Source organism: Nelumbo nucifera, chromosome 2 (assembly GCF_055504915.1).
Source record: "Nelumbo nucifera cultivar China Antique chromosome 2, China Antique-T2T, whole genome shotgun sequence".
NCBI lineage: Eukaryota > Viridiplantae > Streptophyta > Magnoliopsida > Proteales > Nelumbonaceae > Nelumbo > Nelumbo nucifera.
The window spans coordinates 1704596-1776684 of record NC_142650.1 but is presented as its reverse complement, the minus strand read 5'-3'; the positions used below and the strand labels follow the sequence as shown (position 1 = coordinate 1776684).

The window sequence follows — 72089 nt, the reverse complement described above, 5'->3', positions numbered from 1 at the left end:
AAAAATACTTATATTATATATAATATATATTTATTATTAGAAAATACAAATTAGTTTATTAATTTATAAAATTACACTGAAAATAAGACATTTCATGTATAGATCAGACTTCGGGCTTTATATAAGGGCCAGGCTCGGGCTCAAAATCTAAACCTGATAGTCATGTTAGACTCTGAATCTGACCTAAACATTTTTTATTGATAAAGAGGCAAAGCCTAACCTGATCCATAAACAGGTCTACACACAATACACCACAGTTGGGAATATCTCCCCAATGAATGACAAGAGAGAGACAATCTACAACAAAGAAATTTCTCTTCGGTGGTTCAGTTATGTGTAACTGTGGATGGACTTCAACTTATTATTAGGCAATATAAAAAACCTTCTCTTCAACTAATGATTGTTACCAACGCAAGGGGTTGGGTAAACCCCTGTTGTGCAGCCCCATGAGACCACCAGGCTATTAATCAAAAAAGAAAATAAAAACGTTACGTGGGATTTTTTTGGGGGGGAGCAGGGACACGCGGGATCTCCTGCTTACGTTTACTCACAACATACTATCTCCGTAAATTGGGAATATCATAACACAAATGTGGGTAGAATTCTTGTGGACAGGAAATCTGAACTCGAGTGGGTATCGTTACCTCAATGAAGAAGCATGAAAATCGTGTATTTACAATAAATAATAAGAAAAATATCAATAGTAATAAAGAGTCTTACGACACTTTTAATTAGCCCAAGCGGCCCAAGCCAGACTACATTAGCATTTTAAAATAACTAAAAATTAAGAAAGAAAGTTAAAAATGATGTGGGAAAGAGGAGGAGGGAATGCTGACATTGAAAACTGATTTTTTTATATAAAAAAATAAAATTTTAGTAAATTAATTTTATTTAAAAATAAAAACAAATAATTAAGTACAGCCTTTGGCTACTCTTACTGGGGTGCAATTGAAAAGGTCATAAGATTGAAACAGGAAAAAAAAATGAAAAAACTATTGGGCAACTACTTTAATTTCTCTTAGGTTGAATTTGGAAAGACAAATATTTCCAGCGAAAATGCATAAAAATAATATAAAATGTAGGGTTTTCTATTCTACAAATTTGTATTTATAGTCTTTGTAAACTAGGCCTTAACAAAATCTATACATCACACGGGTCCTGATTAATATTAGTATTTATATATAACAAATAAAAAATAAGAAATTTATTAAATTTGAAAATACATCATTTGGGTACAAACAGATTCAACACCGATAAATGAGAAATACATATAAGTTATAATTTAGAAGTAGGAATGCATCCACATAAGTACTGAATATATAAATATAGAAAGAAAATAAAAATGAAGTTCTTCTCTCTATACACACAAGTTGTGATTTCAAAATTTCAATTGAAGTGTATTTTGAACGCATAGTTGCATACTTGCATCCCAACTAGCAAGCAGAAATTTGCTGGCACATTTTCCCAAGCATATGGATTACGTCGATTTCCCCACAACGACACTATCTTCTAAAATGTATATTACCTTATCGATCAGTTTTTCGTCTCCCTTAATAACTAACGTAAAGCTTGTTATTAGTAAGAATGAAAATCAACACTAAAATAAAATCAGTCTGGTTATCTACAGTACGACCTATTAAAATAGTTGGCATCTCATCATATATTTACTGCTTAATATATAAAAAATGATAAAATAAATTTATTTAAGAGACCTTTGTTTTGGACTAGGACTGGTTGAGTGGCCCAGATTATTTGGTGGGTAAGAAACAAATATGAATGGGAGATGTTCTTCATGTGCGATTGAAGAGCTGCGTTGTGGGTGTTTGAGTCCGAATGTCCTATCCATAACAACTCTCTTCATGTCTATCCATATAATACTGTAGCTACATATAAAGAATATTTCATCCTCCTATATAGTATTATGTACGGGGAGATATTTCCAATACATGGAGGTAGTGTTTTCATGGTAGTTGTGGGCAGAAGATCCTGAGCCTTAGGAGGATTCTATGAGCATTAAAGAGGAAATCCTAACTCCTTTATTGTTGTCATATATATGGAAATAGCGGGACCCGTGTAATGCATGGGATTTATCAAGGAAAGTGAAATGAGCAAAACTTATAATTAATTAAGGAAAAAATGTAATGTCATTTAAAATAATTAGATTTTTATTTAATAATTTGTTACAAAAATGTTTTACTAATTTATTAATTTAGTAATTTGGATTATTTATATTAATATTTTTTGACAAAAATAATAAATTATTACTAATTACATAACAAAATAATTATTTTTTTCTTATTATTTCTTACTGTTCTATCTTATTTATTTTAGTTTATTAATGATTAGATGTTTCAATTTTTTTTGTAAATATCACTTAAATATTTAAAATACTTAAAGATCAGTAAATATCACTTAAATATTTTTTTGTAACATTCATTGGACTGAACTAAATCGAGTGTGACCCATGCATGCATTATTGTTGGGGTTTTTTTTTTAAACTATTTTTAGACAATATTGAAGCCAAAGGAGATATGAAGGATGAGCTACCACAACTGTGCAGCCCAATGAAAATTTTGATAGTGTCTTAGCATTTTTTTAAGGTTCTTTGGCCTAGCCTAACCCACACCTTAAGTGTAATAATATTTGTTGAGCCTACAAGCTTGCCCGTTTTGATATAAAATTTGTTATCTATACATTACTAGTAGACTGACCCGTGTGATGCACAGGAATTTGAACCATGGATAGGCTATCATTCAAGGGATCAGAAATCTTTATTGAATTATAACATATAGATCAAATAAAAAACAAACCATAAATCTTTATTGGAAAAACAAATTATAAACATAACAAGGAAGGAAAAGATGAACGAACTGACCCATGCATGTCACAAGAAATTCTAACAAGGTCTCCAGTTTTTCTAGTAATTGCGTGGAGTATCTGGATTTTATGGTCCTCATTACAGACTTCAAGAAGCTCAACAATGTGACAAATGATCTCAATAATTATGTAGAAATCTAGATAGATAAATGGGGATAGGTTATCATTCAAGAGATAAGAAAACTTTATTGAATTATAATATATGGATAAAATAGGTACGAATAAATTGCTTAAGCAGAGAACCAAGGAAACTTGTTCTAGAGTCTTAAGGGTTTTAATCAGTTTCTACACAACCCAAATTTTATTTTTTAGAGAAAACCTCATTGAATGTTAAAAGATATTGAAAAAACAAACCAAAAACATAACAAGGCAACAAAAAGATGAACGGATCCATGCATGTCACAAGAATTTCTAACAATGTCTTTAGTTTTTCTAGTGATTGCATGGAGTATCTGCATTTTCTGGTCCTCATCACAAACTTGAAAAAACTTATGGACAAAGTTATTCCCAAAAGGATTCATCATGAGCTCAACAATGTTAGCAATGATTCCAGGAAGGGGCAACCATGTTGGACGAGATAAATTCTATTAATGACCTCATTTTCAGAATTATATTTTTGATATGTTGATTTTAGACTATTATATCAAAGATTTGCAATGCCAGGGAATGAACCCCAAGAGTTTTGACCATCTAGTTAGAAGGATGTTGCGTTTAGAAATGATGGATGATACTAGTAGTCACCATTCATGAGTTTACCATGGTTTAGTGCTATTGTTCATAAGTTCTATTGGATTATATTTTCTTCTTTTCCAATTCGTAGAATGGTAATATGTTATGAACTTGATCCATAAAAAAATATTCTTATTAGTCAATATATATAAGAAACCAACAAAAAGGTTTTTTTTTATAGCAAACCAAATTCATTTAATTCCTTTGGGCACTGCTCGCCTTCTCATTATCACTGAACCGTAACCAGAGCAACACTTTGCACTTCATCTCTACCAAGTGTCCAAAAAATGCAAAGATTTTTCTAATGGCCCAATTCAGATCTACTATACTCAAATTTTTAGGGAAATAACAGAGGGCAGAGGGGCATGCTCAAAATAAACCACTGCTTGTTTAAAATGAGGGCATGTGAGGGGCGGATTCTAAAAGGGCAACAAAATGTCTTGAAATATAAAATCAAGATGTCTTGACGATTTCAACCATTTTAAGAGGGTAAATCTTGGAAATATGAAATTAGGGTGTGTTGAAGATTCATCCATTTTCAATTTTTATAAATGGGTAAGATATAATAATATTTACAATAAATGCATATAACTTCTAAGTTGAGTTTATTAGGGGTTGTTTAGCTTGGGCCCTCGTTGGACTCCAAAAATTCAATACCCAATTAGACTTCAAATCCAATTATCTCAGATTAAGATGTTAGAACTTGCGTGTTGTTAATAATTCAATTGGATGTGGATTTAACCCCATTCAATTTGATTAAAATCCACGTATAATAAACATTATTATTTTATATATGTAGTATAACTATTGTATACACATAGATATTATGAGTAATTATACTTATATAAATTTATACTTTAAAATTCAAAATCCATCATAATAAAAATAAGATGTGCAGGCAAATTTAGAAATTTCATAATCAGATGTTGATGTGGATGTAGAAAGATTTGATTTGAATTTGATCTATTTGCAGCCCTACTACCCACATTATGTGTGGGCTTGGTGCATGTTTGAGCTAGACCTAACTCAAGAGAAAATAGTTGCTTGAGCATGGAAATTTATAGATCTAATCGGGTTAGCCTAAGTTATAAATGATTTGTTACTTTTTATAATTAATTTTAATTATCTTACCAAAACTATTTTTTATTAATTTCTTAACTTTAATAGTTGCTAGGTAAAAGCTGCTAAAATTTAATATTTTTTATTAACTTTAATAATTTTTTATTAATAAAGTCCTATTGCCCACATTACCTGTGGGCTTGGTGTAGATCTAAGCTATACCTCGCTTAGAAGAAAATATTTGGTTAAGCCCAAGGTTGGGCTAAGTTATAAATGGAAATCCCTAAGTAGGAGTCTTATGACACTATTTTAATTAATTTTTATATGGAATGTAAATGGTTAACTTAATTATCCCATTAACATTGATTATATTTAAATAGAATTAAATTGCATTTTAGTTTTTAAATTTATGAACTACTACTTTTATTAATTTCTTAACTTTTAATAGTTGTTAGATAAAAGCTTGCTAAATTTTAATATTTTTATTAACTTTTGTAATTTTTATTAATTATAGTTGTTTGGTTTCAATTGTATTATTATTATTATCATCATCATTATTATTATTATTATTATTATTATTATTGTATGTTGTGTATCACACGTTACAAGTTTCTAGATGAATCGGAACCATCTTCAAAAATGGGTCAACATAGACCCTTTTAGCTTGTATGTCTTCTTTGTTTGAGTGATAAAACGGGTTCTACATTTTACATTTCTAATAATTTTTATTTTATATAATTTTTAATGGATCCTCTATTTTATATAAGCCATGTGTGGTATGGGCACTATGCACAATAAAGGTCTCAACTCATAAAAATGATTAATTTTAACAATATTATTAATTAATTAAGGGTAAAATACAAAGCCCTCCCTGAAGCTTCTGACAATCATAAAAACCTCCCCTATAGTTTCACTTTGGCAAAAACCTCCCCTCTATTTTTGAAAAATTCAACAAATACCTCCCTTCCGCCAATGGTCAAGATAGAAAACGTTTAAGAGATGACCATTTTTTTTCAAAATACCTATTTTACCCTTTTACAAATTAATGTACATCTATTTTTTTTTTAAAATAGCCTCAAACACTGTTCATCTTCTTCCTCACGTGCGCAGCATCTGAACACTATTCGCTGTCTCACGGGCATTCCTGGTACATGATGCAATCATCCTCCTCACCCTCATCAGCATCTCTTTTGTTCCTATATAGAATAACCCAGATGCTAAAAACCAGGAAAACAAAAAAGAAAGCTCCAAGACTGGATACTAAAATGATTGCTGTCTGGGTTGTTTTCGTTTTGGATGGGGATTTCTGCACCTTAATGAATGCAGATGCACTATAATTACTGATTTTCTTATTGTTGGCCATGAGGGAGAAGACTTGGGCTGGTAAAGAGCAATTCCCCATTGAAGCATTTTCATAATACTGAAAGAAAGCAGCTTTGCAAGGAACAGGACTGTTTGCAACTCTCCATACTTGTATCTGTAATATCTGGATATTAAGCAGCATTAGTGAAGTAAGTAACATCCTTGAGCTCTAGAAAACTGTGAAATTGTGAAGATTGACAAGAAAGAGGAGTAACTTTAGAACACCCCTGATCTGGTTCCCTATCATCTAATGGAATAAAATAGCTTGTTTCTCCATCAATTCCTTGTGGACAAGTACACTGCCCATTTGAGCAAATACTGTAATTCCCACAGATCGTGCAATAACCACACTCGCTTAAATTCATGGTTTCTGTAAGCACATTTTTCACCTCCTGCCACTCGTTCGCCCACTCGTAAGCTTTCAAATAGCCATCTGGATGGAACCACAGGAACGAGTCTGAAGGAGAAGTATCCATTATCATTTCAGTTGTCTTGTTTGAGTACAAAGTAATACCTTCTTTCAAGATCATTACTTAGCTTAGTTTGCCAGCCAGCGAGTATTTGAAATAGACCTGTGGAGGATCCGACTCGATGAAAGCAAACACACCTTCACTAGTAACAGAGAGTGAAAACAAACCTCGACTCCAATCTGTCAATGAGGCCCTTGCCGTGAGTCTCTCTGCCTGACCACCATCTTCTGCCCAGGAACCAAGGTGTATGTTGGGTGATCAAAAGACTGCCAGACGGTTCGGTTGTTTCTGTTGAAGAGCACGAGATTTCCTGTCTCGGTCAAGTTCATGTCGACGACGGACTTCCCAGCTGTGTTGGTTGACCAAACCAAACTACCATCAAAGTCTCGCAAGATCAAATCTCCATCTGCAGTGATGTTCAAAGTTGCATTGGCTCTAATGGGACTGTTGCCGTTAGCAGACCAGATTACTTTAGTGAAGTCTATCCCATCCATGGTAGACACGTTGGTGATCGGGACAGTGAAGACAACGAACAGTTTTCTGCCGCTGTGCATCGTGAGAAAGAAGATGAACAGTGTTCGAGGCTATTTTAGTAAAAATAGATGTACACTAATTCGTAAAAGAGTAAAATGGGTATTTTAAAAAAATGATAATCTTTTTAATTTTTTCCGTCTTGGTTATGGAGGGAAGGGAGGTATTTGTTGAATTTTTCAAAAATAGAAAAGAGGTTTTTGCTAAAATAAAAATATAGGGAAGGTTTTTATAATTGTCAAAAACTTCAGGGGAGGTTTTTGTATTTTACCCATTAATTAAAAATGCATTAATACAAAGCTATCTAATAAAATAGAAAGAATAAACAAAACAATATACAAAATTACAATATAGGTTCTATTTGCAATATATCAAACCCATGTTTAAATCATAATAATTAAAACTATCAATTAATATTTTTTTGTATTTAAATTTTTTATTTTTATTATTGTTTATTAAGTTTGATTTTTAAATGGAACTGAAATGTTTTTGATTTTTACTAAGTTTTATTAGTTTTAAGTGGAAGTTTATGGACTTTAAAATTAAAAATTTTAAAATAATATTTTTATTTCTGTTGTTTTATGTTCTATTTTTAACTTCAACCTATTTATAATAACATGCATTAAAATAAGAGGCATTGGAAAACCCAAAGGTCTCTCTATATAATAATGTATAACTTTATTGTTGATCTAATCAAAATAGACAATGATTACTTTTTTATATTTTTAAAACAAAAAAAAATAGAATAAACGCAAAAAATAGAAAAAATAGATAAATAGCTTCTCTCAAAGGAGAGACATGCTGACATGGACCGTCCTATTTTATTATATATATAGATGGTTTTTGTAGGACACCGGTAATAATGGAAGGCCATTTGTTCATAGAATCAAGAAATGTAGCACATGAATAATCTATTTGAATAGTATAATAATCTAAAGATGGATCAGTTCTCCACCTTTGCTTTGTGTTTGCTTGACAGAAGATGAGAGAGAAATAATCGTTAGATATGAGCACACTAAGGTATTACACTAGTACGGGTGTGGGTGTTTTCAAAAGTAAGTAAAAGCTAAAAATCAAAATTATTTTAATTACTAGAACTAGGGATCTGATCGATTCATTGGATTAGGGGTCTATAATTGGATTGAAAGTGGATGGGATCTAGAATTGCATTTCTTTATTCTGACCCTCTCCCTCCAGTGGGAATGAAAATTCATTCCATATCATCCTAATTCTAATTCCGATTCCTGTCTAGGTAAGGGAAATGGACCATTCTGATTTTGATTTTGATTGATTTTTATTCCAATTCATATTGCAAATCAAACAAAGAGAAGCTTTCTTGTAAGATTATAGGGAAACCCTACCAAGATTTAGGTGGTGTTTGATAAATCTTAAATTTCATATATAAAAAGTTAAAAAAATAATTTTGTCCGAAATTTGAAAAGAGTTATAGGTGCTTTTCTATTATTTAGAGGCTTTACATCCATAAGTTTGTTTGTGTTAAATCAACCCTTAACCTTTTGAAAATTACGGATTATACTATTTTACCCTTAGAACATACTATTTGGAAATGTTGAGTTCAATTTGCATTATCTCATAAAAATAATTTTCAACCTCAAAATAATATTGAAATAATAAATTAATAATTAATAAATAAAATGATCAAAATTAAAAAAATAAGTAATAACTATAAAATATTAAAATAATTAATAATTAACATAAATAAAAATTAAAATAATTTTTAAAAATTAATGAAATAATTAGAAATTACTAGTTAATAAAAATAATTAATAAATAATAAATAACACAAGTAAAATTAATAAAAAAGAATTAATGTTTAATAAAAATATTAAAATAATTAATAATTAATAATTAGTAAAAGTAATTTATAATTTATTATTATTATTATTATTATTATTATTATTATTATTATTATTATTATTATTATTATTATTATTGTTGTTGTTGTTGTTGTTATTATTATTATTATTATTATTATTATTATTATTATTATTATTATTATTATTATTATTATTATTATTATTATTATTATTATTACTACTACTCACTACACCACCGCTACCGCAAGTTGCAGTGGCAGTGGCGGTGGCGGGAAGACAGGGGGAGAGCAGGAAGACAAGGGGGGAGAGAGAGAGAGAACCGCTTCTGCAACTTGCAACGACGGTGGTGGGAAGACAATGGGAGGGAGGAGAGAGAGAGAGAGAGAGAGAGAGAGAGAGAGAGAACCACCGCTGCAAGTTGCAACAGCGATGGTGGGAAAACAGGGGTGAGAGAGCGAGAGAACTTGCGATGGCGATGGCAGGAAGATAGAAGAGAGAGAAATCGAATGGGGAGGGGTATTTTTGACTTTAGACCACGTCTAAAATGTGTTTGAACGCATTAAGTGACAAGCCTAAGTCTTAAAATTCAAAATCTAAAAAAAACTTTTTAGACCGAATTTCAAATGCAACAACAAACAAAGGTGTCATTCCAAAACTGCAATCAAATGCCACCTTATTCAACATCCCTACCTGTTCCATTTTTCTAAACTCGTGTTTTCCTTATAATTAAATTTGGGCTTGGGCACACAAGTTTAGGTCAAGCTCAAATTTTCTAGCTTAAGCTTGTTGTGTATCTAAGAATAGGCTAAGCCCATGTAAACAGGGTATCAAAAGGGTCAATTTTATCTGATTAAATCAAACTGATTATGTTGATTTTGGTTTTGTGAGTTTTTCATCATTGATAATTGGGTTGGTTTTGATTCTTTGTCCAGATTGATTATTTTGTTTATAATATAACATAATTTTAATTTGATAGATAATATATGAGATAATTTTAATTAAAAACACTCAATTAGAGAGAGATGGGGTTTGAACTGTTGCTTCTAACAATGGTGCTTCTGTGCTCTGCAGCTAATTACAGTCCAAGCAAACATCGGCACCGGCAATGTTTTTAAACAACGCAGATCTGCTTCAGCACCGCTTGCGTTGCAAGCCACCAGCGCAGACCTGCTTCAGCGTTGTTTGAAAAGACGGCGACGTCATACCGTCGGAGAGCATCCGTGCACTCAACTTCCCGGGATTCATTAAGGTTGTTTATACAAAGATGGAGGCTCTCAAACAACGCAGATCTGCTTCAGCACCGCCTGCGTTGCAAGCCACCAACGCAGACCTGCTTTAGCGTTGTTCGAAAAGACGACGACGTCGTACCGTCGAGTGGGTGCAGAGAAGGCGGTGGCTGCTCTTTCTCCCCTTCGTCCCCTTCGCCGGTGGCTGCCGTCACCTTATGTGCCTGCAACGAGCCCTTCTGGTGTAGCTTTGGATTCTGAGTTTGTAGCTGCAAACCCAGAATCCAGTCGTCGCAGGTGACGATAGCCACCGGCAAATGGCTTCCTCTCTCTCTTTTTCTCTTCCTCCCCTCTCTCTCTCTCTTTCTCTCCCATTGTAGCTCCTGTTTCATCACCACTGCTACACGTTGCAGCAACGGTGGTGATGAAAGAGGGGCGAGAGAACGAAGGGGACGAAGGGGAGGAAGAGAGAAAGGGAGGGAGGGAGCCCTTCGCCAGTGGCTGCCATCGCATTAGACGGCTTCGCTGAGAGGGAGAGAGAACGAACGGCTGCGGCGGTTTTAAAGAGAACGAGAGGGGTGCCGACCTCCGTAGTTTAAGAGAAAGCTGCTGTTTTGAGTTATCAATCACGTGGTGTCATGGAAATACAAATGGGACCTGATGGTTTTTGTAGGGGAGAATTTGAACAATTGTTAGAAAATTTGAGGAAGTTTTGCAAGATTATCCTCGCATGGAATTAATAAATAAGGAGTTAATTCTTTTCAAAATTTTAAAAGAAAATGAAAGATAAAATGAGTACAAAATATATTTAAATTTATTTTAAAAGCTAGGTACGTTTAAGTTAAATTCCTAATTAGTGCCATAGACTTTGGGTCTACTGTCACTTTGGTCCCCACATTTTAAAGTATGCCAATCTACTTTCAAAACATGCCAATTTACTATAAAACTCTTAACTGTTATTAAGTGACATATGAAAAAATCTAATTTTCTCGCCCTTTTACCTTTCCAAACAGATCAAAAGTCATAATCCATTGTCGAACTCATGTCACTTAAATCAGAAACCCAATCATGGAATAAACAAGGAACTATGGAGACAAATTTAATCCTATTTCAATATGCTAAGAAATGTCCGTCCAAACGCGTTAATTGAACAAGAAGGTATCTAATTAACTTAACTGACATATTACTGTCGGAAATTGCGACAATTAACCAATATAAGATATTGTTCTAAGTTAAGCTTAATACTCAAGGAAAACAGACATACGCTTATGGGTGTAACGGAACAAGAATTCCAAAAAGAATCGGATGGCAATTATTGATGGTTATCGTAAAGAAACCACCACTGGAAAACAAAAATGAAGATTAAATCATGGGTCATTTTAGAAGAAAAGATGACTCAGAAATCAAAGAAAATCTTAAAAGTAATGTGTATTTCTGTTTCTGTAATTGAGGCTCCATTTGGAAGGAATATAAGTGCAAAATATTGTATTTTCTATTATTTTATATCTATTTGTATTTCTACTCTTTTCAAACTGAGCCTAAGATTGTGTTTGTTTAAAGTGTAAATGAGAAATGGGATAAATTTTACACCCCCGATTTGGTTTTGCAGCCATTTGGTAGAGGTGTTAATACACCTTATCAATCGATGTAGAAGTCCATCCTTGTCAATGTATATTCATGGAAAATCAGCGAAAAATTTACATTGATAAAATTGATGTAAATCTACCTTCCTCTATCCAATGGTTACCTCGTGTCTCTTCTGTCCATCACTACATGTCTTCATTCGATCCAAGAAGAGTGAACCAGTGCGATGGCGGCATCTCCCACCAATGTGGCGGCGGCATCCCCGACCGGCGAGTTCCAATTCCAAAGCCCAGCTCCACTAATACTACCAGTCTCCCATCCATCCACACCGGTGCTTGGCACTGCCGATTGGGGATTGACAGAAATGGGTTCCCACCTCTACTAGTTATGCCTTTCTTTACTCGCTTTTCTTTGTCTCGCCCGTCTGGTTCACTCTGGGCTGAATCTCGACCCATCAGATTTCGACGCTCTCTCTCTTGTCCACAAAGACTTGGTTGGTTTCAACGGTCAACGCTACTTACCAGAGAACTTGTGTTATTCGGCCATTGGTATCTTTTGCGAGAGGAGATTCTCCAGTGACTCATTGGTGCTCTGCATCACAAGAATTTGTAGAAATCGACTAATAAATGAACAAATGACTGTGTCGACAAGTGTGGTTTTCCTCAGTTAAATCCCTCCTTGCTTGAGGTTCTCTCAACTCTCTATCTCTGATGGGGAGAAAATAGAGGGCGACTGAAATGATTTAACCTTTTGGGAACCATAACCTAGGAGTCTTTATATTTTGACCTAATAGGATCCCATTAAGCCTATATGGGTCAAATGTGGTATCCACCCATTAAACCCCATACCTACTTATTAAAGTCTATGGGCTTTACATAACTGAATCACTTAATTAATCCCACTTATAAAATAGCCCATCAATGCAATTGTTTCATTGAATATGTAAGCCCACATAATAGAGATTAAAACCCAACAATCTCCCACTTGGGCTACATATGAAATCTGAAACAATTATATTGAACAAATTCCTTATGTGTACACCTTTTATGCTATTTTCTTTAGACTTCTCCTTAGTTTCAATCTGGTCCATTTCCTGTATTAATATGAGATCATGACGGCTTTTGTCACATACAAGCATGACCAAACCTTTCATGCTCACCATATCAACACATTCAACGACATAGATCAAGTATGGATGAGTGGCATGGAAATTACATGCAATGTGATATCAAAACATGCCTATTTCCAACTAGTTCTACTTTATTCTTTAAAGGGATCATTCAAAAAAATCACAAACATATTGAGAGATGTAGATGGTGAAAAGAATCATAAAACTTTATTATGCATAAATGTAGACATGCCTATACCCATACGAGCAGTGTGCTCATGAAAAACCTTAGGTGGCAATCCCTTGGTCAACGGATCCGCTATCATGGAGTTTGTCCCTATATGTTCTATACAAATTTGACCATTCTGAACTCTCTCCTTAACAGATAGAAACTTGATGTCAATATGTTTTGACTTCACAAAACTTCTGTTGTTGTTGGAATACAGAATTACAAATTTATTGTCACATAATAATTTTAATGGCTTTTCAATGCCATTAACTATACGCAGCCCAGTGACAAAGTTACGCAGTCATATCCCATGATTGGATGCCTCAAAACATGTTATGAACTCTGCAGCCATGGTCAAAGAAGCTATGAGCATCAATTTGGCACTTTTCCAAGATATAGCTCCTCCAACTAACATGAAAACATAGCCCGAAATGGATCGTTTGCTGTCTTGGCATCCCGCAAAATTAGAATCAGAATACCCAATGATCTCCAAACTGTCTGATTTCCTATAGATTAACATGAAGTTCTTTGTTCTCTGTAAATACTGCATGACCCGTTTGGCTGCTTTCCAATGATCCAGTCCTGGGTTACTCAAATATCTGTCCAACACTTCCACTATAAATGCTATATTGAGACAAGTACAAACTTGAGCATACATCAGACTTCCTATTGCTGAGGCATAGGGAACCTTTTGCATCTCCTTTATTTCAATGTCTATTTTGGGGCACTGATTGAGGCTGGACTTGTCTCCTTTAGCCATAGGCATATCACCCGACGAACAACTTTTCATGCCGAATCTGCTTAGCACCTTTTCGATATAGCCCTTTTGTGACAATCCAAGAATACCTCGAGAGCGATCTCATAGTATTTGTATGCCCTTTTGTAACAATTCTCCAGTGACTCACCGGTGCTCTGCATCACAAGAATTTGTAGAAATCGACTAATACAATGAACAAACAAAGATCAAGAGACTTTGTTGCACCCAAGATACATCATGCTGTAGTTATCAAGGAAATTCTGATATAAATACCTATATCCATCGCAGCAGTCGAACCTTTGCAGAATAAATGAACAAATGACTGTGTCGACAGGTGTGGTTTTCCTCAGTTAAATCCCTCCTTGCTTGAGGTTCTCTCAACTTTCTATCTCTGATGGGGAGAAAATAGAGGGCAACTGAAATGATTTAACCTATTGGGAACCATAACCTAGGAGTCTTTATATTTTGACCTAATAGGATCCCATTAAGCCTATATGGGTCAAATGTGGTATCCACCCATTAAACCCCATACCTACTTATTAAAATCTATGGGCTTTACATAACTGAATCACTTAATTAAGCCCACTTATAAAATAGCCCATCAATGCAATTGTTTCATTGAATATGTAAGCCCACAAAATAGAGATTAAAACCCAATAGAATTGTCTTAGAATCGCAGCAGCTCGATGGATTCCTTTCTCCAGGAATCGGTCGTCTCATGAGACTCAGAGAACTCTCTCTCCCTGACAATCACCTCGTTGACAAAATTCCTCGACAAATCATCGACTGCTGGAAATTGCAAATCCTAAACCTGTGAAACAACCACTTTTCTGGCAGAATTCCATCAGAATTCTCCTCGATTGTAAGCCTCTGATCCCTTGATCTATCTTCAAATAGCTTTTCGGGCGATCTGTCCAACGGTGAAAGCAGTGGCTGTTGCTCCGTTGAGATCCAGTTTTTATGCGAAAAGCAACAGCAGTAAATTTGTTTACACCCTATACAACCAAACAAGGTCGGTGTAAGTTTTCAAAATCAACGGGTTTTGAAATTTTTCTGTCGTATAAAATTTTTCTAAATCGGTTCAATTTTTCTATCGTATAAAATTTGAATTTATACCTTAAACAAATGCAGCCTAAGGAATTATAATGAAGCCTAAAGAACAAAATCCAGTTGCCTGGGAAAAAGAACGAGCAGAAGTTGAAATCTTATCTTATCGGATATTGATTCAACGCACGTTTTGAGACACCAGAGTCGCCAGTTTCAATCTCGGTGACAACTTCTATGCCATTGTCCAGTCCTCTTTAATTGCTTGAAGAATCAAAAGCTCATTCTTTATTCACTTATTATTCATCTTCATGTGGCTATTCATCAATCAGAACTTCAGAAAAACCAAAAATACCGTCAAACACATTAGTTAAGTACACATAACTTAGAGTTAGTTAATTACAGTTAACTAACTGTAACATTTTCCCTTTATGAAAACCCAGGAGATGTTTAAGTATTTTCCCCTTTTAAAATAGCAACAAATTTTAGACTACAAATGCTGCACGATTTACCAAAAAATTGATATTGAATCACATGATGAAAACATATCAGAATAGCATTTTTGTATATTTAAGTCCATCTTATAAACTCAAGTACATTTTAATTAATTTATGAAAACCCAGGGAATGTTTAATTATTTCCACCTTTTTAAAATAGCAGCAAATTTTGGAGTACAGATGTACGATTTACCAAAAAAACATGATATTAACTTTGTCTAATAGCATTTTTTTACATGATATTTCTAGACTTTTATTATGATGATAATTATATAACCATATCAATTATATGGTGCCCTCAAAACATTTTTAAGAACCAATTTGTCCTTTCTGGCACATTGTTTATAGACACTTCAAATAAATTACTCCTCTACACAAAACATTCAATTCACATAAAATAACATTAAAATCAAATAGATTGAAGATGATGGAATTGTTTTAGTTTTTGGTGGTCATACATTAAAAGGGTATGTAGTTTACTTAATTTATCTTTCATTAGATTATAGTGGGAATGATAAATTTGATTCTAATGTTTATTTGAATAAATTTAATCAAAAGAAAATAAAATAAAATTACCATTTTTGTCCTTAGTAAAACACGATTAGCCACTCTATTTGGCTCTTAGTTAATTTTGTTTTCTGTGGGAAGGAGTATTAGGGGTACTTTTGGAATAAACAATCATGAGCTCATGCCCTTGAATAATTTCCACTCAGCTTAGGTGATAATGTTACTATTTTCAGAAAGCTAAACAAGCACTTCTTACTCAAAGGTCAATTAAATAAATAAGTTGCAAACTATAGGGAGTGTTTTAATAAAATAAAAACATAGTTTTAAGTAAATCCATGGAACTATAGAGGGTGTTAACAATTAGTATTTAAGAACAAGGATTTAGAATATATATATAAATTAATAAGAATACTTACCATATTGCACAATTGCTGTTACCAATGTTTCCTTTTGATCAATTATTAGTGTAAGTGCATGTACTATGAGTGCGTTCAAATATGAATTATATATGATATATAATATATTTTTTTTGTTTTTCATAGATATATATAGGGTGTTTGGAACCGTGGGTATTTATTCAATGAACGTTGTCACATAGGCACCACCACTTCAGCAGTTTCCATCTCATATTCTTCTGTATGCATCGAGAATAGCAAAAGGTGACTTCGATTTCTATGCAAGCGTACCATTTGAAAAAGTTATTTTTTAAATCTTCACCCAGTGGTTAGGCGTTTTCACTGTTATACTGTGTGGTGCCTAGTTGTCATAAACAGTTGTAATTATTGGAACGGGATCTACTCCTCACACTTGAGCACCTCACATGCACATCCACCGTGCATTGGGAACATCTCCCGTGAAAAATAACTTACAAGTATGAGAGATGTTCCCAATGCATAGTAGGATGTGCGTGTGAGGTGCCCTATGTGAGGAGCAGATTCAGTCCCATTATTATTAGCTTTTTCGGTTTTGCAAGCAAATAAAGTATAAGCATTGAATGAAAAAACATAAACGGAACCAAACACATACATATTATTTGGATTTAACTTTAATGAATCAAGACAAATATCTGCCATATATACTAATGTAAGGGTGTGTGTGCAAGTATAGTGTAAAGAACTAAGCCAACATTATATAATTAAATTTAACTTTTACATGCATGTAGACCTGTTCACGGGCCAGGCCAGATTGGGCTTTGTTTCTTCAGAAATAGAAAATATTGACTCAAGCTTGAGACCGATCTGACCATTGGGCCTAAATCTTGAACTTGAACCCAGCCCTAAAGCCGAAAGCTAGACTTGGACAAATGTTTTAGAATATTATATAACACATTTTTCGATACTAATATTATTATTGCATAATATTATAATATACTTTTTATTATGTATATCAAATTCGCATCAGGATTATTTGGTAAAACTCAAACCTGACCCGAAAAAAAATCGGGCCCAGCATTTAGAGCCCAAATCCGGGCCATATGGGCGAAAAAGCTTATCCATGCCCGACCTAAAACAGGCCGAACTGGGCCAGCCGATCGGACTACATGGGCCTGGAGCCCCAAGTAAAATAGTTGTAATTCACCTTTTTTAGGCAGAAGAACATCCTTTTTTTAAGGTTTAAATGTTTCATAACCACCCAGGCAAAAATCATGTTCGCTCAACAAATTGTGGTTATTCACGTAAGTTCTCCCACCTACCAAAACCAAAGAAGATATCATGAGATTCTGAGGGGTAGTGAAGTAGGTGGGAACTTGGATGCTGCAGATTTAATCTCCACAAAGCATGCGTTAGGTTCAGGCGATCTAACGGCCAAACAAAAATGTAGGCAGAACCACACAATCGCGGCCTCTTGCGGTAAGGAACTTAGTAGGAAGCCCACTCTGTCACGGAGCGATCAGCATTTCCACATTCCACAATATCCACGTGTACCTTTGTCTTCTTCACATGTCCTCGGAGAAGTGGGTCCATTAAACAAGTGGTAACACTGTCACGGTATAACCGTAGAACAGATTTCTTTAATTTTGATGGGATCAATATCCCCAAACCCCAATTTCGTAATAAAGGAAACTATTGTTCTATTCACACATAAACTCTCTACCTCCGTTTGTGGCTCCTCCTACAGAACAGAAAACATTCGGTGTGGTCAGAACTCAGAACTCAGAATGGAAATATTATATAAAATAGTGGGTATCACTAATCACGATCACGGCTGGCTGCTGGCATTCACAACGTCGGAGTTCAAGGGTGGAGCCCACTAGCTAGAAGCTCAGGTAAAGATTCTAAAATTTTTTCTGTTTTTTCCGCTCAATCAATATCAACACCGTCGCCGTCTTCTTTTCTTTGGTTACGCTTTTGGATAGAAGGGGAGTTCAATTTGAGAACAGAGGACCATTTTTCCATTTAGGAAGCCGGAATCCACCGTCGACGGGCCCAAATTTGGATAACCACTAGCTCTCCGCACACAGTCTTTCATCCATCCTTTTGCCTTATCCTGGTGACCCAGAAGATGCCCCTGCTATGTCTTTATCAGCTTCGAATCATAACAGCATTACTATAGCTTCAAAATACTCTCTCTCTCTCTCTCTCTCTCTCTCTCCACTACACATAAAAAAAAGATCAAGAAGAATCATTAAAAAGGAAACAAATACAGATACAACCTTCCTTTTTCAGTTGGCTACTTGGATTCTCTTCCCCTGCTTCTAATTTGAATTTTAACATACATGGATTCTAGCCGTCAAAAATATTTATTATAAGATCCTTCCTTCACCCTTGCAGAACCCAAATTAATCCGTAACACGGAGGAAAGGAAGAGAAAGTATATGTACCGATTGAGACACAGTAGGTTAGAAAAGGTTCTCCTCTGCAGTCCCCAGTGGCCTAGATATCCAGTTCAAGAGAAATGGTTTTGCTTCTTCTGATTTCTTTTGTGAATCTCCCCACCTGGCATTGTGACCAAGTTCCGATTGAATTAGCCTAAATTGGGTGGTGCTTCCTTTGACGGCTCGTTGGGGTTTCAAGAAGAAAGCCTGACTACATCACCATCAGATAACATAATTACAGCCTTTCAATCACAAATCCTCCATTCTTGTTACTTTGGATTGGTATGAAATTAGTTAGGTTTAAGGGTTTAAGGGTTTTGAATTCCATTCTCTAATCGTCTTCGATCGATCGGCTTTTTGTGCGGCACTGCTGAACCCGACTAGCTCTATTATTTCAAGGATGAGACCTCAATACCACCCACATCGTCTCCTCCTACACGTGGAATCCCGGGCACCACTGATCAATGGAAGCAGATCGTCGCATGGGTCTTACTCTTACACCAGTGAAGCAAACTTCGACACCAACATGGTGATCATCCTAGCGGCCTTGCTATGCACACTAATATTCGCTCTCGGATTGAACTCCATACTACGTTGTGCACTAAGATGTGGCCGCCGATTAGCCTTCGAGACACCGGACGAGACAGCTGCACGTTTAGCTGCAACTGGGCTTAAGAAGAAAGCATTGCGCCAGATTCCGGTAGCGGTGTATGGATCGGGATCGGGGAAGAGTATTCAGGCCACCGAGTGCCCAATTTGTCTGGGAGACTTTGTGGACGGAGATAAGATACGTGTCTTGCCTGAATGCAGCCATGGGTTCCACGTCAAGTGCATAGACACATGGCTGGTGTCACACTCGTCCTGCCCTACTTGCCGGCATTCATTGCTGGACCGCCCAACAACATCTGATGCTCAAGATGCCGATGAACGAGTTAGGCCGCCGGAAGGCGGGTCCGGCCGACAGGGTGGCCTCATAGTAGTCGTAGGCTTGTAGCGCAGCCGAGTTGATGGTGTTGATCGGACTTATATATCCCAATACTATATTTGGTACAGGTTTTTATATTATTTTTTTAGTTGTTTTGGTTTTTAATTTAATTGAAAGCTAGCTTTATGTAAAGAATGTAAAAACAAAGAGCAACACGGCTTTGTAGTATTAATCACTGTAGTATTTGCCACTTGTCCAAAGCTTAAAAGCTTAATAGTGAAAACAAAACAAAATGAAGGATTTTTACCTATGGAGGTGGGGTTATGTAATTGATGGGCTGAATTTGATTAATTTGTACATTTACCTGTATATATCTATTAATAAACCATCGCCATGTCTCATGTTTGTACCCTAAAACAAGAAAAAAAAAAGGAAATTATGCATATATTAGGGTTGTTTAAGGTTAAAATCTTTTCTAAATGGTAAATACACGCAGAAGTTGTGTGGTTTGAATATTATTTTGGTGCCATAATATGCATTAATTGGAAAATCATCAGGTACTCGGGTGACTTGCTGGGTCGATTAAAAATTGGCAATCTGGTCAAGACGAAGTTCACTTTATATCAAGAAGATAAGTTTGGTTTACCAATTTCCAGGTACATATAACGTTTTTTTTTTTTTTCTTTTATGGGATAGTTTTTTGAGAGTTCAGGGAATGTTTCTTGTACTCTCCTGTATTTTTTTTAATAAAATTTTAAAATTTGGGGCTTAAAAAAAGTTTGAGCCAGAATGGTATTAACTAACAAGGATCATCAATAATGAATAGAATATAATTAGCCAACTGAGGGTCAATTCTCGCAACCACCAACTTTTTCATTCACTCAGTGTGGTGCTGCAGTAATCAAATGGGGGGATCGGTTCACCAAAATACCCGAAAAAAATGTACCATAAGTCCATAATTGCAAGATTTAGTATACTAGGCTAAAATACGAGCAGCAAGCCTCGTTAGGTTTTAAATTCTCAACTCAATGTGGTGCTTCTCCTTTCAAATCCTTCACTGGCCCCATTCTCCTTTCAAATCCTTCACTGGCCCGATCTGACCCAATGATATCATGCCAACTCAAAGAATAGTTAGTCGGTAAAGAAACAACTGCTAATACCAGAAAATTATGATTACCAGAAGAGAAGAAGGGCTTTGACCACTCAAAACTCCCCTCTGAATTTTTATAAATACCACTTTCACTTAAATGAGTTGGCATGACGTGGAAGAGGATCCTCTCCGCACATGCCAGTTGAGGTAAGGGCATCAATGAACCAGTTTTTGGTTAGTACTCCTTCCTAGCAGAGAGCTCAAATGCTAAACTGAATAAGTCGCTTGGTCGAGCTGTAAAAGAAAAGTGATTAGTGTCTGGGCTGCTTTTCTCAGGGTGGGCACTCCGATGCTTAAATCAACGAATTGGAGTTTGATAGTAAAAAAGCTAGAGAGCTAGAGTGTGTGCGAGCTAAACCGCACGTACTTCTTCTATGAAAGGGGATTCCTTTATATAGGCAAGCTGCTGTGAAGCTCACGAAGGTTGCGAGATCACCGGCCCATCTGATTTGAAGGTGGTTTTATGCCCAAAGGCGAACTCCGCATAAGCTGATAATGCTTATCCAAATGCATCCAAAGCAGGTGCGGCGGGGATCTACTCTGTTGTAGTGGCATCATGATCCCGGGGGAGTCGGAGATGATAACCCGCTTAAGGAGGAGGTCACCCAGCACATCTGGCAGATCGCTAAGCAAATTCAAGTCAGGTCGGCAGAAGCACGTTGCCACTTACGCCGACCGGATGTCTTGCGAGGCCATTCGCAGCTCGACTTGCTGAGATCGTCAAGACGGGTACAAGGTGTCCAAATCCCTCCCGAGCTCTATTTACGTGGTGTTGAGATGTTGCTTGGTTGTTATTAGATGCCATGTGTCATCACGTGACTGGAGGGCCAAATCGCCCCTCATCAATTGCCCCCCACTCCCGAGTCAAGGTCAGTTCGACAAAGGGTATGGCTCATCCCAAAGCCTTTGGCCTAGAGTGACGGGTCTGGTCGGTTCTCTGTATGCTCGGTCTAATTCGTCCACCCGGCCTAGAGAGTGAGTTGTCATGCGTATCAAGTTCAAATTTTAAATTGGACGCACAAGTTCAAATTTCAAATTTCGCCACCAAGTGCTGAGGTGGCTGAATTGGGCGCGCAAATTCGAATTTCAAATTCGCCACCTAGCGCTGAATGGGCGCACTCTCTTTCTGGGTCATTGGATGGGATGCAATTCCGCCATCGATCTCAAAGCACTTTCACTATAAATAGGGGGCGAAGAGGGAGTATCCCCAGGTCGCTTGAGACGAGGTAGGGACCTGGGCTCAAGAGCAACGAGGGTCCCATAGAGGGGCCTCGACCTCTCAACAACCTAAGACCAGGTTGGAGTTCGAACCTACCGAACTGAGCGAGGAGGAGTTGATTGCCTTGGCGTCGACCTTCCAGATCCTCAATTCCTATGGCATCATCCTGTCCGGAGAGGATCAACATCATTGGAACCATGGGCAGACTAAGGTATGCATCTTCAAAGAGGCGCTTATCACCAGGCTCTATTTCCCACTGCACCCTTTTATCTACAAGGTGCTTTCACACTACAGCATCTCCTTAAGGCAGCTCCACCTGAACTCAATTAGGACATTGGTAGGGATGATATTTGTATGTTTTCACCTTAGTTTCAAGCTCAACTTCAATATCTTCCACAGCCTCTACCAAATAAAGAAAATGCACCGGGAGCCTTACTATTTTTACCTGAGCTATCGACCTAGTTACAAGCTTTTGAGCAACTTCCCTTCCAAAGTGGCGAACTGAAAGTCGAGGTACTTCTTCCTATCTTGGGAAGATAGCTAACCCATGGATACCACTTGGAGGAGTGAGGCGAGGAGAGTCCCTAACATTGAGTTCAACGATGATCTAGTGGACCAAGTTTTATTCCTCGTAGAGCGGCACTCCTTGGCTGACGAGTTCATGGCCGAACCGATGCTTGTTGGGGCCGGACTAAGTCCTATGAGTGGGTCACCCGCACGGTGCCTTATTATGCTAATATCTTTAGATTTTCTGACCTAACCAGATCGCTTTCTTTTTCGATAGATATGTTGAACACAACATCTATTTTGTCTACAATGAGAAGGGCTCCCAGGAAAAAGAGGAGGGTGGTCGAGTCTACTCATGCTTTGGAGACGGAGGAAGAATTTACAGAGAGGTCTCCATCTAGGGAGCCCGATGTGGTGGACATCGACAATGATCACAATGGTCTAACATCCGTTGACCCTGTAGTCATGCCTAACCAATTCGCTCTGCCTCCAACTTACACGTTCCCTGTCGTCGCCTATGAGGGGTCCAGTTCGTGCGGCCAAGTTTACCTCTTGAACTGGGATGTCACCACCACAAATAGGATCCGAGACCCTCGCATCACCTTTAAGGTGAGCACCAACATACTTCTTCCTAAGGACAAAAGGGAATTCAGCCAGCGAAGTGTCGCCGACCTACACAGCTCAATATTCAGGGACACACTATCGGTAAATACTTGTCCTTTTAACACTTGGTCTTCGTATATGTGCACTTTGTAAACTCTTTCTTCTTTGTAGGTGAGTTGTATGACCCGAGCTCTGAACGACTACGCCATCACCATGGAGCATAATACCACGCAGATGACGGCCGTGATCGAATCCCTTCAGACGTAGCTGGAAACTACTAAACTGGAAGCCCAAGAAGATCGTCATTGGTTCCTTGATGCGTTGTCAAGCTTGACTTGCCAACTGGAGGAGGTGAAGAGCAACATCACCAAGCAAGCTCAAGAACTTGAAAAAAGGGCAGATGAAGTATGCTGAGGACATCTTGCGAGCGAAGCAGCTCGGCACCGAGGTGTTCAAAAATCTCCCGAGTTCGAGCACGCAAAGATGGAAGTTGTCGTACCTTATCTTAAGATGGGGCAATAGAACTTTTTCTGTCACTCAGTGTGGTGTTGCACTCTCCGTCTCAATTCTCAACTATGGAGGGAAGAGAAACCAAGGGGGTTTCTGGTGCGAGAGAGAAATGATTACCCGCTTCAAGAAGAACAAGAAGAAGAGAGGGCATGTCAATGCCGGGCATGGCCGAATTGGGAAGCACCGGAAGCACACAGGAGGTCGTGGTAATGTCGGAGGCATGCATCACCATCGGATCCTCTTCAACAAATACCATCCTGGTTACTTTGGTATGGTGGGTATGCGTTACTTCATAAACTTTGCACCAAGTTCTATTGCCCCATCGTTAACATCGATAAGCTTTGGTCTATGATCCCTCAAGATGTCAAGGAGAAGGCCTCCATCGATAACGTTCCCCTCATCGATGTTACCTAGTTCGGTTACTTTAAGGTGTTGGGCAAGGGTGTCCTACCTCCATCTCAGCCCGTCATCGTGAAGACCAAGCTCATATCCAAGCTTGCGGAGAAGAAGATTAAGGAGGGCAATGGTGCTATCGTGCTCACCACTTAGATTTACTGATGTATGGTGACTGAAACCGCTATTCTTTTCTCCTTTTATTAGGTTTTAAATTTCGGATATTGAAATTTAAGGCTCCGTTCATTTTTCAATAATTTCCTGGAAAATACTTACCTGGGTAAGTGCATTTACCCATATTCTTTTATTTCTTATGTAAATAAGGCAATGACCATTTTAGGCATAAAAATTCATTATTGAAAGGGACATTTTGTCCCATTCAAGTGTCGGCAATTTTCCCCCTAGGTGGGAAAGTTATTTACCCACCTAGGAGATGAGTATCATTTACCCGGGTAAGTGATACCTAGAAAAATAAACTTTCCCTGGTCCCCACATAAATATGAAAAAAGAACATGGGATTCTTGGTCAATGGGAACCAAAATCCCATTGACCAACTTCCCCTATCTCAAAATTCGAAAAAAGAATGCCCCCTAAGTGAAATGCTATCAGAGTATCAATTAAGTACTTGGTTTCTCCATTAGACTAATGATCTATACATGAGAACTTTCTCAAAAAAAAAAAGAGTTCTCAAAGTCGCCAATAAGGGTCACAGAAGCTCTGACAATGGGAATTTTGCAAGGTTATCATTCTGAAGCAAAGATGATAATGGAGCACAGTCCACTTCTAGTTTCTCCAACCGGGTTATGGACAACCTTTTCACTACGGCTAGGTCGTGTTTTGCTTCTCTGTTGTTGTTGGTAGCTTTGCAAGGAGCTCGGTCTTGGCTTTCTTCTCTGATTGTCAATTTTTGGGAGGTTCGCCTCCAAACATACAGGAGTGTTTCCCATCTTAGATATGATTCCACTGACCACCTCCCTCCTAAGATGGGTTAGTGTGGTTTTGCAGCGATAAGTGCAAAAAGCTCATAGGTGATTGCATCCAATTGTTTGTGAGCACGACTGTTGCTGTTTATCTCAACAAGACAATGGAGATCAACACCTATGATGATCTTCTCCATATGACCAACCCCAAGCACGAAACGAAAGTGAGGGACATATTGGTCTATATCTGTAATGGGGCTCAGTTTGGCCACTTGCCCTAAAATATATATAATGTCCGTTTTTCGGCAGCTGTTATTTATCAGCGTAATTTGTTCTTTCATCAGTTATTTAAGTACGCATTTTATAAAAGGATAAAATGGGGTATTTAGAAAGGATATATGCATCTATTAAACGTTTTCCATTAAGGCCAATGACGAAAGGGAGGCTTTTGTTGAATCTTTTAAAAGTTCAAGGAAAGTTTTTGCTAGGGCCAATGACGAAAGGTTTTTGTGATTGTGAAAAACTAAATGTGGGAGATTTTTGTATTTTACCCTTAAATTTATTCTTTTTCGAGTTTGTTTAAATTCAAACCCAATATGAAGCCCATAAGAGTTAAGCCCGTTTTGGACAGCTTGTGCATTGAGGTGAGTTGCATGTCTGGTCGTTGAGCGCTCATGTTTGAATAAATTACTTGGAATTGTTTCAGTTTTACAATCATGTATCTTGTGTTTGGAACGTTAATATTGGTTTTCTCGATTTTCATCAAATACAACTTTTATAAATTCTGTGTGGAATCCAACTTGAAACGGAGGAAACCGTGTCCCCAAAAACGGGCCACAACCTACAATAGGTGGGTCCGGCCGATCATATGGCCAGGCCGACGGCACATCCTTAGGCTAAAAGTGTAACATCATGGCCTTCGATATAGGGGTGCAACTTGGACGGGTTCAGCCTGAGCCTAAATCGGCCCAACCTGAAATTTTATATGGGTTGGGTTTGGATTTTCGGTCCTCGGGTTGGGTTCAGGCCCAAGAAGTCGAGCTTTCTTATTTTTTGGGTCAGGCTCGGGCCTAACCCTTAGGTAACCCGAACTCAGCCCGAGTGTGGCCCAATTATATACATTTATATACACACACATATCGAATTATATATATATATATATATATATATATATATATATATATATATATGTGTGTGTGTGTGTAAATATTGCATACATATTTACATATATATACATACATATTTGTATAAATATTTTGCATACATATATACATAAATATATGTATATATATTTGCATAAATACATTTATATATGTATAATTTTAGAGTGGATTCATTGACCAATTCGAGCCCGTCCCGGGCCTGGGCCCGAGCCCAACCCAAATGCATCAAACTATAGGGCAGGTTGGCTCTAATTGGAAAAAATGGGCTTGACCTCAGGCTCAGGCCTTGCCCAAATTTTAGGGCCAGGCCTGAGTTGACCATAAACCCGACCCAACCCGCCCGACTTGCACCCCTACTTCGATATTTGATGTGGTGTGTGGGCTCATTTTAACGTCATTTCATTCGATTAAGGTGGGCCTGCAACAATACAATAAGGACCTTGATCAACGGTTTTAGCCATGGTTTTTAAAACCGAACCGATCAGAGGTCCGATTACCGGTTCAGTCTAATAGAAAATTAAAAAAATAGTTAAAACCATTTGAATGGTTCGAACAGTTAACCACCCGGTTCGGTGGTTTATTGTCCAAAATCAACAATTTTAGGGGAAATTCGGTTTTTGGGAAAAACGAAACTGATAAAGTGATTGGTTCCCAGTTTTTTTGGTCTGACCGTGCGGTCCGGTTCAATTTTGAAAACCATGGTTTTAGCCCAACAACGGGAAAATCTGATATTTTTCAGGCTAAAACATGAGCAGCAGAAATATAAGCCCCATGTCTATATTTAATATTTAATTTATTAAATATAAGTTTAAAAAATTATTATTTTAATTGGTTTAAGTTTATTTCATTGCATCTGAATATGATCTGAGTGATTGGAATATGACTTGAAATTCCAAAATGCAATCGGATTTCAGATGGATTTAATATTTTATTAATGGAATCGTAAATTTGAAACCGAAGCCTAAATTCTTGCACGGTTTGAATTATTTTGGGGAGTGTGATTTTTGAGTTTGTATATATATATATGTCATTTTTTTATTTCATTGACTGATTGATTGATGTAAAAGAATTTTAGAGGGAGTCCGGAACGTTATTCTCGCAACAATTATCTGAGCTTGAATTGATGTAAGGACAAATTTTACGAGAATCAAATCGGGATTAATCCAAAAGGATGGAGAAATATCTCTTGTCATGTGACAATGTATCCGGATGAAGTAGGATCTATTATTTTCCAATAATTCAATATTTCAATTGCCGTTCACAAATATTTCCTGTAATTCCATCTCATTCAATCTGATGATGACTTACTTCTACGGCAGGTGGGCTTCTTCACCAGTAGAAGTGAGTCCAACCCAACCAACATATATGTCCAAAAAAGAAAATTGTAATGGGTCTCCACGTGTGATAATTACTAATTAGTGATGATGGAAGGGCACAAATTAAGTGCAGATGGAAGAGGGAACAGTTGAGTGAAGAAAAAAGTTGGTGTCTTATGTCTAAGCACAACGACACATCTTAATTATAATTAGTTAACAGTCCAAATCAGAACAGATGGGCTCTATGTGTGTGTACCTAATACAAACGAACTTACGTGGGCGTAGGCAGAACTAAGAAGAAGAAAGTAACAAGCAAAGCAAACATAGATATGATTCTATGGACTGAGGAACAAAACAGACAGCTCAGCCTCTAACTATATGGGACACAAAATAGAAGCATATTCTTTTCACTTGGATAACAGCGCGGAGAGATTGTTGGCTAAGGATGCGACGGTGGTAGGAGACACTCCACTGCTCCCACCCAGATACCATTTCTTGATCATCTCCACAACATTGCCGTTCTCCACTTTGATCTTCGCCTCCTCTTTTCCTTCTGTTGAAAACGATATCTGTCATGCATACACGAAGCTGTGCGTTAGTAGCATTTATATAACGAATGCCAAACATACTCTCTCTGGTAATTGAATTCGCATATGTGTCTCATCTATATCATGGTTTTAATAACTGATGTAGAACCTGTTCTGGCCATCAGTTTTTGGGTCGATGGTTCGAACGAGTGGTCAATTCTAACTTAAAAAAATAAAAATAATTAAAATCTAAAAAATGGTTAAAAAACATTGATCAGATCGATAATTCGACTGCCCGGATGATTAATTCAATGATTTTTAGTCAACCACTAGGTTTAGAGTAAAACGGAGATCAACTGCAATTCAAAAACATAGCTAGTGTTTTAAATAATTTTTAATTCATTACCAAACCAACTTCATGTGTAAAGACGAAAACGCCCTTATTAAAAGCATTAATGGTTGGAGAGTATTAGATGATTGATGAGATCCTCTAAGCTAAGCTGATGAGTCATTAGTATGGGCGTATGGAGATGGATAATTATTGAATAGTTACCTCAGCAGTACCAGTAGAAGGGGAAGCAGAAGGAAAAGTGTAAGTGATAACAGAGTGTTTCTTGAAATATTTGGATTGGAAGAATTGGATGATGTTTTCAAGAGCTTCCTCCTCTTCTTCCTCGTACTTGTCAACCGCTGCTAATCGATCCCTCACAGCACTCTCTATCTGCACCCCGTACTGTGATCCCTTGATCTCCTTGATTACCACTACTCTCACAATTTTCTCCACCGGAGCTGCAAATGCATCCCCATGATCCATCCTATGGGTTAATAATGGAAATAATATAATATAATATAACCAGAAATCCCCACTGCACTTACCTGAAATCAGGGCTTCAAAGAAGTCATCGTCCTGGGCGAGTTCATTTCCTGATTTGCCCTTCCATTGCTGTAAATGAGCCACAACCTCGGGTTCCAAATAAACCCCAATTGCAGTAAACTTGATTTGAAGGAAATGTATCTCAATGTCCGTAATGCCTGCCACCCACAACCACAAACCAAAACGCCCAACTTTTGTAATTAAAGTGTAAACCCATCAAGTTCAAACCAACCTGTTTGGGATACCTAACGCCCTCTATTCTCTAAACTGCACTCTAAAATGTTAAAAATGGTCGTAGCACTATTATCATTATTATTATTATTATAGAAATGCAAAGCAAAGGGTAAGGGGTGGGGGCGAGAGACCAGTTCCACCTAAACAGTTTTCAGATTTGTGTGGAAGTTAGGAAAAATTTATTTTCCTGAATATTATTTATCCCATTAAGTGATATTCATTAAGTGATATTCATTTTTCAGATTTGAACGCTTGGCCCATTTTAACAAAAAAATAAATAATAAATAATAAAAATAAAATAAAAACGGTCAAAACCGTTTGAACAATTAACCGCCCAGTTCGGCGGTTCGCTAACCAAAATCAACGGTTTTGGGGGGGAAATCCGGTTTTTGGGGAAAATAGAACCGGTCACCTGACCAATTCTCGGCTTTTCCAATCTGACTATCCGGTCCGATCTTGTTTTGAAACCCATGATTTAGACCATTTTGGACCAGTCCAATTCAATGTTTGGACCATCCAATTTGTTCAAATTCATTTTCTTTTAGATTGGTTTCAACTCAAATCCGGTCCATTGACACCTATATTCTTATCTTATATCAATGGGCCGGATATTGGCTTAATCCAACCAATTCCAATATAAATTTATTACAAACGGACCAGGTCCAATCCAATCTAATAAATATTTTGGACCAGATCGATCTAATCCACTATGTCTTTTTGTTCCATTCAACCCGTTCAAATTAATTTTGAACTGGACAGAATCCAATCCAAAACCGGTCCATTGACACCCTTACTTGTAGGCTTGTATAAGTTATATCAAGAGAGAGTTCTCTTATTGCAAGTTTCTAAAAAAGAATAGTTGTTTTCGAAAACAAATTGGATATACATAATTTTAAAAACTATTTCGGGATGATTTCATAAAACATATGTTTTTTAAACAAAAACTTCTTTTTTACTTGCAAACTGCACATCGGGAATATCAGTTATGTAAAATACAATTACAACCAATGTTCCTAATGTGCCACTAGGTCTGGGTGAACGTGGGCTACCAATATGTTGTGGATTTGTGATCAGCATATCCGACCTACCCACAAATTGTTTTCACGTCTCTACCCGTAAGAAAACTTTTTTCTCGTCTTTTTTTTTCTTTTTTTTTTTTGCTGTAAATCTATCCACAAGAATAGAGATGCAATTAGATCGGATCAGATTCGAATAAGGGTATATCTGAATCCAATCCGACACTGTTCATGATAGATTCGATTTGATCAGATTTAATAGATAAATATTTTTTTAATTATTTTCATCATATATACATGTTTTTATAAAAAATAAATAATATAACAAATTTATAAAAATACAATATAAATAATATATTTATAAATAAATAAATAACATATATATGTATTATATATATTTATATAAATAAATATAAACATATATCGGATTGGATCTTCTCAGATCAGATAGTGGCGATCTGAATCCAGTCCAATTTCCAATCGGATCCTATTATCTGATCCAATCTGAATATCTGAATAGGGGTGATATGAATTCGACCAAATAGGATCGGACCGGATCATGATCCGATCCATTTGCACCCCTACAAGAAACTATTGCCTTGTATTGTGGAGGAGATCTGGAGTGGCCATGTCATTTAAAAATACAAAAAAAAAAAAATTAAGGGTGTGGCCTTATCATGCATAGGACCATTTCTTTTTGCAAAAGAAAAAGAGTAAAGCTTTTTACCTGTTTGACATGAGTCAATCTATATCCATATATTAAAATGGAATGTTTGCTTTCTAGTTTCTTCTCAAAGGCATTTATCTATTTTATGGTTTATTTATTTATTTTTATTTTAAAATTTAATAAAATAATTCAAGTGGCCAATCACCTTTAAGACTTTTAACTCTTCTCATACTCCCTCCCTCCCTCTCTCTCTCTCTCCTTTCCATTACTCCATTAAATTATTAAAATTCATTAATTTTATCTATATCTAATGCTTATTTTTTTATACATTAGATATATTTACATTAAGTTGTAACTATTAATAAAGATTTGTTATATTGACACTGAGATATTCAATGATATATTATTAGGCTAAATAATCCACTTCAATTCAAAATATAGTTAATTAATAAAGTAATTTGCATTTTAGAATAAATATTATTTACTTCACCTAACAAATAAAAGGACTATTTGTAGAATAGTCTAGGTTGGACAAGTCAAATTGTGACACATCATTCATCTATATATATAGAATATAAACACTATCTGTTTTTAATTTTTTATAAATATAAGAGCCAAAAATTGAAATCTGAGGCCAACAGTTGAGGTTTTTCTTATATAGTGGGACTACAAAGATCACAATAAGTTATCCAAAATAAAAATAAAAAGATCATTTCCAATCAAATAATCGAGCACAAAGTTAAATCCTCCAAAAGCTATGTAGGATACTTTTTGAAAGTTGTTTGGCAAAATAAATTAGTGGAGGGTAAATTTGAAACTTTAAATTGTATATGATAATGCCTTAACAATGATAAGGGTATTTTGGCAAATTCAATGTCTTTGTTATTAAAAGGCTAAGGGAAATGAGGTATTTGTACTTTTTTTTAATCTATATGGGAGGTCTAGTTAGGATCAAAACACAAAGGCCTAATACGATGCTTTTTATAATTTTACCTAAACATAATACAAAAATAACAAATGCCCAATAAAAACTAATAAAATATTAATATTAAGAAATAAAAAATAATACAAATTTACCTAGAACATAGAAGACTGGACACTCTCCCTAGAGCGCAAATTAATTTTAGTGTGATAAAATAAATATAACCCAAAAAATAATACTTAAATTGGATTTAAACAATTCGCTTAATTGGAAATGTCATAGAGCTCGATCCTCAATTTTGCTTATAAAATAAAGACCATACGGATGCTGACTAATTATAAAGTTATTTTAAAATTTGGATCCACTAATTCTCTGATGTGTCTTAAAAATCAACTTCATGTTAAGCCTCCAATTGAATAGTATCCTTCGTTTCCCAAAATCTATTCTGAATCTTAAAAAAAAAAAAGAAAAAATCCATTCTGAATGCTGATGTTGTGATTTCTCCAAAAAAAAATGACGATGGTGTGAAGTTCCAAAAAAAGTGGGTTCAGATTATTTTCTGGTACTGATATGATCTTTCAATTGGATGTTTCTCTTGTGTTTCTACTTTCTACTTTCTACTTTCTGCAATAAATCCGTAGAAAGCCGATTTGGGTTTCACCTGGTCCGTCTGATTTTGATGGTTGTAAGAATTAATTAGTAGCAGGAGAAGCGACAAATTCTGGTGTAGAGTGGATTACTTACCGTGACCCAGCAGAGAGAGTGGCTTGGATGTCGAGATCTCGGGTAGAAATGGTATATCATCAACCATCACGGTTTCAGTGCCCACTGCATATATACAGGATGAATTCAAGCAAAGCCCGTGAGAAAAGAAGAATAACAAATACAAAATATACAGATTTCATCTCATTAGCTCAGCAAGTGATCAGAGTGTGAGAGTATAAGACTGTGACATTGGACAGGCGTGAGCGTGATTAGTGATTACTACTGCTGCACTAATTAATCAATCAAGATTGAAGATGGCGTCGATGACGGGACGGAGGCTGCCGTGTCCGACCACATTCCATCCCATCTTCAACGTGCCCACGCGAGAGAGATGGTTATTTCTTCTTTTCTTTCTTTGGAGTTTGGAGCTTTGGGCGAGAGAGAGAGAGACTTACTTGTTGCTGTTGAAGAAGATTGTTATTTCTTCTTGTCGGTTCTTTGTTTGGAGTTTTGGGCGAAAGAGGAGTAAAGGTAAATGGAAATAGAGATAGAATGGAAGGCCAGTTCTCTGGAGGGTTGCTGGGTTGAGGAAGATATTTAATGTGTTCCAACTAACACACTCTCCTGCCTGCCCTCTCCAGTGCCCTGGTGCTGGTGGTAGGTAGCTAGTGCAGGAAGTTGCGATTTATCTCATTTTCTTCTATTTTGACTGGTAATTTTTTATTCCCATATTACCCTTATTCGATCTTAAAATTTCAAAAAAGTTGTGGTCTTTTTGGAGCTTGAGGCTGGTAGTTAGGTCGAGCAACCACAACTTCAGCATATAATTATGGTTTTTCCTACCCTTTTTTCTTCAAACCAAATACAGCCTAAATATCCCAGCATATGTATATGTGCATATGATATGATTATTGTACAAATTTGTAAATATGCTTATCATATATACAGTGGTTTCGAATAATAAGATTCATATATTTTAAGAGGGTATATATTCTTTGGTGCAAATTATTTTTGTTGTTAGTTTCAAAAATAAATCAAAACCATATTTTTGAAAACAAATTGTTTCTTAAAAACAAGTTATTGGTAATTCTCTTGTGAAGGTAAGAAATTAATTTCCATATTCTACTCTTATTATTAAGATAAACAAATGGTTAAGGAAGATTAGTATTGCCAACGAGAATAAATGCTTTTACAATGGCAATTCTCTGGTGTTTTATATTCTCAACATTCTTATTTATCCAAAAAAGGAAGGAAAAAAAAAGATGAATCACCTAGAAAATGCCTCAAACCAATGTTTTAAAAAATGACCCAAAATCGGAACTGTTTTGGCCACTAGTTTTTAGAAAATGCCTCAAATCAATGGACAACCTATTCTAACAAAATAAATTAAAAATAAAAAAAATTGAAAAAATGACCAAAAATCATTGAACGGGTTGACAATTCGACCACCTGGATCAATAAGCCATTAATTGATTCAACGGTTTTTGACAAGAAACCTAGTTTGGGTAAAATGGAACTGGCTGCCTGGATGATTCACGGGTCAAACAGTCTGACCATCCAGGTCAACGACAGTTCAAAAACAATGCCTCAAACATTTTCTTATAAATAAAATGTTGATGGTCAATGTTGTGAGAGCCGTATAACCAGTGGAGGAGGTGGTGTAGTGAGAAAGTTTATATGAGGCTTCTTTTGCTTTGATTTCCACAATTATTTTGACAAGGGCACCTCTATTAGTGCTGAATTTAATGCTCTATATGATGACCTTCAGATTTGCTCATTTGCCCATCTCACAACATTTTGAAAGTAAAGATTGAGAGTGATAATCAATGTTTGGCCGATATATATCCTCCTTGATAAAATCCTCCACCCTTGACATCTAACATGTATCCTTTGTAAAATAAAGAAAATAAGTGTTGTTGTGCGTCTTTCTTTTTCTCATACATTAAGAGAGACAACAAATGTATTGACTTGTTTGCCAATAGTATCAATTTACAATTCCATCAATGAGGTTCCAAGGGAAGTAATGTTAATGCTTAAAGAAGATTATTTTGGTATTCCATCTCTTCATGTAGGTTAATGGCCTTAATAGTTCATGATTGATTTTTATTTTTCTATTTTTTGAGCCTTGTATTGGACTGGGATGAGAGGGTGAGGTTGTGTATTCTGTTGTTGGGTTTTGTGCTCCCTTGTTTTGATTTACCTCTTATTGGTTAATAAAATTTTTAGATGGCTACCCTCCACCTAGAGTAGACTTAGGGGTATTAAAAAAATATTATTGGTTGTAAATGCGTTTTTTTTTTTTTTTGGTTTCAAATTTTGAAACAAAATAAATGTATTCTTGAATCTCTGATTTGAAAAAAATGCTTTTATTTTTAAATCATACAATATATCTAATCATCTTTCCTGAATCATACAGTATTTGTATTCCAACATTTTTTTTTTGTTTTGTTTTGTTTTAAAAGCCATCATTCTATCCTAAATATCATATTTTATTTTAAATCATACATTATGTGAGTTATACTCGTATAGACATTTTTTTAAGAAAATGTCTTGAATTGTTATCTAAAAAATACATGAAATAGGTGAATAATTCAACAAAAACATGCAATACACAAATTGCCCATATTTTCAAAATTATGGAAGCAAATATGAGAATTTTTAATTTGTTATATTTTACATATACATATATTTAACACATTATATGCATAACTACATATAATTAAATACAATAATAAAATATGTGCTTTTTACTTCAAACTTTTTGAAGTGAATGTATAAATTAAGCAAAGATGTATATTCGGTCAATTTGTTATTGTATCAAAATTAAGCAATATCGAATAGCCAAAAGAATAGGCAGGTGAAAAAATTGTGCTACTAAAGGGTGACCAAAACATTTTGGTTATTTTGCATAGAAAGGAGGGTCATTTATGTTATTGTACAGTATTGTGCGTTTTGTGGCCAATCACCTAACCACGTGTTTCATCCTTGGTTCGTTCAGCTATTTACATTTACACCTACTGACCGACCTACACCTACACTATTATTGCTTGTTGGGGTTTCTATGGAGGCTTGGGAGTTTATACTGGTCTGCATGCCCTCTCTTCAGTTTCCTTTTCTCTAGCTATTTGAGAATTGAAACAGATGGCACTACACACGTACACAACGCGACGAGTTACTCGTTCCTCCAGTTATCCTCATGAAGGCAGGCGGGAATAATTCACGGGTCTGCAGTACCACACAACCTTTATCCACTTAGACTGTGTTTGGTTTGATTGTAAATAAAAAGTAAATTATAGAAAATTGATGAATCAAACCAAACGGTTGAGCGGGTGAACAGGGGAGGGCCACTTTTGTATTTAATATTTATGGCTAAACGATTAAAATATTGATATGCAGCACATGCATCTAGATATGAATGAATGTATTGATCCTTAAGTGTTTATAAATTATATTGATATGCATCGATACTGAGGATCATCTCATGTGTATTGATATTTTCGTTCTTGTATGGTCAAACAGTTGCCCAATGGTATACAGGTAAGGGTGTCAGGACCCCATTCAGTCTAAATCAATTTTGGATGGATTGGATGGACCAACAATATATATTGGATTAATATCTTTTAGATTGGATTAAGCCAATAGCTGGTCCCTTGACATAAGATAAGAATATAGGTGCCAATGAATCAGGTTTGGACCTGGTCCAACATAGTCCAAAATGTTCATTGGACTGGATTGGACCTAATCCATGTATAATAGACTCATATTGGACTGGATCTGATTGGACCAAATTCAGTCCAATTGACACCCTTACATCCAGCTCCCCTGCGATCTTCCAATGTAGAGTGATAGAACTATATGGAGTGCAGAAATTCAACTTAGCTAATGAGTGGCTGAATCTTGAGTGGTTGTGGGTCTTATGTATTTTATGACTGATGTGGAGTGTTATACTTGGTTCCACGGCCTACTGAAACAGTTAGTGCAACCAGCAAATCCTATATTGAAATAAAGATCTACTTCTTCTTCTTCTTTTTGCAGTTGACATTCAATCCGCCACAAATGTCCCATTATAGTGAACATGATTTATTAAGACACCTGTTCTAGACTTGTAATGGGAAGTGCAGCAACTCATTGGATGCTTGATCATTCCAGATAATCCACTCTTGTGAATGATGATTATTTATAGCAATTGTGTTCTGGGCGATCATAGCAGGGCCACGATTTAATTTAGTCCATAATTTTGAAAACTAATACATTTTCTAAATACCTAAGTAGTTGTGTTGGGGTGATCATAGCAGCTAGGCCAAGAAGCTCGCACTTAGGGTGAGGGCCTTCACCTTGGTTCAGCTGCAACGGCTCCTGCACCCAAGCCTTGGTGAAGACAGATCAGTAAGATTCTCCTGGGTTCCTCGTGAATTCAATAGATCAGCCCACAAGCTGGCCGCGTCTTTCTTTTCTTGTTGAGTTCTTTTCCCGTTTCTGTTCTTGTTTGCCTGCTTCTCTGTTTTTTATTAATGAAATCTGTTTACCAATAATAATAATACACATAGACAACACCCTGCACCTAAAAGGTAGAAATTAAAAAATATATATATATATATATGTTATAAATGATTTTTATTGCAAGAAAGAATTATAATATGTTATAATTATAAAAATTATCAGGTTAATTTTAAAGTATGACCCTGGGTTTTGAAAGCATTTGGGACAATTTAATCATTTTAAAGTATTAACAATAGTTAAAGTTTAATTTAGACATTCTAAAGCATTCAGAAGGGGGGTGGGTTAATAGTCATTTAACAAATGAATTTGAAGTTATTACTTGCATTTAAAAGCAATTTTATAATTTTAAAATAGGGTAAAAGACTTAAACATACCCTGGATTTTTATAAATTGACTTAAATGTGTCCTGAGTTTTTCAAGTAGACTTAAATATGTTTTATGGGCTGACTCCATTGACTTAAATATATCATTCATCAATAAAATAATCAATTTTAAAATTTTAAAATCCTATTTTACCCTGAAGAAGAAGAAAATTAGGTCATTTCTACTTTTCTAGAGTAAAATAGAAATAAGGTACAGAAAAAAAAAAAACTTGCAAAAATAAAGAAAACATAGTAAAAAGTGCTTAGTAAAGCTGAAAAATGGATTGAAACCAGAAATCTATTAGGTCAACGTTTGTTTTACCTCAATCCAGCACATGAAACATAAAATCTATATATAACAGAAATCATAGATTCGTGAAAGATTATAAAACTTGCAATGCTTTCAAAGTTCTTATACCTTAAAAAAAGCTTGGCGGAAAACCAAGAGCACACACACCAAGCTTTAATTAGTTTTTTTTTTTTTTCTTTGAATTTCAGTATTGAGGAAGCTATACACCTAGATGTTACCTAGTTTCATAGCCAAGCTTTAATTAATTTGGCATAAAACCAAGATCATAGATAAAAAAATTGGTGAAGTTATTACGATCATAGAATATATCAGAAATTGCGGAAGTTATACTGTGCAGAGAATTCAGGGTATATTTTGAAAATTTAAAAGAAAAACGAAAGATAAAAGAATTACAAAATTTCTTTAAATCTTTTTTAAAAAAACTCAGAACACATTTAAGTCAATTAAAAAAACTCAAGATATATATCAAAACTTCATTAATCATGCAGCAGACTCTTAGTATTTTTTTTTCTTTCATGCTCTTAGTAGTTTTGATCGTAAATGGTGGACAGAGTTCTTGAAGGCAAAATTGATCATCAGCAATGTTTATTATGTGAAGCTCAACATTTATTCTGGCGTTGTTTCATTTTCCAAAGCAACTTGGGGGGTGGAGGACTGATGGCATGAAATTCGGTTTTGGTCCTCACAGAGATGTGATGTATTGGAAATATCTTAATTGCGTGTTTGAATGGAAAAACTATGGCTGTTTTGAAAAACAAAAAAAAAACATATTGGGCTGTTTTGGTAGCCTGCTGTGAATGACATGTATTCATGTGGGTAAAAAATAAATAAATGAGGACCTGAGTTTACATGTAGAGAGGCTCCAAAAACAGCCAAGCTGTTTTTTTTTCTTTTTCAAACGGCCAAGGTGATCATTTCAGTGACTTAGGGTGCAACATGCTTCAATTCAGTAGTAATGTGAGCTCATAATTTGTTCTTAAGGCTTAGTTTGAAAGGAGGATAAAATACAAATATGTAGAGTGCAAAACCTTATATTTTGTATGTATTTGTATTGTATATATTTGCATTTGTACTCTTTCCAAACTGAGCCTAAGGCTGTATTTGCTTGTAGTGCAATTTTATTTATACTAATACAAATGCATGGGAGTGTAAATGAAAAAAATGTAATTTTTCATTTAATTTTGTTTTGGGTTTTATTTTATTTTGCTTCATTTCTTAATTTACTTCATTTGTAATTTACAATCAAACAATAGGTTAAATTTTTAAACAAAAATAAGTTAAAATTTACACTCAAATCATTTGTACTATTATAGTTTTGCATCAATACAAATTTATTTGCCTTTCAACCAAAAACAGCCTAAAAGGCTCCATTTGGTAATTTGGAAGGAGTAGAAATACATACAAAATATAAGGTTTTTCACTCTACATATTTGTATTTGTACTCCTTCCTAACTGAGCTTTATTATGATATAAGTAGACCCAAATTTGATTCATTTTATATTCAAAATTGAACAGGATGTTATCTATTGGATATATAATATTCAAATGGAATTTGATTTGCAATATATAAATAAGTCAAACATAAAACTATCAAAATGTTATGCATTATTAATAAAATGAACTAAAAATGATTTTAATATTGTGTTTCATGAACAAAATGAATTGAAAATTACTTGTATGAAACTTAAACCTATGACAGTTTAGTAAAACTACAACATCCAAATTAAAATTGAAACCCAACCATATTGTATCAAATTGGATAGGCATGAATCCATATTTGATCTAATTATAAATGGATTGAATTTGGATCACCCTTTATAATATCCAACATGAATTTGGACAATCAGAGCATAATTTGAGGGACGCTCCCACCGTCACACCTAGTTATCATATTGGGGTTAATGCTTTGGAAAACCTAATCCAGCCAAAGTACCAATGTATCTTTATATTGGCAGGCTTATCAGCAATTTTAAGTTTGAAGGCAAAATCTTTTAAGTGCAATAAGTATGTTACAAAAACTAGTTAGCCTTGTTAGCTTAAAAATAACACATCTATCTATCTATACTACTTATAAAAGTGTGAGTGGGGTCTCTTTTTCTGAAATTTTTGTTGGACATAAATTGCCCTTCATCTATAAATTTCAAAGGGATAATTTTGTATTTTAATATTTTAATAAAGAAGTGATCATTAAAACAAATAACTTTGGATTAATCATCACATTACAAATCATGTACATTGATACTTCCATTAAAGTCATCAACCGATCTAACCCATTAAACACATACTTTCACCACATACACTATTAATAATCACATGTGAACACTTTACCGCCACATACACCATTAAAATTTAAAAACCTACTTTCCTCTAACATTAACACTTCTGTCATGTAAGCTTTTTCTCCTATTGCCTCTTTCCTATCAAAGGCAACCTCACCACCTCAGCATGATCCAACTATACACCCCTAATTGATTGCATTCGGCATTCCCTCTTATCTACTGAAATTATCATTTTTTTAAAAAAAGGTGAAAAAATTAGGTACAAAAACAAACCCAAGGTTAAAGGTAGGTCAAGGTTTTAAGATCAAACGAATTGGGGTTAGGGTTGACCTCAACTTCGTGTTACGAATGCAATTTAGACAGGCACAACCTAAGCCCAAAACAATACAACCTGAAGTTTTACATAAGCTGGATTTGGATTTTTGGTCATTGAGGCAGGCATAATCTTAGTCCTTTGGGTAATCTTAATCTTAGCCAGGCCCCCAACTTAAGACAATTTAAGCTCAACTCAAATCAAAACTCAATCTTACATATATGTATTCACGCATACATACATATTTACATACATTGATACATATATACAATATTCAAACCCATTTTAACGCATTAGGCCCAATAGGGCTGGCTAAGCTTCAGTGATCAACTTGAGCCTTGTTGGGCTTGAACCTAACTAAGTCTTGTAAAATTTAGTTCATGATAGTTAGGGTTTTAAGCCTAACTGTTAGAGTTGGGTCTAGGTTGAACTTAAATATGGGACAGGATTTAATAAGCACAATATAGTAAGCATGTTCAATGAGCATTTGATAAATATTCTGACAATTGTCATAAATGATTTTTAATCTTTTTTTAAGGGTAGGCTGGGGTATTTTAAGGGACAATGTCAAAAAATTTTCTAAGTATTCATTGGACGTGCTTACAACATTGTGCCTATCTGATCCGGACTACTTAAATACAACCCAATTGACTGTTACCAAATGGCCCTTTAGTTCAATTTATTTTAATAAAAGAATTTATAGTTCTTAACTCACTAATTAGGTAAGCTCCATATACTACATTATTAAATGCCCACTTACCTTTTTGGTTGATTTTGCATCTGTTTGGCATCGATGTCGTTGCTCCCGAAAATGGTGACACATCAGCACCACATCGGAAAAAACGGTGCTCCAGAAAATGCCTATTGTTTGGAACTTTTTTTCCATAAAAAATGGTATTCTAAGTCACGCTTTGGAAATTGAGAAGACGTGGTTTGGAGCAATGCCAGATTTGGCATTTTCTCAAATTGCAGCTCGTTTTTGCCAACGAGGATGTGATGTGACAGAGATGTGAACTTCCTATAATGGATACTAGTGCTGAAAACAGACATAGAACACTGGTACCAAATAAAAATTGTTATTGTTGTTCCAGAAAACATTCTACCTGGCAGCAATGTTTCCAAAAAAAAAAAAGACACCGTTTTCTTTTCAACCCACACACATCGATGCCAAACAAATACTTAAAGGTTCAAAGTATTGATAGGCAACTAGGCACGATATGCTTTTTTTGATAATTAAACGGATTAACTATCAAAAGAGAAAAAAGTCCTGGTTCAAATGTTTTGTTCGTCGTTAAACTTTCGATTTACATGACATAAGGAAAAGGAATTGAATTGGCGTGGTATATTTGTTTGGTATTACCCTTGAAAATATAATGGGATTAGTTTGTCCCTTTTAAAATTGAATTTTTATAGATAAAAAAAGTTATTATATAACTTACTTGAGAATTAAAAGTTCATAAGTATTTTCCACAAAATATTTATTGGGGTAAATGACATTTTGAAAAACGAATAAGGCTAAAATGATAAAATTATAGCATGAAAATCACCAATATTATCTTTTTAAATTTTCTTTAGGATTAGGGCGTCGCCTAAAGGGTCAATACTAACCTAACCTGAAGGTTAACTTCGGTTAACCTGAAGTTAACCGAACCGATGTTCGGTTCTGGTTCAATATTCTTAAAAAATTGATAGTTTCAGTTAACCATTTAAAAAAACCGTCTGTTAATCGAATCGACCAATATATATATATATATGTCCGACTGCCGGTCTAAGTGTCTAACAGTTCGGCATTGCCAGTTTGAAACTTTCATTGAAAGTTCAATAATGTCAGACTGCTAGTCTGATAGTCTCCATCGCCCATCAGTTTACTCGTCTTTACTCTTTGTATTCCCCCATGAAACAATACACAGAGAAGCCACTCCTACCTCTTCTTTTTCTTCTAATTTTCTCTTCCTTGACTTCCTTATCTTCTCCCTAGTATCGCCTCCATAGTTCAACGCTCCAATCTTTGGGTCTTTTTGTGTATTCTTGGACGGTTACAGATCCAGGTCGTATAGGGATGGGAGAATGCAGATGCAGAGCTTCTACTCTTCGTATTCTCCAATCCTCACTCCAGACGCCCATGCGACCTGCACCAACCACCAGCACAGTAGCATCCGCAGCACCAAGTAGCAACGCCGGTCGCCACCTCGCCGGTAAGCAAGTACCAACGGCAGCACCAAGCCCGTCGAACAGACTTCCGTCTCTCTTCTCTCTCTCTCACCTCTCCTCTTTGCGTCTTCGCCAGACTTTCGACAGCAACCACCGGCACCAACCAGTGCCAGCACCGACAACAACCACCATCTTCATGAAAAATCTGACACCGGCAGCAATCACCGAATCACCAACAATTTTAGTTTTTTTTTATTTTAAGTGCATAAAAAAACCAAAAAACCGAATCGCCATTAACCGGTGAACTAGTTAACCGATTGCATCGGTTCGGTTTTGGTTTGGATATTTAAAAAACCAATCGAGTCGGTTTGGTTTGAAAAAATACCCCACGGGTCGATTAACCCCTAGTAGGAATGGCAACGGGGCAGGGATCATATTTCCCGTCCTCGCCCTCAATTATAAAATTAACCCCATCCTCGTCCCCAATCCTTGTTGGGGATAAAACTTTTCCTCCATCTCCGATCCCCGATGAGGATGGGTTCCCCGCTGGGACCCAAATCCCCAAAAGTTTTTTAGATAGTAGTAGACCTGTTCATGGGCTGGGCCGGGCTTTTACTCATCATTAATGGAAATATGCTAGGCCCGAGCCCGAGCCTAGCCCGACCAATGGGTCTATAACTTGGGCCCGAGCCCAGCCTTGATAAAAAGCCCGAAGCCCGAGCCCGAGCCCGAAGCCCAACCTAATAAAAAAATTACAATTTTCCCTATTCAAATTAGAATTAAAAATTCATATGGTTTTTTTTTCCTATTTAAATGAACAATGGGCCTACAAGATAGTTTTTTTCCTTTTCTTTAAGGTTTTAAAACACAGTTTTACATTCTTAAATCAAAAAATTTATTCAAATGGACATAATCACATAACCCATTTTAAGTCTAATTTTAGGTCGGGCCGGGCTATTTTGACAAAACACAAGTTTGGTTCGAATTTATTGCGGGCCAAGATTTTTTGCCCGAGTTTAAGCCCGCGAGCCTATAAACATGTTCAAGCCCGTCCGAGGGGCCACCCGACCCATGAACAGGTCTAGATAGTAGTATTTTTTTAAAATGAATTTACTTAAAATAAATAAAATTTTTAAATTATAAACAATGTTTTGATATATATAATATAAATAGTATAATATATATTTAATATAAATTACATTTAAATATACATATATATATAAATATATAATTGGGGTCGGGGTGGGGCGGGGACCTCAATCCCCATCCCCGCCCCACCAAAATAATCCACATCCCCATCCCTACTCCACCAATATCTGGTCTATTGATAGAAGAAAAGAATATAGGTGCCAATGGACCAGCTTTGAGTTAAAACCAATCTAAATTAAAATAAATTTGAATAGATTGGATGGTCCAAACATTGAATTAGACCGATCCAAAATATTCATTGGATTGGACCTGCTCCTTTTGTAATGCATTCACATTGGACTTGATCGAATTGGACCAAATCTAGTCCAATTGACACCCCAAGTTGTTCTGGGTCACACAATTGTTTTTAATGGTGAAACAATCCATCAATATGTGCAACGTTGAAGAATCTAACAGGTTGGATTCAATCAATAAATTGGTCATGATACATCTATTTGACTACACTTAAATTGTTTTTATGAGCACCATGTCACAGTTTAACACAGGCTTAGCCTTACCTACACTTGATGGGCTTATGTTAAGTGGCATTATCATAAATATTACCAATATGTTTTTTCAAAAAAATCATGTATCCTTCTAGAAAACCACCAAAAATTTAACATACTCTTTGAGGAGGGGTGGTCGACCTCCACGAGTGCCTAACCTTGGCACTCCATAGACCAGCATTCCTTGCGGGGCATCCTAGTTAATGGCTAACATGGCTACCGAGGTTCCTCATGGGCATGCACACACTCATGGGGACTGTGTAGGGATTGACACTGCGCAACACATATGAAAGAAAGGCTTTGCATGTGGGCCTGGCCTTTGCATGTGACATGCCCCTACACCTCACTAGTCTTGTATTTAAGGCTCCATTTGGAAGGAGTAAATATGTAGAATGCAAAACCTTGTATTTTGTATTATTTTATATCTATTTGTATTGTACTCTTACCAAACTGAGCCTAAGCTAATCGAGCTACCTTGTTGCTCACAACGCACAGGTGTGTTCACGACTCAGTGGTTGCCTACACATATTATCGGCATATTCTCCCTTTGGCACATAAGAGGCACCTCCCGTGGACCAGCAAGAGCCAACATTAGAACCCCCACCATGCACCACAATTGGTGAAACCATCAACAGGTTGACACATAGCCCTTACAACACAAAAGGCTTGTCCTAGCTGCACATGGCTTGGATGCCACATAGGTTTCTTTTGCTGTTAAACCTAACCCTGTGACAAATTTGAGTTAAAACCAATATAAATTAAAACAAATTTGAACAGATTGGACGGTCCAAATATTGAATTGGACCGGTCCAAAATGTTTATTGGATGGTCCATTTATAATGGACTCACATTGATCTGCATCGAATTGGACCAAATCTACTACAATTGACACCCCTAATTGTTGGTGGGTCATGCAATTGTTTTGAACGGTGAAACTGTCCGTCGATATGTGCGACGTCGGAGAATCTGACGGGTTGGATTCAGTCAATAAATCGGTCATGATTCGTCTGTTTGACTACATTGAAAACAGATTTTACGAGCACCAGGCATTTTCCATCTTTGACCAGGCGTCACTCCAATCGATGACCTTATTCGAGATCGAGGCAACCGACATACACTCTATCTTTACTATATTTACAAAACGTACCAATACGTTTCACATACGGAACGGATATGACCCAGACCCACCCAAAATAGGTGGACTGGTCCGACTGGATTATATAAATAAGTTGGTCAAATTTTAACAGCTTTCTTAGGTTGATCCCGATCATCTACTCCATAGTCCATAGACTTTCTCTTACAATTTTTTCTTCTCTTTCTCTCTCCCTCTCGTCTAGATGATTTATAGGTGTGATCGGTTGACATTTGGCAAAAGTGCTGCTCCAACTGAATCTGGGCTATTTTAAAACCGGGTTGAGTTCAATTTTTTACATCGTCTGGAAACTGTGTTGAACTAACTCAATCGACTAAAAAAAGAAGGGTCTAAGCAGCAGAGAAAAGAGCGAGCGGGTTTGGGTTGGGCTGATTAGACCCAGAAAGAAAAAAGAATAGGAAAAGAAAAAAAAAAAAAAAAAAGTTGGTAGAGATTATTGTTACCGGAGTGGATGAGGCAAGAGAAGAGAAGAAGAAAATTAGAAATTAGAAAAGGCTGGTTGGAATAAAATTTGGGGAGATGATGACGGTGTTTCTGGATGTCAAATGGAGCAGAGGGGCATTTATGGGAATGCAAATGGAATAAGAAAGAAAACGGTTTCTGTTGGTATTGATAATAGCAATTCAATTCAATTTTGCAGCAAATAAAATGATTTTAAAATCGATTTCTTTTAGGAGGTTTGACTGCTGCTGTTTGTTTTGCTCTCTCTCTCTCTCTCTCCACAATCCTTTCCTTCAGGCTTCAAGCTCCCCACTTTTGCTTCTTTATTTTCTTTTTCGCAATCACCCCATGCTTTCATTTGACTTCTTAGGGTTTCGCTTTTTAGTGTCTCTCCTCCCTTCTTTCTATCTCGGCATTCACTTTATTCGATCTAACGAAAGCAAATCACATCTTTCCATTTTCTCGTTCGGATCTCTAATCTACAGTTGCTAGAGAGCTGCTGATCTTTGGTCTTCACTGGTTCTGTTCTCAGGTTTCATTCGCATATCTTTACTTAATTTGCTTTTGTTTATTTTGGAATTTCATAATCAGAGAACGCGTCATCGGAAACAGTTTCTTTGTGGAAAGATGGAGTTCCTTGTTTTTTAAATCATTCCATCCTTCTTTTAATTATTTTTAAGTTTGGTCTCGGTAAGAATTGAAATCATTTAAGTTACTTAACGAGTAATTTTATCGTTGGATTTGGGCTGCCGTTTGTGGTGGTTCTTGGCGGAATTTGTATTGTGGAAGTTGAATTTCGGTTTTTGCATGACGAATTTGAGTGATTAGTTTGGTTTCTGTTTTCAGGTTGGCTTTAAAGATGTTATTTTTTTCCCTTTTATGTGGAACTTTAGGGTTCCATGGCCATTGATTTATGTCCAGTTAGGAGAAAAGAATTGATACTTAATGGTTTAATTTGCATTTCATACGTAGATGAAGATGCCGATGTATGGCATTTTCATGGGTTTTACCGGCTTTCTTGACCTGTTCGGAATGTTAAGTTTTGGTAATTTTTAATTTCCTTTTCTTTGTTGAGTTTTTTTTTTTTTCTTCTTTTATCTTTTGCTTGCTCCGAGCCTTTCTTTAATGGAGTTTAACGACTGTGCAGTTTCTCCGGGAAGTTTCTCTATTATTTCATGTGATGGCCATTAAGAGCACTTAACAACTTATTATTGGGGTTTTGGGGTGAATAAGGATTGGTAAAAGCACTAGAACTTACTATTTAGGTTAACCGCTAAGTATTAATATATATAGGTTTGTTTCTGCAACTATACAGTCTATACATGGAGAAATTCTTAATTACTATACCTTTTTTCACTTGGTATCCAGAGTTGGGTGCACCCATCTTCTCAGACCCCATTAAGCAATGAGGCAGCCAGTAACCTCTGTCTTCCCTTGTGTAGGAACAAATCTCTGAAAGGTTTAGGGCCTAAAATGGGATGTTTCACGGTATTAAAAAGTAAGAAGAAGAAGTCTGAGCAGTCCAACTACATCAAACAGATGAAGCCTCGGGAGAATACACCCACCATGCTCCCTGAACCACAAACAAATGGTCGCTCACTGCAGTCTGCCCCTCCAAGCTTCAGAACAAGAGCCAAACCTGCCCAACCAGTTACTTACCTCACTAATAGTAGAATCCGTGCTTTATCCGCTCCTTCAAGCTTAAATGTGGCAGAAAGAGATGCACTCTCATCAATTGAATATGATGAACATGAAGAATTGAAGACCCGAGCAGGGTTCACAAGGGAACATCATGCTCCAAGCCCACAACCACTTCCTCTGCCATCACCTCAAAGCACTGCTGTTTTGAAAAATATGGGAAGCTTCAAGGCAGCGAATGCTGGCAGTTCTATCTCTGCTTCTGGCCCCTTGCCTCTGCCTCCTTTGGGAGGACTCCGAAACTTTTCATATGAAGAGATTGCGGCTGCTTGCCAACAATTTTCTCCTGAACGTTGCATGTCAGGAAGTCTTTCTTCTGTAATTTATAAAGCTTCTTTTGGAGAAGATTCATCAGGTTCCAAGAGGGTTGAAGCCACAGTAACTCGCCTTCTTCCATCCAATCAGGTAAATTATAATTCACAGCCCTCCTAGGTTGCCACTACATGGGTTTTTTTAATCTATTATTAAGTTTCACCTCTTATATGGCACTACAGAATAGAATGGCAAAACAGGATTCATGTAGCCAACCCCATATAGTTGGGATAAAGGGTTAAATGATGATGATGATGATTTAGTTTCACCTGTCCTTTTCAGTATTTGCTAATCTTAGAGTGAGATACATCTGAAGAACTAGTAACGAACCCATTTGTACCTTTGGGTGTTCTTGAGTGCACTCTGTACTGTGACTTCTGTCTTTGATCTTTTAACTGTTATCTGAGATTCTTGTTTATGGTGCTATTTTTCCCATGATCATATAAAGGCCATGACTATCAACTATGAATACACATCAAGTCAAATGGTGTGAAGGTTATTTTACTTGAAAAGGATGTCTTTTCAACTGAACTATAAGGAGGATGTCAAATATAACAAAAAATTCAGCACATAGCCCACTAACATGGTCTTATAAAGGCCACAGTCATCAACTGATAAAATGGAGTAAGGATGGTCTGGTAAACAAAACAATGAGATAGGCATAGAGGCACATGGTTGACAATTGTATAAATCTATTTGATTCACACCATAAGTATTGGAAAGCAAAGTATACATGCTATGTATTGTCACTGATGCACTGAGAAAACTTTAAAGTGTGTATCCTGGTTATTTTATTTATAATTTTATACAAGCATGTTGAGTTACTAGTTTTGACGTGGGTGCATGTGAAAGTTCTTTTCATTTGTTTGTTGATACTTTCAGAGTTTGAGTATCATATTTTTTTTTATGGTGTGGTCTCAACATGTTTGTGTCTTGCAGGGGTTCAAAGAATTTATCAATGAGGTTAATACACTTGCATCATTGCAACATCCACAGCTCTGTAAATTGCTTGGTTACCATGCACGTGAGGGTTCAGAACAGCGGATGTTGGTCTATGAAAGGCTATACCATGGAAGCTTAGACAAGCTGCTTTATGGCAGGTCTGATGGGCCCCCAATTGACTGGTATACAAGGATGAAAGTGGCTCTTTGTTCAGCACAAGGTCTTGCTTTTCTGCATGAAGAAGGGCCTTTTCAGGTATATTCACCCTTCCATCTAGAATATCATTCAGGGCTGAATTTAATTGAAGTTTTAATGAGATTTCATTTTTTTTGGCCATGCATTTCCTATTGATGAGGATGTAAACAATCATGAGAAAGAGTAGAATCTTGTAATTTCAGCCCAATCTACTCATGCCTAAACTAATTATCCCATATTTTCCACCTTGTAGATCTTTTAGGTTAAGAGTAGGACTGGTCACTGTGATCCACATGGACCACATCACACATTCTTCTTGATGGTGGGTTGTTGGTTGATCAGAACCATTGCTGTATGGACATGGACATGGGAATTACAATCTTACACATGTTTACAAGAGTCTGACACAGTGAACCCAAAAAATTGGGATTCTTGAGCGTATCTCACATAAACAATATTCTATTGTACATATTAGATATTCTGGTTTTTAATATTATTCATAAAATTCATAAACTATATAGATAAAACAACCTAAATAGTTAAATTACTATTTATAATTGACAAGTAAAAAGGACATGAGTAGAAGTAGTAAGAAATGATTTAAGCGCCAATAATTTTACAATGGCTATGGCATTAAACAGAACAGTATAGCAAAACAGGATTCATTTAGCTGGCCCCATATAGTTGGGACAAGGTTTGGATGATGATGATGATGATTCTTAATTTCAATGTTAATTGGAAAAGATCCAATAAACAATAGGTCATAAGTTATGTGTAAATTGGGAAAATAAAAATAGTAGAGTCCCCTTGTACAGTTTAAATGGTTGGAGAACTGTTGCATAGAGGTATTTAAAGTGAGATTCATAGTTTTGAAGAGTTGAGTCAGTGGGCATTTGGAGAGTCAGGCAAGGGTCAACTTGTGGACACACATCAACTCATGAGTCCCCATGCTGGTTATAATCATATAACTGGGTTGGTTTAACCTTTAAAAATATCCAAGGCTGGACCCTTTGGATGGTGGATTGTAGACCTTTACATTTGTCAAGTCTGTCGTGTGGCCAGAGATTGAGAAGGATACTTGAGTTTGAGGCATTCCTCTTTGTATGCATTAAACCTGTTATTTTATCAATTCAGGTTCACCTTATGCTTGTTATTTTGGCAGGCAATGTACAATGAATTCTCAACTGCCAATATACAGATCGACAAAGATTTCAGTGCAAAGCTCTCAGGTTATGGTTGTGTCAGCCATAATCCAGAGGCAGAGATATCCAATTCTTCAACGGTATGTTTTCTGTACTCAACACTTGAATGTTGCTACTGTTATCAATTCTGATTTCTGAAGCAGGGGGGCTCCTGCTTATTCTAATTTGGGGTGGATGATATTCATTGTGTATTGTAGGAAGTATCAATGCTGCTTTAAACATGTTGATTACCAAAAAGATGCTGTTTACATAATATTTGTTTAGTGACCAAGTGATGGGAAAATTAAAATATTTCTTCTGAGCAGTAAAAATCCAAACAATTTTTGTTCTGGGAATATAATGGTTTGAAATTTATATGGCTGTCTGATGCATGGGTTAATTTTTGTTGGATTTTCTGAGTTGTCAATCATATCTTGATGAATCTTGCTCCTGTGTTTGGATGGATCCCTTTCAACCCTTCAGGCACTGGCAAATCTTTCAGTAGAGACGTTGGAGAGAGGATTACTCACTCCAAAAAGCAATGTTTGGAGCTTTGGAATTGTTCTTCTTGAATTACTCACAGGGCGGAGGAATCTTGACAGCCGCCACCCCAAGGAAGAAATGAACTTAGTTAAGTGGAGCAGACCTTTCCTGGCTGATGATTGCCGATTATCCTTGATCATGGACCCACGGCTAAAAGGCCGCTTTCCAGCTAAAGCAGCTCGAACTGTGGCTGACATTGCATTAAGATGTCTCCAGAAGGATCCATCTGAAAGACCCACAATGAGAACTATAGTTGAGTCTCTGAAAAACATCCAAGACATGAAGTATGCTTGTCGGTTTCCACTCCAGGAGCCTGCTACTATATCTGGAAAACAGATGTTAAGGTCACCAAGTCTCAATGGTACCGTTACCCCAGCCCCCAGATTAAGTTTCTCACCTTCTCCACCTTCAAGAACGGGGCTATCTGTTTCTCCAACAAGGCCACCCTCAGTGCCCATGTCACTCCCACCGCGGTCATGTTCATCTGTGATTTCATTGGAGGAAAATGGGGTACAGGAAAGTCGGAAATCAGCCTCCTCAACAATTCGAAGGGCTGGAGTTGAAGGGTTTTGATTGTTAATAGTATATATATTTTTCTTCTTTCTTTTTTTCATTTTTAACCGTTGTATTGTGATTTAACATGGTATATAGAAAGATAAAGATGTGGTTTTTCCACCTTTCTATTGCTTGAGAAAGATGAAAAGAGAGAATGCTATTTGTAGATAAAGAAGAGTGCAACTGCAAGCCTGTTTTATATGGATTCAATCAGCTTTGTCTATTTCATACTCCAACCAATAACTCGTGTCTTTTCTTCTTTCCCTAAGGCCATGTTTGGTTTGAAGGAAAAGATAGGGAAAGAAAAGGAAAGGAAAGTAGAGAAATCTATGCAAAGTTTGTAAAGGTTCCCCTACCTTTTCCTTGTTATGTTTGATTTGACAGAAAATCAGAGTAACAGAAAAGTTGAGGGAAAGTTCACAAATTTTCTTAACATGGAATCGAGTCAAAGAAAGGCAGAGAGGAAGATGGTATTTTTCTCTATATGCGCTCTACACTCATGGCATGGGTGATTACTGGACCTAACCTCTAAAGCCTGTAGTGTGTCGACCGTTGGCTAAACTGAACCAGAGCACTGCCACCGGTGGCCAGGGAGGATGAACAGACTCGGGTCCTTGTCGACTATGCCAGTTATTAAGATTTAATAAAGAAAATAATATAACTCTTTCTGGAGTCAAAAAGTCTAAACAATCAATCTTGCTATTGATGAAGACATGACGCATTCGGCCGTTGAATTTCAACGAGGGTAACACCATAAAAGGCCTAATAAAAGAAAATATATGGGGGAAGAGACAATGTGGAAGGGTCAAGGGAGAACTGAGAAGCAGAAGCTTACTCGTCTTTGCCCCTAAATTCCAAGAAGACGGCCCAATCTAGTGGGATGTGGCATGGGGGTACAGACTTTGGAAAATTGACGAAATTGTTCTGATCCAAACAGTATATGTTTTGGTTACTACTAGTACTTTGATATTTTCTAGCTCCAATCACCAAACGGTTGCCAAAGCTTTGGACTGTGTCTGTGTGTAGTCAATGTAGCCTTCCCATCCAAATCCCCTGGCAAATTGCAAGTTGCAAATAGTAATACAATTGGGCTTGTACAACACCAGATGACTATCAAAAAATATATATATACACACAATAGGGGTTGGACCCAAGTTGTAGAATGCTAATTGGGTTATATGATCTAGAATGTTAAATTTATTCCATGTCAAGAATATATATATATATATATTAAAACAAAACGATCAATTTTTTTTTCCTTTTTTTGAATTTTTTACTTTTTTATTCCATGTCATTTTTGAAACAACCAATGAGATGCACTTTCCCAATAACCTAAATAATCTTTTCTCCAAAAATTTATCCTAAACTAACTCCCCCACTTTCTCCAGAATTATCTTTAATTCCTATTTATCTCGACAATTATCTCTAATTTAGTAGAGAGTTTATCTCCTAAATTATCTCTAATTCCTATGTATCATCTCCCCTACTTTTTATCTATATCTATCTAAAGAAAGTTTCGATTAAAAAATTTAAGAATTATTTAAATATTCTAACAAAATTATGTAATAACTTTAAAATATTTATTAAAAATACAAAAAATAATTTTATGTTTTTACAAAATATATCACAAAATCACATACTAACAATTTAAATTATGTTTTTCCGGATTATCAATTTAAATGCTTTTCAAATATTTAATAATATGTAATAGCTTTAAATAAATAAAATTCAAATAACAAAAAAAAATTAAATATTTTATAGATTATTTAAATATTTAAATAACTAAATATTTATCATAACTATATTTTAAATAGTTAAAATAACGAAATTATCTAATAAATAATTTTATATTTTTACAAAATATATCACGAAATTATGTACTAACAAATTAAATTACGTTTTTCCGGATCATAAATTTAAATGTTTTTCAAATATTTAATAATATGTAATAGCTTTAAATAAATAAAATTCAAATAAAAAAAATTAAATATTTTATAGATTATTAAAATATTTAAATAACTAGATATTTATCATAACTAAATTTTAAATAGTTAAAATAACGAAATTATGTAATAAATAAAAAAAATCTTTAAAGCAGAAAAATAATTATAACATAATATTGAAATTAATAATAATTTAATATATTACAAAATTAATAATGAAATTATGTAATAATAATACAAATATGATTTTATGGATAATTAAATTCCATAAATAATATTTTTAAAACTTAAATAGTTTATAATTTTTTAAGTATTTAAATAACTGGGTATTTTAAATAACAAAATATTTAATATAACTAGATTTTAAATAGTTAAAATAAAGAAATTATGTAATAAATTTAAAAAAAATCTAAAAAGTAGAAAAATAATTATAACATAATATTGAAAATAATAATAATTTAATATTTTTACATAATATTGTAAATAACTAATTTCACTTATATCAAGTAATAATTCGAGAAAATAACTTTCAAAAAAAATTAATGTTTATTAATAATAATTTTAAACTCTTAATCTGTATTTATTATATAATTATATATACTAAAATTAATATTTATTGTATTTCAGTAATTATTTATTATTTTTGTGATAAATGTATTTTCAATGATTATGTATAAATTTATTTTGTTTTATTATTTAATAGAAAACTTTCAATAGTTATTGGAGATTAAACTACTATTAGTGGAATTTTTAAATTTAATTTATTGTATTTTTGTTATAACTTATTGATTAATATTTATTAGAGATCAAACTATTATTTGAGATTATACTATTTATTGACTAAGTTAATATACTTTTAGTACTTATTGTATTTTTTTTTCATTATCAGTATATTTTTAATAATTGTGTATTTTTGCTATAAATTTTCAATAATTATTGGAGATTAAACTATTGTTATTTGTCAGAGATGAGACTATTAATTTAGCTGAAATTATGAGTGTTCATGAGTTGGTTCGGTTAGGTCGTAGGCTATTTGGCCAACCAAATTGACCTGGTTAGGTTAGGGAGATCGTTAACTGAAACCAAAACTGACCTTTTGTGAAAATCGACCCACTCAAGTTGTATCGGTTTGGGTCGATTTTTTGGTTTAGTCAGTCAGTTCAAAAGATTTAAACTTAAAAATTTAATTTAATTTTAAAAACTATAGTGCAATTATTAAAAAATAAATTTAAAAATTAGATTTATGATATAAAACATTTTGGACTAAGAAATATGGAAAGTTTTCTATTTTTTTATATTAAAAAGTATATTTATATCCATGGTTAGGTCATTCAATTTTGGTTGGTTTACAAATGGCCAAAGTGAAATTGATCCAACTTGGTTGAAGTGGGAAATTTTTTAAACAAAACCAACCTAAAATATTAGAAAACCGACCAACTTGGGTTGAGTTGATCGAGTTGGCCGGTTTCATCAGTTTGATGAATAAACCTAACTGAAATTAATTATTGTTACTTCTGTATTATAAAAAAATTATTAAAAGTATTATATAAAATATGAACAATTATTAATTATTTAAAAAATTAAAAATATAAAACAATTGTATACTCTTATGTGATTCTATTAGGGTTATTTACTAGAACACATCTTATAGTTTTACATATTTACTTAAACCTACCTTATAGTTTTCATTTTATTAAAACATCTCATATATTTTACAACTTATTTACTTAACCAACCTTTCATTAAGGAGTGTTTATTTTTCCATTAGGCCCATGATTTTTTATTCCAAAAATACCCTTAACACTTTTTGTACAGAAAACAAAATTAACCAAATATAGCCAATAGAGTGGTTGACCGTGTCTTATAAATGGCCAAAATGGTATTTTTATTTTTAGTTTCTTTTGACTAAATTTATTTAAATGAACACTAGGGTCAACATTGTCATTTTCCACTGTCATCTAATGGAAGATTGATTAAATCCATTGCAAATTATAAGTGATGTTTTAGTAAAATTTTAATTATAGGGTAGATTTTAGTAAATCCATGAAATATAAGGGATATTTTAGTAGATGATCATTTCTATTATTTAACTTTCACTTAATAAATCTCGTGCATCGCACGGGTCCCTACTAGTTAATTAATTAATATGTTAATCAGTTATGAAATATTAAATTCAGCCGCCTGCCACATAACATTAAGGCCCCAATTGGAAATGCCATTGATTTTACACAAATAACTTATATATATAGTTTTTTATACTATTTTATTTCAATTGTATTGTAATTTTTTTATTTTATTATTTTATATATAAATAATTGTGTACATCAAAATTCATATAAAATAAAATTTTAAGATTTTTTTTATTGTTTGTCTAATTTGTTAATTTATTTTAAAATTTTTAGTATTTTTTCAATTTTTTTAAATGTGCCTCCCATGGCTTGGCTCAAGGCTCAGCATAGCGCAGGCCCACCTGGGCTCGTGCCAGGCCTGACATCTGAAGTATCCTAGAGGAAGCAAGCATGGCCTGACACAGCCCGCCAGAGCATGGTGGCCCCATTTACACCTCTACTTACTCATGAGTTCAAAGCCTAACCCTAAAAAGAGTTTCATAAAATGATTCAGTAAATGACGATCAAATTTGGATCCTCTTATACTCAATCTCTCGGAAAGCCATACCATTTTGGGGTGGGCATGGGTTGGTTTGGTTCAATTTCAAGGTAGAACCTAGAATCTGTCAGTTCTAGGTTCTTGGAATCGGAACCTATCCTTTTAAGATTGGTTCTAAGGATAATAATAATAATAATAATAATAATAATAATAATAATAATAATAATAATAATAATAATAATAATAATAATAATAATAATAATAATAATAATAATAATAATAAATTGAGTAATTTAATTTCAATATTATAATAATATATTAATATATAGTTCAAAATTTATCATTATGGTTTAAATTTTGTAAATATTACCTTTTACATTACTTGTTATACAAATTCAAATATCAAGTTAAAGAAAAATGATCAAATAACTTAAGTGAATTAATGATCAATTGAGACCATGATCTTTGTAACCATGAGTGCTTAGGTTCAAATCTTCACATCCTTAATATATTTTGAGATTTATTTCAAGACAAGTTTGATTATAATTCCAGTTCCACCAAGGCCGATTTTCTGGGCTGATTCAGGTAGGATAAACCCCTACGCCTTAGAACCGGTTTGGGTGGATTCTTAGAATTAGACCCTTCCCACTATCTTTTTTAATGCTCATTCCATCTACATGTAGGTAAGAGTGGTTTTAGAAGAAATGGAAAAATAATCAAAGAAGGGCAACTTTGGTACTAAAACGTTTTAACTCTTCTGTCAGATAAAAAAGGGTACTTGGGAATTTTTACTCTCTATGCCAACTGGAATTAACGGAAGGAAGGGGTCAGTAAGTATACTTTACCCCAAAGAATCAGGGAGGTTTTTGCAGCTGATAAAAGTCAGGAAGGTTTAAGCATTTGTTAGAAACATCGTAAGTATACGTATTTTACCCTCAGGCTGTGTTTGGTTTGAAGGAAAAGGTAGGGAAAGGAAAAGAAAATTAAAAAAACCTTTATGAAACTTGTACAGATTTCTCTGCCGTTTCTTTTCTTTTCTTACCTTTTCCTTCAAACCAAACATAATCTAAAAAACTAAAGAATATCAGCGTTTTGGCTTGCCGGCTTGCTGCTATGGTCCTTAACCTGCCAAAGCCAACAGCGATGGTTATGTAATGTAACCATGCAAGGAGGATCAGTCCTAAATCTTAATAAACTGGGCCTGGGTTTCAGGGAAATCCTTAAGGTTGAGATAGGGCTCATCACTAAGGCCCATGAGCCAAATTTAAAATTGTTTGTGGAGGCCATTATATAATAAGTGGAACCTAAACTTCATTTGACCCAATCCAAATGACGTCCACGCACACCCGTAGCAACTAGCAATCCCATTTCAAAACTGGATCAATTTGACTGAGTCTTGGCGGACTGGTGGCCTGGTGGGTAGGACTGTTAATTGGACTGGATTCGGTCCAATCTGATGTGAGTCCATTACAAATGGACCAGGTCCAATCCAATTCAATGGATATTTTGGACTATTTAATATATTCAAATTTGTTTTAATATAAATTAATTCTAATCCAAACCTGGTCCATTGACACCTATATTCTTATCTTTTATCAATGGACCAGATATTGACTCAATCCAATACAAATTTATTATGGACGGACCAGGTCCAATCCAATAAATACTTTAGAGTTTGACTTTAGACCATTAGATCTGGACTGGTCCAATTCAATATCTTGTTGGTCCATCCAATCCATCTAAATTGATTTTGGTTTGGATGAGGTCCAATCCAAAACTGGTCCATTGACACCCCTAGTAGTGGGGATGCTTGTTCCTAATTGCTTATTGTGCTGTTTATAAGCATTGAATATCTAACTGAAGTGTGGCCACAAACTTTTTATTACCTAAGCAATCTTTATTGTTCAATAATCAAAAAGATAAAAAAAAAGGTCATTTACTAAAACACCATTTATTTTTAGATTTACTAAAAATTATCTTATAGTTTTTGCATTTTACTAAAATAAGCTATTTACATTGCAACTGATTTATTTAATCGATTTTCCGTTAAAAACCGTTTGTATTGTCATTTAGAAATAAATCCAGTAGAAAGTGTTTAAGGGCATGGGCTCCCACTCCCATGGTGGTTGTAGTAAAACCCAAAGTATAGTGTGGGTTTTAGTAAAAATTATCAGGAAAAAAAAATAAAAAGAGGATCCCTTACATGTCAAAGTTGGTTTCAAAGGCATGTTAGCTATAAAATGTAGGTTTTTGAGTACAGATTAGTTAAATTCCAACCTCGGTTCTATCCTCTTGGGCTCCGTTTAATTTGCTTGTATTCCAAATCTGAATCAGATAGACATTTTGCATCAGATTCAGTTTTGCATTCATTCGTTATTTGTATTCTTATCTGATACAAAATTTTCATTTCTTTTTAAATCTTATATGTAATCATTGGTAGTACAAATTTTAAAGCTCAGTTTGGAAGGAGTACAAATACAAAATCACGCAGCTTGTTATCATCACCCCCTTAAGCTTGATTCCTTGGCAAGAAAACAAAAGAGAAACCTCCTCGTTGATGGATGACAATCAAGATGTCTTGATCAGATTATCGAATTGTGGCCATCCATGACCATGACAATCCGACCAAACACAGAGAATTATCTTCTAGGAATTGGAAATTGAAATGCGCAACATAAAATCAGCATCTTCTCTCTGATATACACACATGCAATGATCATGAATTTCTGAGTCTTGATTTTTCATGGTTCGGCTATGATGCTAGAAAGACATGATACCTTAAAAAACTTGCAACCGGTAATATAAAGTAGGAACCAATCAGGTGGATTTTCACCAAAATTTATGGGCCTGTGATTGATCAAAGCTTTTTTGGTATATGATGTGTTTCCGGTATCATAGATTTTCCCTATTTTTCTATACATAATAAGAGTATATTATGTACAATAGGTCAATAAAATAACACAAAAAAACATATAAATTGGATGCACTCTAATCACTTAAAAAAATAGAAAACAGAAAAATGGCATCCAACTTTAAAATGTTTTTCTTAGAATTGTGTACAAAAATAGCATGCATTACTCTACCAAACTTGTTCAAATTAAGTTTTCAACCTTGACAACCAGGTTTGGAAAATTTTGACTCGATAAACCATCTAAGACAATGACTTTTTTTTTTCAATTATACTGTTCTTAAATTTTCCTGTCATTTCTTTTCTTCTTCCTTTTTCTTTTTCTTTTTCTTTTTTTTTTTTTTTGGCTCGATGAAGCTACACGGCTGGGGATGTGCAGGTGGGATTTTAACTCAAATCTCAGCTACAATCAGAGCAATCTTACCTAGGCAGGCTGTGTTTGGTTTGATAGAGGCTGTGTTTGGTTTGATAGAAAATGAGAGAGAAAGAGAAGGTTGAGAGGGAAGTCACTTAGTTATAACTTATAAGTAGTTTCATTCTATTCATATGAACCAAAAACATAAAGGTGCAACTTGGGTTGGGCTAAGAAAGCTAAATTGAGTTGGGGTTGGAAAATTACAACCCGAACCCTATTATACCTGCAATTATATTTTTCCAGATGTTATGATAGTGTATATTTGTGCATGTATTTGTAAATTTAGAGAGTGTTTGACAACATGTTAGTCTTGTTTTTCTGAAAACAAAAACAACTATCACATCAGCAAATTTGTATTGCTTTTGCTTATATAGCAGTTGTTTTTGTATGTTGTGGAACACCCCCTTGTATAAGGGTTTGAGTGCTTTTGTTTTCTTTTATTTTTGAAAATGTGACATTAGCAAGAAAAACAGAAAAAAAAAGTGTTCTTCAACTATGATTTTTATTTGGAAAAAGCAAAATGTGACATAAGGGTTTTTTAAACAATAAGAAATATTGTAGTATAGAAAATTAAAAATTATATGATTTTTTTTTTGCTTTGAAAAATTCTATAATTTATGAAACATGATATTAAATAATCAAATGAAAACATGATTTTAATTAAACGAGAAATTCAATAACATGTTTTGGTTTTAATAATAGAAACAAAGAGCATATATATATATATAACCAATTAAGCATATATTTTCTATTTATTTTAAAATTAATTACTCATTTTAATTTATTTTACTTTTGATACTTGTAACAAGAAAAATGATTCGCGTTGGAAAACACCCCCTTAGCTTACTTGATAATGTTGGGTCTACTTAAAAAAAGAAAAGAAAAAAAAAAAAGAAAATCAGATTCAGGCTGAGTCTCTAAGGCCCATCACACAGACTGTATGGAGTGAAGGATAAGTGCAGTAGATCCCGACATATATTTGGTAAGAACGATATATAATAGCGGTTTCATAATGTCGTTATTTATTTGCGATCATCCCATGAAAAACAAAGAAAATCCCTCGCGAAGTCTGTGGGCAACAACAACAAGTATTTGACACATCAAGACACAGGCACCGATTAATCTTCTCCAATTCTCTCTCTCTCTATCTCTATCTATATATATATACTCTTTAGTTTTTGGTATAAAGATTTTTACTATAGACAAAAGTATAATAGTATCTGCATGCCTTAAAAGAAGGTTCAAAATTTTGTTACATATCAGTTGATATAATCATATCGAGAGCATTCGGATATGGTCCTACAAAAGGTGTATCAGAGTTTTAACCGGCTCAGGGGTGAAAAAACTTTAAGTCAGTCCCTCTAAATCGAATTAAAAAAAAAAAAAAGAAAAAAGAAAAAAAAAACAATAATGATATTGTCCAATACATCTCTACCAACATATATATCGATATTTAAAACCTTACCTAAGAATTTAGGATAAAGTTCGTTTCTTCCCTGATAGAAATCAAAAGAAAAGAATAACATATATATATATATATATATATATATATATATATATATATATATATATAAATAGAAGAGGATATATATATATATATATACTATTGTTAAATGTTTATTTGGACAAAAGCGCGAGAGAGCACACCATAGAAAGTAGAAACCCCCCACGGATTTCACGCGCCAAGTGCCATGCAAAGCTCTGACGCTGCCAAACAAAATATGAAGTCCCATGGAATAATCCGGCCTTCAAATGTTTTTGGAGAAAATGCATCATCATCAAATGATATGACCTGACCAAACCCCCTCCCCCACTCCCAACCTTTTTTTTTATTTAAAATAAAAAGAAGATATTAGTCAAATTTTCATGTTTTGAAAACAATAATACCCTGCCATCTCTCTCGGTGTGTATATATATATATATATATGTAGAAATATTAAGCTGTATAAAGTATAAACGGTAAAAACCGGATTTAATATTCCAAAACAAATCATCACTCCATTAACTTTTCTACCCGGGGCAGAATCGCCCATGTCCTAATGTAGTGATGGTTGTTGTCAATTTGAGAGTTAGAGTTGATCAAACCATCAGGTTCTCCGTGGTATGGCTGGTGGGTGGGCCTCACGTGCACCCCTGAAGGAAAAGAATAAATAAAAGCAAAAGCTATGAATTAGGAGAGGAATCCAGTATATATGGGGTCCTCACATGCAATATTTTCTCTCACGTGAAGTCCGTGTACGTTTCTCCATCTCTCCGTTACTTCAACTCCCCTAGAGTTGAGTGGTATATATATTCCACGTTCCACCAACTCCCTCTTAAGAGTTAAGACAACAAAGAGAGTCTCCAGTACTGAGTACTCCACTCCTCGTCGTCTACAACTACTCACTTAAATTCCGTCCATCTTAATTATCTATCAGTTATCACAGACTACTTCCCAATTTCTACACGCACCCACCCCCCATGACAGCCAAGACGAACGCCACATCCTCACTACTCGCTCTACGATGGGGCACCGACGCCGCTGATGCGGCTTTTACCGGCCTTTCCGGAATACTCTTCGGCTCCACCACCCTTTCCACCACTGCACTCTTACTCTTGGCATCTCTCTTCTTCTTACTCCTCCAACTTCGATCTGAAACCCACAAGAAGTTTAGCCCTGCTGCCGCCCCTCCACTCCCTCCTGGCCCTCTACCCTGGCCAATCGTCGGCAACCTTCCCGAGTTGTTCATCAACAAGCCTTCCTTTAGATGGATATTAGGTCTTATGAAGGAATTGAATGCAAATATCGCTTGCATTAGGCTGGGTAATGTTCATATAATCCCCGTTAATTGCCCTGAGATTGCTCGAGAGTTCTTGAAGAAACAGGATGCACTGTTTGCATCCAGGCCCATCACCATGGGAACTCAGTACTCCAGCCGTGGCTTCTTGTCCATTGCCGTTGCACCCTGGGGCGACCAATGGAAGAAGATGAGGAGGGTGGTGGCTTCTGAGGTAATCACTCCTGCCAGACTCCGCTGGCTCCTCGACAAGAGAGTTGAGGAGGCCGATAATCTCATTCGCTACATCTTTAACCAATGCAACTCCTCCAACTCCAAGCTCAACGGTACCATGGCTGCTCGTGCTGCTGGTGGAGTCGTCGACGTTAGGGTTGCCGTTCGACAATATAGCGGGAATGTCATTCGGAAGATGATGTTCAACAAGAGATATTTCGGCCAAGGAAGCCCGGACGGAGGTCCTGGTGCCGAAGAAATAGAACATGTCGATGCTCTCTTCACCGTGCTTTCACTTCTCTATGCGTTTTGTGTATCAGACTACATGCCTTGCCTGAGATGGTTGGATTTGAATGGCCATGAGAAGATCATGAAGAAGGCTATTCGTATTGTTAACAAATACCATGACCCCATTATTGATGACAGAATTAAGAAATGGAGAGGTTGTGGCAAAGATGTTTTTTCTTCCGCCACCAAGAAAGAACCTCAAGACCTCCTCGATGTCCTCATTTCCGCCAAGGACACTGATGGAAAACCATTGCTATCAAGTGAAGAAATCAAAGCGCAGACTGCGGTAAGATACATATACATATTAGTGTTTTAACTTAATATATATATAGCCGTTACCCCCATCCTCTTCATCTTTTAATTTTCATTCTTCAATGTTCAAACCTAGTTATATATTCTTGAGATGAAATTGCAATCATGCATGCATGCGTGAGAGTTGAAAAGATTAAAAATCCTAGCTAGCTTTGAAGATGCATGAACGGATCATAGTTTCCAAAATTATAATTGTTTCCGCAAAATTGAATGTATACATACATACACATATTTGCTTTCTTTGGTATGTCATTATAATTACTCCATTAATTATGAAGCTATATATTAATATATAAGTAAAATATTTATACCTTTTTATAATTCATTTACTTCAGCAAAAATCCTTCAGAAATATTTAAAGCGGTTGCGTTTATACATTTTATCTTCATTTCATTATTTTATTAACTGGAGTAAAAATTTTCCCGAATGTGTGCTGAAAATTCAGCAAAATCTAGTGTTTAATTTCTATTTGAAACCTTTTAGAAATAAGTACGTTTGTATTTTTCTTAGTAATTTGGTCTAAATTTTTTCCCCTAACTGCACTGAAATGTCTGCAAAGAAATATGATTATTAAGAATTCATTTAGCAGCATGAAATCTAGTATTTTCCAATTAAAAAACACTTTATATTTATATATTTAAATTAAGTATGCTTATATATTTTGTTCATTTAATGAGCTAAAAATTTTACCCGAACTGCACTGGAAATTCAGCAAAGAAAATTGAAACTTTATCCAAAAACTCTTTTAGAAATATTGAAAATAAGTATTTTTGTATATTAATTTGAGCTAAAATATGTACCGAATGTGCACTGAAATTTCAGCAAAAACAAATTGCCAGTTTGTCCAAAATTATTATTTTAGCAGGAAGAAATCTAGAGTTTTCTAAATTCAATACTCTGGAATGAAATGAAAATTTCAAGGTGTTTGGTAAAATTAATAGAAATTAGAAACCATGTGCTGGCCGATTATGTTAAAAGAAAACCCATAATTTGGTGATCGAGCAAAACCGAACTTGACTCTTTGGGTTAGAGCTTATGTTTTCTTCTTTCTAATCGCCAATAACTGATCTCAGTCTGGAGACCAACTAAGAGTTTAGGCATGAACAAGCCTAAGCTGTATAGGTATGACCTTCAACCCTAATCTCGCCCACCTTTAGTTTCTTTTCCTCATCTTCCTGGGTAGGAGAAGATATCTTTGGCATCTAAAAAACTAAACCCACTATAAAATACCATCTAAGAGTCTTGTCTACCAATCAAAATTAATACTCATCATAAAAATTGAATACATAAACTTTGGGAATTGTTTAAGGGAAACAATTATATTAATTGAATTTTTTTTCTTTTATCTTTATTGTTATTTCTGTGTATATAATAATAGTGTACATTTGGTAGACTTTTTTAAGCCAATTATTTGGTAGGCTTCCATAACCCCTTGATGGTTGTAAAATGGTCTTGCGTTGTTACTTGTTAATGAAGTGTGGAATTAATGAATCCACCGTTCTGTCTAACCCCGTGTTTATTTGTAAAAATCATCTATCATGATCCAGTTACCAGTAGAGGTACAAGTCGGGTCTCAATTAATTAGCTCAGATCGGGGTCATACCCTCCCTAACCCATTTCAGGTTTTGTGAACCCCCCAAATTAATTAATCCTTACTCAACCTCATGGTTCGGGTTGGCCCATCAATTTCTTCACTTCTTTTTTATGTTTTAAGAAAAAAAAAATTTTGTTTTTATTTTCTTAGGCTCAGAAAGAAAATGAGTGCTGCGCTATAAAGTATAAACTCTGTCTTCTCTTTAATATTGTGAGGTAGCTGCTAGAGTATTTAAATTTTAACATACGTATGTTTAATTAGTTAACGATAAAAAAAAAAAGGGATGATGGTAAATGAGATATAGTAATTAATTGATGACGTGTTACAGGACTTGATCTACGCGGCAGTGGACAATCCATCAAATGCAGTGGAATGGGCGTTGGCGGAGATGATCAACCAACCTGAGATTCTTAGGAAAGCTGTTGAGGAAATCGATAGTGTGGTTGGAAACTTGAGACTGGTTCAAGAATCAGATTTCCCACGCCTCAATTACGTCAAGGCATGTGCTCGGGAAGCCTTCCGTCTTCACCCCATTGCCCCTTTTAACCTGCCTCACGTGTCTAACGCCGACAGCACGGTTGCCGGTTACTTCATCCCTAAGGGTAGCCACGTGCTGCTGAGTCGAATCGGTCTGGGCCGAAACCCTAAAGTTTGGGATGAACCACTCCGGTTCAAGCCCGAACGCCACTTGCAGTTGGACAATGGCAGAGCAGAAGCAACAGCAGCAGAGGTGGAATTGGTTGAACCGGATCTGCGCTTCATCTCATTTAGCACGGGGAGGCGTGGATGCATGGGTGCGGCGCTCGGGTCAGCCATGACGGTGATGCTGTTGGCTAGGCTCCTTCAGGGGTTCAGCTGGCAAGTTCCGCCTGGGCTGTCCCAAATCGACCTCTCTGAATCCACAAATGATCTTTTCCTGGCTAAACCGCTACGCGCGTTTGCTAAGCCCCGTTTGCCCATGCACCTCTATACCCAGACCACTAATAATTAATAAATCACCATTCAAATCAAATTTCTGAAAAAGGAAATTCAGAATTTTCATTATCATCTGTTATCAACGTTTTTTGCTTCTATATAATATAATAATAATAATATTAATAATATTAATTAATTAATTAATTAAGTTGTGTTGATGAATGAGGGAACAGGGTGGTTAAATTTAAATTTTTAATTCTGTTGGAGTTTTCTTTTTAAATTTGGTTCAGCAGAAATGTGTATTTTGTGATGATTATTATTTCGGATCAAGTAATAATTCAATAAAAGGATGGGAATTCTTTTCTTTTCTTCTGTTGCGTGTATAGTATAAACTATAATCATATTCTTCCTAATTTTATATATTGATCGAGTCCTGATTATTAAAAAAATGGGCTTTTTTACAATACAAGTGATCAAATTTCTCCTATTTACAAATTCTGTTATATATACAAAACTAGTGGGGATCCGGGAAAATCCTATGTCCAAATTGATGAAAAAAAATGATCAAAAGGATATACTAATTTATGTACCAAAAATAGTTTGTTTAATTATTGGTTCAAATTATAGTTTTCCAAAATAATTTCCTGAAAATGTCAAAATTTATTTTCAATAATTTACAATGAAAATTACACAAATTTTTCAATTTCCAAAAGTACACTAAATTATCTTTAACTTTCCATAATGTAATTTTATGAAAACTTTGGAAAGTTTATTACATTTGTGTAATTTTGAAATTTAGTTTTGAAATGTTATTAAATAATTTATTTTCCTTTTAAATAGTTTACAAAAAATATCATTGAAATATATTTTTGAATTGTTATCAAATAATCTATTGACAAAATTACACTAATTTATCTTTTTATTTCTCAAAATATATTAATCAATAATTTCCTTTTCCAAAATTTCAAAAATGATAATCTTTTATTTTCCAATATAAATATCTTAATCAATGATTTCCTTTTCCAAAAGCACATTTTGAGGAAATAAATTTCCAGGAGTTACATAGGAAGGTGGCTGAAGTTCAACAACTCTACCCAAGTGAGGAGGTTTAGCACAAAGCAAAAGAACTTGCCAGTGCAAATGGATGAATTGTTGGCGTGGGAGGAATCATTTTGGAAACAAAAATCAAGGGGGTTGTGGTTGCGGGAAGGTGATCACAACACGAAGTTTTTTCATCTTTCCACGATAGTAAATAGAAGAAGACTGAATATCACACGCTTAAAAAAGGAAGATGGGGTGGAGCAGAGGATATAAAGGAGATGCAAGAATTATTTGTGAAATATTTCTCAGAATTGTTTTCCTGTTTACAACCTATTATGTCTCCTACAATTAGAGAACTGCTACAGTCACTTATTTCTATCGAAGATAATGAGGCATTGACTAGGGTCCCTACAACAGAGGAGATACGTGACGTTGCATTTCAAATTGGTGAGTTAAAGGCTCCCGGACCTGATGGTATGTCTGCATCATTTTTCCATAAATGTTGGTCGATTATTGAACAAGATGTGGTTTCTTTTATTCAATCATTATTCTTTGGGGATGAGATGTTACCAGAAGTTAATTTCACAAATATAGTTGTTATTCCTAAGGTTAAATGTCCAGAAACAGTTGCTCATTTTAGGCCTATTAGCCTACGTAATGATGATTCATAAATTAATTTCTCCATAGGTAGACATGTTATAGTTGGACGAGAAAGTTTGCATTATATGAAAAGAAAAAAAAGGCAAGCATGGTGTGTTTTCTCTATAGGTAGACATGTCTAAGGCGTATGGAGGTGATGGAAGATAATGGATTTGATGAACGAGAAAGCTAGTGAAGATGTGTATCTCTACAACCCAGTTTGCGGTGATTGTGTCAATGGAGAAGATTCTATTCAATTCACTCCTAGCCCTGGGCTGCGACAAGGAGACCCATTGTCACCCTTCCTTTTTATATTGGGGATAAACCCACTATCTTTGATGTTACAGAAGAAAGTGGAAAAAGGGGAGTTACATGGAGTCTGGGTTGGGAGGGGTTGTCCGGCAGTGTCTCATTTGCTTTTCGCGGATGACTTAAAAAACTTTTGTTCGGTCCAACAGCTTTGAGGGAGGTAGATACAGTGGTTAAGATTTTAGAGGAATTTGGGGCTTGCTCCGGTCAGGACTCAGGAGTTCTAAATCAGGTATTTATTTTAGCAAAAATATTTCTTCTAGACATTGCAAAGGCCAAAGAGTTTGAGAGTGCAAAGACTGGGTAGCAAGGAGAAATATTTGGGTATGTCGATGTTTGTTGGAATAAATAAGCGTATGGTGTATAAGGAGGTGGTGTGGATCGAGTTCAATATTCAAGATTAAGTGGATCGAAAGCCAACTCACTGTCCCAAATGGGCCCAACTGTATTTATTAAAAGTGTGGTCTCGGTTCTACCTTCCTACATCATGTCCGTTCACTCATTACCAGTGGCTACTTGTGAAAGCATTGAAAATTAATGAAAGAATTTTTTTTTTTTTCCATGGAAATAATACGTTTGGTAGGGATTTGGTGTGGAAGAAAGCTTGCTCCCCTAGGAATGCTGGAGGATTAGGACTTCGCAGGTTAAAATATGTTAATGATGCTTTATTGTGTAAGGTGGGGTGGAGAATTCTTACAGAGGAGGATGCGGCGTGGGTCCAATAATTGCTTAAAACCAAATACTGTAAACATAACACCTTCTTCAAAGCACCAGCAGTTAGGGAGTCTTCTTCCTGGTTCTAGGGAGGACTACTTAGATCTAGTATTGGGGGGACCCATGAATTCTTGAAGTACATGAATTTACACTCGCTAACTCTCTAAGAAATGAGAATTTGGGTGTGAAACTTGTAAGTGAACTGCTTACACACTCTCGACTCGAGAGTGGAATGAAGACCTGTTAGAAAGCTCTCTTTCCTAAAAGATATTCACGTTTGTCGCAGTCATACATGGAGAATTTCTAGACTGACTATGCTGGGGGATGAGTGGCTTTGGATGAAGGGACGAGGTGGACAATTCACTATTATTTATATCTTGCTACATGATGTTAGTGATGTAAGGTTTTCTAGAGGTGTGGAACGGGTCCCTATGTAGTAGGCACGTTAGGTAAACACAATGAGTGAGCACGTAATAGTTGTATGATACATCTCTCAGTTAATGTGCATTTCATCCAAACATTTTTCATGGTTTTTAAAAATGAACCGGTCAGGGGTCCGGTTATCAATTCGAATAGTCTGACCGTTCGACCCGAACAGCTGACCCGTTCTAACAAAAAAATTTTAAAAATTTGAAAACGATCAAAATCGTTCGAACAGTTAACTAGCCGGTTCAGTGGTTTGCTGACCAAAATCAACGATTTTGGAGAAAAAGGCGGTTTTGAAGGAAAACGGAACCGGTTAGGTGACCGGCAACCGGTTTTTCCGGTCCAACCATCCGGTCTGGTCCGGTTTTGAAAACAGTGATTTTTTGTTTTGTTAAATAGAAATCATCCATTATTGTATTATCTTTGTCAAAATAATTAAAAATAAAAATAGTGTAAAAGAAAACCTAAACGTGTTAGGAGTTGGGACTTATTTATGTTTTTCTTTTTCATTGTTTTTTATTTTTAGTTATTTTGACAAAGATAATACAATAATGGATAATTTCTGTTTAACTGAACAAAAACGTTTGGATAAAATGCACATTAACTAAGAGATGTGTCACACAGTTATTACGTGCTCACTCATTGTACTTACCTAACGTGCCTACTACACTCGGACCCTATGGGGAATGGGCCTTTTGGTGAAATTTTGGAAAGCTAAAATCTATCCCCGTGTGCCATCTGTTTCTTTCAAAATTATTGCAAGGAGTGGTATTCACCGAGTTCAGATCTGTGCCCCACAACGTTCCACAGCGCATCCCCACCTTGTATTGGGAACATCTCGGGTCTGGTACACTCATTGGGAGATGTTTCCAATAGACGGAGGAGATGCGCTGTGGGACATTGTGGGGCGCAGATGTGAAGTCGTGTTCACCATAGGTGGTGGGGTGATTATGTGGATCGGCGTTCTGAACGCTTGGAAAGTGCTCGGGGCCCACTTCCTCGCAAAGAGGGGAAGTGGGGTGTCTGTTCTGCCAAGTGGCAATTAGCGGTTATGTGTGAAGTTGAAGTCGGATGTGTGCCTTTGACGTCAAAGGTATGCTTGGTTGGACACGTGTCTTTAAACACGTAACCAAGTTTGGGCTTGTCGTAGCTCAACTGCTGTTGGGGACCTTGGGGTACCTCAGGTCGTGCTGTCACTGGGAGCCTCTGAGGTGCTGCTATTAAGCGTCTCTTACGTTGCCATGTGATAATATGCAATATTTAATAATTAAAATTCAAAAAATAACAGTAAATTACAATAACTAATTAAATATTAAATAACAATAAATGACAATAACTTGTTATAATTTTACACTAATTTATGATAATTTTCAACATTTAATTATTAAAATCAGAAAATAAGAGTAAATTACATTAAGAAACTAAATATTAAGTAATAATAAATTACACTTATTTTTTATTATTTCACACAAAATAACATTAAATTACAATAAAAAATAAAAATTAAATAATAATAATAAATTACACCAACTTTTGATAATTTTCAATAATTAATGATTAAAAATAAGAAAATAATAGTACAATACAGTGAAATATTAAATATTAAATATTAAATAATTTATACTAATTTTTTATAATTTTCAAAAAATAATGTTTAAATATCAGACAATAACAGTAAATTACAATAAAACAACTTAATATTAAATAACAATAAATTTCACCAATTTCTGATAAATTTCAATAATTAACGATTAAAAATAAGGAAATAACAGTAAATACAATGAAAATTAAATATTAAATAACAATAAATTACACTAATTTTTCATCATTTTCAATAATTAATGTTTAAAAATAAGAAAATAACAGTAAATTGCAATCAAAATTGAATATTAAAAACAATATGAAACTAATTTCTGATTATTATTATTATTATTATTATTATTATTATTATTATTGTTATTGTAAAAAATATGCCTAGCAAGCAATTATTAATTAATTAGTAAATTATTGTATTTAAAAAATCAGAAATAAATGTCTGAGGTAAGATGCTCCCCTGTTTCTGAGTTTTTTAACCTTTGAGGTCTTTTGGACATTGGAAAACATACCTTCGTGGCAAAACTTACCTGGTGTGAGTCAAGAATGTCAACAAAACCCGAGTCAAAGAATTTCCACTATGAATTGTACGTATGACGACTTAGAATCTAAGTTATCAGACTTAAAGAATCGTAATTGATTCTAACTCGAATTTGAATTTGTTTGCTGAGGGTGGGAAGCTTTAAAACGAACATGTTCAATTACGTGAAATTAAAAAAAAAAAAAAAAGTCAAAATTTTAAAAAATTAGCAAAGGGAATTTTAGAACAAAATTTGAAGAGGAGAAAGATGCCACATGGAATAAGTCGATATATAATATAAGTATGGATAAGCTAGGATTATAGACCAAATTACCCTCTACATTTTGGCAAGGGATCTTATTTGCATCCAAGAAGGTCAGGAGCATCTTCTTAACATTTTATGCTTACCAAAAAATCATAAAACAGAAATAAAAGTGATTCAATCAATGATTTACAAATTGGACATGGGAGCGTTCTACAACATCAATTGTTTTTCTTGTTGTTGGTTTCAAAACAAATTAAAACCATTTTATTTGAAAATAAATGTGTTTCTTAAAATAAAAACATCAGAAACATGTTATTGGTTGTGTTTGTGTTTGTGTTTGTGTTTTGTGTTTTCAAAATTGAAACTAAAAATATGTTTTTGAATCTGGCTTTAAAATATGTTTTCATTTGATTATTCAACGCCATGTTCCATAAATCATATAATTTCTATACTAGAAAAGTTGTTTTAAAAGCCAATATTTTGTTAGTTCCAAAACATGTATTCTTTTTTATACAAAATCAACTTGTTTTTTTTTTTAAATAAAAATAGAGTTTAAAAACAATGTTTTTAACAATTCCAAAAGCAAATGAAAATATTAATGTTGTAGAACGCCCCCTAAAAGAGATAAACCAGAGGTGGGGAACCTTTTCAAAAACATTCAACTTAATAGAAGGTGGTGGGGAATGCCAAAGATTATAAGAGATCAGAGACTCAGAGTTCTGGATAGATTGAAAGACCACAACCACAAAACAAATTGGCGAATGGCCCATCGTTACTAGATTTATGGTCACAACCATCTCAGAACTGAAGCCCATTAAACTGCAATCTAGGTTGTAAAGAGTTGGTATCTACTCCCCAACAAAACATGTCCCAACATGCTTCCAACATTATGTTTCTGCACATCTCACCCTAAGATTGATCCGCCATAAGAAAACAACCCACTATGTTATATGCCAATAATACTAAATTAAGGGTAAATCTATGTTGATGGAAAAATATGATACCGGAAGAACTTTGACCCATCCAAACCTGATGAATTTTGATGAATACCATCTATTGATCCACACTTAAGATATTGGTTGATTGATTATAAGTTTTTCAGGTATCATAATAGAACTCTTAAATTAATTAAATAACTAAAACTTATAAAATATGATTTAGCAACTAACATTAATGTTGGGTCAAATATTGAAATTGGGTTTTATGACTTTAACCTCCTGTTTTTTTTTTATATTGGTAGGTGGAAATAACAATTTTTTTCTATTTCTCTGATCCCTATAGAGATCCACCCCAAATGCAAAAAAAAAAAAAAAAAAAAAACTTTCCCAACAGCCTATGCTATTCAGAACATTCTTAGAAATGCCAAATTACCATGAGAATGGGATAAAATAGTAATCGCCCCCATTTACTTTTGACAAAAAAGAAAAGATAAATATGAGCGTGAATGGGTGAACGTATTTAGCCCATAAACACCCTCAACAGCATAGGCTGTTGGGGTCGGGGATGAAGATTTTTTTTCATGAGAAGGGGATGAAATATTATAATAACTAAAAATATAATTAAATACTAGTCGGAACCCATGCGACATACGGGGTTTTTTTAACCGAATTGCAAATTAGAGTTAATGGGCTTTTAAAGAGCCCTAGATACTTATAAACACCTTACCACAAAATTTCATCACAGAAATCCCCCATTTA

At 35.1% G+C, this 72089-nt stretch overlaps 3 protein-coding genes and 2 pseudogenes across 7 annotated transcripts; 4 read left to right on the top strand and 1 right to left on the bottom strand.

Annotated features, from left to right (window-relative positions):
* The first annotated feature begins 16665 nt into the window (after positions 1-16665).
* Positions 16666-24191, top strand: LOC148801867 (large ribosomal subunit protein uL15x pseudogene; annotated as a pseudogene). The gene is made up of 2 exons (XR_016083180.1): positions 16666-18084; positions 20116-24191. The product of XR_016083180.1 is annotated as a large ribosomal subunit protein uL15x pseudogene (transcript).
* Positions 18078-19868, top strand: LOC104594493 (RING-H2 finger protein ATL74 pseudogene; annotated as a pseudogene). The gene has a single exon (XR_016083181.1). The product of XR_016083181.1 is annotated as an RING-H2 finger protein ATL74 pseudogene (transcript).
* Positions 24192-27493: 3302 nt separating the features above from the next.
* LOC104594492 (chalcone isomerase-like protein 2) lies at positions 27494-32880 on the bottom strand. Of its 2 annotated transcripts, none has more exons than XM_010254786.3 (5): positions 32740-32880; positions 32324-32407; positions 28743-28898; positions 28420-28655; positions 27494-27908 (listed from the first exon to the last, which is right to left on the bottom strand). In XM_010254786.3, coding segments are annotated over exons 1-5 (639 nt in total). In that variant the 5' UTR covers positions 32741-32880; the 3' UTR covers positions 27494-27746. The 2 variants fall into 2 exon arrangements, with proteins under 2 accessions (XP_010253088.1, XP_019052789.1); XM_019197244.2 differs by lacking the exon at positions 32740-32880 and adding an exon at positions 32565-32705 and having other exon boundaries at positions 27646-27908.
* A 12838-nt stretch (positions 32881-45718) lies between these two features.
* Positions 45719-51033, top strand: ATSIK (Protein kinase superfamily protein). 2 transcript variants are annotated; one of them, XM_088899320.1, is made up of 5 exons: positions 45719-46019; positions 46856-47590; positions 48437-48694; positions 49797-49916; positions 50299-51033. In XM_088899320.1, exons 2-5 carry the CDS (start codon positions 46961-46963, stop codon positions 50929-50931), a joined length of 1641 nt encoding a protein of 546 aa, XP_088755446.1. In that variant the 5' UTR covers positions 45719-46019; positions 46856-46960; the 3' UTR covers positions 50932-51033. The 2 variants fall into 2 exon arrangements, with proteins under 2 accessions (XP_088755446.1, XP_010253087.1); XM_010254785.3 differs by having other exon boundaries at positions 45720-46019; positions 46930-47590.
* Positions 51034-61103: 10070 nt separating this feature from the next.
* Positions 61104-65254, top strand: CYP79A2 (phenylalanine N-monooxygenase-like protein). Its single transcript, XM_010254784.3, has 2 exons — positions 61104-62350; positions 64299-65254. The coding sequence occupies exons 1-2, from the start codon at positions 61247-61249 to the stop codon at positions 64959-64961; spliced, it is 1767 nt and encodes a 588-aa protein (XP_010253086.1). The 5' UTR covers positions 61104-61246; the 3' UTR covers positions 64962-65254.
* The last annotated feature ends 6835 nt before the right edge of the window (positions 65255-72089 follow it).

Bases quoted from the DNA above. Each gene is read 5' to 3' on its own strand.
- LOC104594492 (XM_010254786.3), bottom strand. The intron at 28,899-32,323 runs GTAAGTAATCCA...TGTGGGTGGCAG, and splicing joins ACTCTCTCTGCTGGGTCACG to GCATTACGGACATTGAGATA. The intron at 27,909-28,419 runs GTAACTATTCAA...TATGCATGACAG, and splicing joins CTTCTACTGGTACTGCTGAG to ATATCGTTTTCAACAGAAGG.
- CYP79A2 (XM_010254784.3), top strand. From the start codon at position 61,247: ATGACAGCCAAGACGAACGCCACATCCTCACTACTCGCTCTACGATGG. The intron at 62,351-64,298 runs GTAAGATACATA...GACGTGTTACAG, and splicing joins AAATCAAAGCGCAGACTGCG to GACTTGATCTACGCGGCAGT.
- ATSIK (XM_088899320.1), top strand. From the start codon at position 46,961: ATGGGATGTTTCACGGTATTAAAAAGTAAGAAGAAGAAGTCTGAGCAG. The intron at 48,695-49,796 runs GTATATTCACCC...TTATTTTGGCAG, and splicing joins ATGAAGAAGGGCCTTTTCAG to GCAATGTACAATGAATTCTC. The intron at 49,917-50,298 runs GTATGTTTTCTG...TCAACCCTTCAG, and splicing joins AGATATCCAATTCTTCAACG to GCACTGGCAAATCTTTCAGT.